At 38.3% G+C, this 53,017-nt stretch overlaps 5 protein-coding genes across 11 annotated transcripts; 2 read left to right on the top strand and 3 right to left on the bottom strand.

Moving 5' to 3' along the window:
• Nucleotides 1-3,324: 3,324 nt before the first annotated feature.
• On the bottom strand, nt 3,325-7,333 carry LOC132645562 (protein indeterminate-domain 11). 3 transcript variants are annotated; one of them, XM_060362602.1, is made up of 5 exons: nt 6,970-7,333; nt 6,582-6,848; nt 5,731-6,133; nt 4,583-4,965; nt 3,325-3,999 (listed from the first exon to the last, which is right to left on the bottom strand). In XM_060362602.1, exons 2-5 carry the CDS (start codon nt 6,748-6,750, stop codon nt 3,434-3,436), a joined length of 1,521 nt encoding a protein of 506 aa, XP_060218585.1. In that variant the 5' UTR covers nt 6,751-6,848; nt 6,970-7,333; the 3' UTR covers nt 3,325-3,433. The 3 variants fall into 3 exon arrangements, with proteins under 3 accessions (XP_060218585.1, XP_060218595.1, XP_060218603.1); XM_060362612.1 differs by having other exon boundaries at nt 7,013-7,333; XM_060362620.1 differs by having other exon boundaries at nt 3,325-3,996; nt 6,970-7,332.
• A 5,793-nt stretch (nt 7,334-13,126) lies between these two features.
• LOC132645541 (nucleosome assembly protein 1;4-like) lies at nt 13,127-27,129 on the bottom strand. 5 transcript variants are annotated; one of them, XM_060362581.1, is made up of 13 exons: nt 21,677-22,019; nt 20,824-20,867; nt 20,392-20,487; nt 19,369-19,461; nt 16,145-16,237; nt 15,822-15,909; nt 15,673-15,734; nt 15,408-15,595; nt 15,184-15,325; nt 15,049-15,095; nt 14,519-14,900; nt 14,289-14,411; nt 14,072-14,208 (listed from the first exon to the last, which is right to left on the bottom strand). In XM_060362581.1, exons 1-12 carry the CDS (start codon nt 21,735-21,737, stop codon nt 14,322-14,324), a joined length of 1,386 nt encoding a protein of 461 aa, XP_060218564.1. In that variant the 5' UTR covers nt 21,738-22,019; the 3' UTR covers nt 14,072-14,208; nt 14,289-14,321. The 5 variants fall into 5 exon arrangements, 3 of the variants coding, with proteins under 3 accessions (XP_060218547.1, XP_060218555.1, XP_060218564.1); XR_009584129.1 differs by lacking the exons at nt 14,072-14,208; nt 14,289-14,411; nt 14,519-14,900; ... (6 more) ...; nt 19,369-19,461; nt 20,392-20,487 and adding exons at nt 22,937-22,951; nt 23,062-23,188; nt 23,308-23,351; ... (6 more) ...; nt 26,729-26,772; nt 26,877-27,129 and having other exon boundaries at nt 20,823-20,867; nt 21,677-22,846; XM_060362564.1 differs by lacking the exon at nt 14,289-14,411 and having other exon boundaries at nt 13,127-14,208; nt 21,677-22,012.
• Nucleotides 27,130-29,630: 2,501 nt separating this feature from the next.
• On the top strand, nt 29,631-31,774 carry LOC132645532 (protein bfr2-like). The gene is made up of 2 exons (XM_060362552.1): nt 29,631-30,260; nt 30,979-31,774. The coding sequence occupies exons 1-2, from the start codon at nt 29,807-29,809 to the stop codon at nt 31,464-31,466; spliced, it is 942 nt and encodes a 313-aa protein (XP_060218535.1). The 5' UTR covers nt 29,631-29,806; the 3' UTR covers nt 31,467-31,774.
• Nucleotides 31,775-35,722: 3,948 nt separating this feature from the next.
• Nucleotides 35,723-36,112, bottom strand: LOC132616675 (uncharacterized). Its single transcript, XM_060331250.1, has one exon. It carries the CDS (start codon nt 36,110-36,112, stop codon nt 35,723-35,725), a length of 390 nt encoding a protein of 129 aa, XP_060187233.1.
• A 12,668-nt stretch (nt 36,113-48,780) lies between these two features.
• On the top strand, nt 48,781-51,033 carry LOC132645521 (uncharacterized). Its single transcript, XM_060362541.1, has 2 exons — nt 48,781-49,479; nt 50,288-51,033. Exons 1-2 carry the CDS (start codon nt 49,026-49,028, stop codon nt 50,749-50,751), a joined length of 918 nt encoding a protein of 305 aa, XP_060218524.1. The 5' UTR covers nt 48,781-49,025; the 3' UTR covers nt 50,752-51,033.
• Nucleotides 51,034-53,017: the final 1,984 nt, after the last annotated feature.

Genomic DNA, 53,017 nt, shown 5'->3' with positions numbered 1-53,017 from the left:
GTGTCATCCGTACCCAACTGCAGTGGTGTGTGCGCAATAGATATTATACCCGGCCATATAAGCTCGGTGTTACATAATAGTCATACATACTTAGACACGTATACTTAAGAGTCCATAAGTATCATCAACATCACTACCATTATCGTTTTTGGTTATGTCTATCCTTGAAGGGCCAGCTATCATATAAAGGATGCAATGGAAATCATGAAAGTATCGTGGATCATGAGCTTTAGGAGCTTTAGAGATAGAATTGTTTGGAGGACATTATAGAACTCATGGAAGGATATATATATATATATATAGCCAAGGAACCATGCCTTATTGAAAAAAGCGTTAGCCTTACATACCTCTTTGTCTTCTCAACTATCTAACGTTCACCGTTAAAGCTTGAATAATCTACATGTAGAAGGATTCATGCCATGGTTAAGCCTTAATGATACTTTTAAATTCAAACTAGAATAATTCATAGTCTAATGAAAATTGAGCAGCATTTCCCCTATTTCGTCAACTTCCACCATATCACAAAATAACTCCCAACAACCACAATAACATTCATAATACACTCATAATATCCAATTCAAGTAATCACATTACACTAAGCCTTCAATATTCACCCCCATGTTCAACTTATACTAGCAACTTCATACCCATTTTAGCATATTTACATATGATGCTTCTTCATTACCATTATTACCTTCCATAACAAGATTATATCCATATTATACTAGTAATCATGACTCAAGTTAGCTCACTACTTAAAAACATCACCAAAGTTACATTTAGACTTCATTTTCTACTTTCTTCTTCTACTCAAGTCTTTCAACCTCTCCATAGTCCAAAAATCATGAAATGATCATAAAACTTACCTTTGATTGAGTAGGAATAACATTTGGATGGGAATACTTCACTTGGAGAAAAACCCTAGCTTCAATCCATAAAGTTTTCTTGATTCTAGTAACCCCTAAGAGCTTCCTTATACTTGATTCCCTTGGATTAATGATATGAGCCTTTGATTTCCCTTGGATTCTTGTATATGAAATGTGTGGAATGTTCTAGAGCTTTGGAGAGAAGTGGAGAAGTGTGGAAAATGAAAATAATGAAGTGGAATCACATTTATATACTTGAAAATAACTCAGCCCGTCGGGTGTTACACGGACACTTATACGGTCCGTATAAGTAACCGTGGTTCACCATCATGGAAAACATCTTCCTGTTGGGTGTTATACAGACCCTTATACGGACCGTATAAGCGGTCGTATAACCCCACCTCTCGGAAATTGTTTTCGTCGTTCGTTCGATCTCCAATCCTTATGGAACCTTCTTGATACTTGTTTAACACTTCATTACCAATCTAAGGAGAGTTACAACTCTCTTTTAAGACATCATTAAGTCAACATTAGCTCGGTACTTTACGGAATTTTTCCAAAACACAACATATACTTTGCCCTTCTTAAGGAACTTTCTCCTCTTACTTCCAACATCCTTGAAATCTTAACTAGGATCGTTAAATAACCTTTCTTACTTATAGAAACATCGTATTCGTCTCACCCTACATTAGTCTATCTATCATATGACGACATGAAATTTTTTCGAGGTGTAACAAAGAGCCTCAATCTACTGCTACTTGGAGATAGAAGAGTAAACTGTTAAGCACATAGACAACCTTCAAGGGAAAACTATTGAATTTGTTTTTGCTGAAAGTTTGGACAAATTTCTTCGTCAGTTCAAGCGTTATATTATCACTAAGAGACTAGAATTTACGAAACAACCTAGAATTGTAGAGTTCTTACGTCAAACTTAAAATATTTAAATTCTCAATTAATTTAAAATTCATATGTTCCATAGATTTTAATTCTTTATCTATGTGGTACAACTAGTTATGGATTTAGTAGTAATTTATTAGTCTTTTCAAATTTTTAATTTATGAGATATGAAAATCAATTGAGATTTTAAAATTTACAAGTATATTGTTTTCGCTTATAACATAAAAAGTACAAAAAATTAATTGTTTGCGTACTTTTGTTTATAACAGCTAAATGAGATCTAACTATCGAATGACAGTATAACAACACCTCACTATTGCAGGCATGAAATTTCCGGACAAACTCTGCCACTATAGAGAGATGTGACTGTAGATAGTTCTATATATTTACTCGATTTGGCAATCCCACAATTCTTGCAAGATTTTCGGATGATAATTATCATTAGTTAACTTATCTTCTTATTTGTACACACTGAACCACGATCTACGTGAAGATGATCATTAATCTTCTCATTTCTGTACATTTTTCTTATTTTTCCGTTTGACAATCCGATTGACCGAAAGAATGGATAATCTCAAATGTTTTAATGCATGGGTCAACTCTCAGTACCTTCGCACTTCAAAATGTTAACTTGGGAATAATTTCAGAAACATAAAATTGTATGCAACTTACTACTTGATAATTCTTATTATAAGCAACACACAAAAAACAAGTATCTGATTCAAAAATATTGAGAATGGATTAAAAAGAATCAGCGTCAATAGTCGGCCTATTTCCAGCCAAAAAGGAAATCCGCCATCATGCTTGCTTGGTCTCTATTTTTTCTTCCTCTTGTGTTCAATTTCTTTGGGTTCTTTTTTTGTCTATTTTTGCTATAATTGTAATCTCTAGAAACTTGATTTCCGTGGTAAGAATCTGATAGATTTTTTTCTGCTACCAGATTTGGTGTTGCCAAAAAAATTGGGACAATTTTAGGCGCCAATCAGATGAGAAAGTAGGTGGAAATACTAAAATTTCACAAAACTAATGGAAATATCTGATATTCTAACCGTGGTTAAGATTCAACATTTATTAATTAAATCTAAGCCTTTGATAGTAATATGGGACACTTGCTATCCATCCAAAGTAAGAACCTGAATTTGACTGCTTTAATTTTGCTAGTCATAACATACATATGGACATAATAAACAGTAAATAAATGAAAATTTTGTCCTATAAATGCACGCACCTATGCATAACCCACTGACCGGCCTCTCATATATCACTCATCAGTCATCATAAGGGATTGAATGCAACAAATGTTGAAGCTATTAAAAGTACTGCGTATAAAATCCTGAACTGGGCACTTAGACGTACGTAGTCACTATCCAACAGAATTATCAATAGTAATAAAGGCTCTTTCAAAATGTACCTACGTACCATGTAAGAGATCACGAACTTATAAATCACTACTCCTATAAAAGGAAAGTAAAAAGAAGTTGGTGCAAGTACTAGCTGGTACTCACCAACTAGCTCCAATTCATCTATAAAACAAAAAAATGTGTAACTACACACCCGCGCATCAACAAAATAAAGCCAAATCAATTATAATTAAATAGTACCAACAAGAATTAATATTTTAATTTCTCCGAGGATGGAATTGTATCTCAAAGAGAATGATTCTAAGCTAATTAATTTTGCCAAGTTTTATGATTTTTAAAGTGATCATGTTCACTAGAAGTAGTAGTACTAACAAGACCAGCAATGTTGAAAATGTCATCAGTATGAGAGAGAGGTCTTAAACCCAAGAAATCCTTGGTCATATCCTCATTGATTGTTCTGTTGAAGTACTGATCATCATCTTTCTTTGAATTCAAATTGTTAAATCCACCGAATAATATTGCATCTTCAAACGTTGACCCTTCAAACCCAGTAGTAGCATTAGCAAAATTAGAAAAAGAAGTTGTCATCATGCCAGTGCCACCACTTATATTTGCAGGCCCAGTAGTGTTCAGCTCTTCACGTGAGGACAGATTCTGATCAGTTTGTTTGGTAGTAGCAACAGACACGTGAGTATTGCGGGGTATTTGTCTCATCAGCATGTCTGGGCCTGTGTTTGCTGAGACAGCACTTGCTTTGTTACTAATTGTAGCACCCAACTGACCTGCCTTCTGCAACAATACAGTTGCAGAAATGTGTGACAAGACCGCAGATTCTCCTGTTGAATTGTAGGGTGTTGCTATTGATGTTGGTCCTGCTGCGGTTGAAGACATAATTAGATAAATAAAAATGTAGTATTTCTGACAACTTAATCTTTGACATGAGTTTAATCATAAACAATTAAGGGGTCGTTTGGTTAGGGCTTTGGAAGATTTAATTAATTTCCAGATAAAAATCAACAGTAAATTATAAGTACAATGTTTGGTTTGAGCTTTTAGGAGATTGAATCTCCACATAGAAAACAAACTTTAACTTGTATAACGTTTGGACGTTGCTCTTCTCTTTTTGTTTTTCATATAGAAAAGTAATACATGCGTGTTATGTGAGAATTTTTATATTATTTTATGCAAGAGTAAAATCTGAAACAAGAATTTGGTATTGGTAATACATGGATTAAAAATAATAAAATGACAAAACTAACCCTCATAGTAGTTTGAACATTTATACTTTGCTTAAAATGTATTCAAATATATTAAATTATACAACTATATTGTATACTAATTTGTAATATATCAAACGAAGCAAAAAATAATAATATCAAATCATATAATTAAATAATTAAAAAATATGATCTGTGAAATAAACTTTTAAATGAGACGGTAAAAAGTTAAGTTCATTACCTCCAAGATTAGGGTTTGGGTTCTGATGAAGATTAAAATCTTTGTGGCTCTGCGAGTATTCTTGGTCTAACTTAGTAGTTTGGAAGATTGATGATGAGCTAAAGTTATGGGGTGGTGGAGGGCCAGGACCAGCTCCAGCAAATGGTTGGCAATTAGTCATTAGCCATGGAGGAATCTCAATATGTCTGAAATTATCACTTGGCTGCTCTTTTTTCATGGAAAATGTAGCTGGTGGAAGCTGGTCATGGTTGCTAAAGTACTGGGGTTGTTGGAACTGGAGGTTCATTTGAGACGGGAACATTGTTGGATTTCCAGTTATTGCTCTTGCGCTCTCTACAGCTAAAGTATCGCAGAAAGCTCTGTGTGTGATGAAACTATCTCGTCTGATATACAAGAAAACAAGAAGATTAAAGTTATAATAAAGTAATGAACAGAAAAAGGAAAAAAAGGACACTATCGCATCGTCACAAAAATTCACAAACGAACTTGCATATTCCAAAAAACATGGCTTAATACTTCAAGCACAAAAGATAAATGGCCAATAGTTGTTTTTGTCCCCTTATGGGAATGCATGGGTGAAAATATGATACTGATATCATGTTAATTACATTATGTAATAATTCCAGACCACAATAATCACTTTACACGCCTAGGCACATAGACCCCAAATAATCACAAAAAGATGAACTCAAAATTCAAAAGCAGAAACAGTAGATGCACTGACTCGTAGTATATGATTAGTCTAAAAAAGTTTGATGGAATCGTGTTCGTGTTCATACTCCTGTAGCCAAAAAATGTTTTTGGTCCTTAAGTAATGTCAATGTAAAAAAATTTAACACTACCAAGTCATCTTTACATTTATACTAATGCGTTTGAACGTAAATTTGATTGAAATTTAAAAAAGAGTTTCTAAAGTTAAAGTTGAAAAATTGTAGTATTTGAAATATCGAAATTGTGCTTTGGACATGAATTTCACTTATAAATAGTTGAAGTTTTGTGAGAAAAAAATTTGAAAAACTTATCTTCAAAAAATCAGTCCAGTTTATAATGAGATAATATTTTGAAAAAACAAAAGAAGAAAACCTATACATCCAAACGGCTTCCAGGTAATTTGTCTTATTTTCAAGTATTATTCTATTGTTACATACCTTGAGAAAAGGGTACCGCATTCACATTTGTATTCTTTAGTGCCACAGGTCTTGGAGTGAGCTTTGCAATCAGATTGAACTGCATAACGCTTAGAGCATTTCTCACACTTCCACTTCTTCTCACCATGCTTCCTGCTAAAATGCTTTTTAATTCCAGTAAGGTCCCCTAATGCCCTAGATGGGTCATGGTGCACACAGTTTGACTCTGGACAAACATACACCTTCTTTCTCACAACTTCATTATTATTTTCTCTCTTCTTCAGCTTCCATGGCAAATTATGCCCTCTTCTGTGGAGTTGTAGATTTTGGTCTCTTTGAAACCCTTTGTTACAGATTTCACAAAAGAATCTGTTGGTTGCAACTAGTGTCTTGGGTGATAAAGCTATCACTTCTGCTTCTGGATCTGTACCAAAAATCAATCAGATGAGCATTAATTAAAAAGTTTAAGTTATTATATACATCGTTAGTGGAAAGAATTTTTTTTATAATTTTTATTTTTTTTCGTAATCACCCTAATGATATCTATAGGTAAAACTCTTTAAAATGTAAATTTTATAATCGGAAAATAATGCAAGTTAATTACTCACTAAATGACTTGATAATATCAAAATCCATATGCTGATGGTGTATATAACTAAACATGAGTTTTACTTCTGTATACTTACGGTCTAAAACAACAAGTAAATACATGCCCATAATAGGTGGAATTAGTAACCGGAAAATATATAAGACAGGACATAATAGCTAGGTTGTGCAAAACTTTTTCAAAAAGAAAAACTGAATAGTTTGCTAGACAAAACTAATTGAGATTAAAAAAAAAAAAGTATTTAATGATCAATACAGCAGTATACCTGGGTTGCCTGTTTGGTTTCTCTTTTTCCTGATTTGTTGTGGTGGATTTTGATTTTGGGGTGTAATTAAGCGCTGAAGTGGATAGAAGCTGGCTCCAGCAGTATCATTATTCATGTTGCAAGAAGATAAACTTGCAGCTTCACCAGATGCACTAGTTAAACTGGACATGTTTGTTGAATAACTTGAATCATCAAAGCCCTTTTGCCTTCTTCTGTTGCTAATAATATAAGCAGCTAACCAACTATCAAAGTCCTGATGACTCTTTTCTGCTTACAAATAGAACAAAAAAGTTATTGAGAATTAAGAGGAAATGTTTGCTAGATCTAAACATAAAACAAAAACCTAGAAAAAGCTAAACCATAGTAGGTGAACAGATAGACAATATACATATAGAAGAAAAAATCTAGTTCCTCTTTGAAATTGTTTGAACCTTCAACTGCATGCCTCCTCCTACTGCTAGTTTAATTTCTTCTTTCCTTTGGCATCAACCCAACAAACAAGGTAGTAGTAGTTTTTTTTTTTTTTTTGCAAACCAAAAAGAAACAAAATGAGAAGGAGAGAAGGGAAAAAACTTCAGAGAGGTAAGAGATGTGGATGAGAAGGCCTCTCTCTCCACACCCTATGGCTAAGTCTCTGACGTGCTCCTTCTGTCTTTTCTTTTGTTCTCTTCCCTGCTGAAATATCTCAATCTTTCTTTATCATATCCTATTATAGTATGTATATTGCCCTTTCAATAATGTTCAAACTTTGTTTTAAAATTTATAAAACTTTTTCCTAATTGCACCAACTTTTCCATTCTCTCATAATAAAGTAGCTCAAAAAATCAAACATACAGTACTCATCTAAAAGGAGAGTTTGCTTTCTATTTGACAAGTGTTGAAAGAGACTGAGAAAGACAAAGGAAGGATCGGAGATGGAGACGTTGAAAGCATATACTTCCTCCGTTTCACTTGATATTTGGTATTTTGATTTAGCATGAAATTTTAAAAAAAAATCTTTCTTATAATTTAAAATAAGTATGAAAATTTATGTAATTATAATCATGATGAAAAGAGAAATCTAAAATTATCATCAAAAGTGCACCATGTAAATTGGTCACCTGAAAAGGACTAGTACAGCAGCATGATCATTGGTAGGAGTAGACCCCTCTGCTAATTAATGCAAGCTTTATTAATTTACAGTGACATGCATGATTGAGTCATTGATTAATATTTCTAACCGACATGCATGATCTTGCCCCTAAAAGCTTACAATTTTAAATTTCCTTCTTTTATGTCTAGCTTTTCATTTCATTTTGTTATCATTCAGCCTTAACTACTTTTCTAACAGTGAAGAAAGTTTGTGACATTCTGCACTGATTTGTATAATTAACTCAGCTTACTCCTTTTCCTCGTCCCACAGCAGGGTTAAGATTGAAGAAAAGCCAGTAGCTGACTTTTTTTCTTTGATATCCATTTTGATGATAGACTAATTTGAATTCGTGTTCAAAGTCTAATTTAGATATAAAATGCGCAATGAAAGGCGAGTCTATATTCCCAAAGTTTGACGAACCTGATATCTCTGATTGAAGATAAGTTTATAATAACATCACGCATGTATATATTCTTCTAGTTTTGAAACACGGTGATAGTAATTATATATTCACTTCAGTTAAGAACTTCTTTGTCCATCAAATTGACTTTCCTTGATCTAATCCTACTTTCACAGCAAAAGAAAAAAAGAATAAGGATAAGATTAGATTTTACAAATATATCCTGTTATTCCATTTGATTAATATGTTACAAAATATAAAATAATCTTCGAGTTTAATTAAAGCTCTTGCCTTTAATTTATTTTCAATTCAAACATGCAATAAAAGTGTTATTGTAAAAAATTGATAAAACTGTTGTCTTTTTTGACTTCTTTGCATTAGAATAAACCCACATATATCATTTTCATTCGATAGATTATTATTTGCAATTGTCCACTTTTGAGTTTTTCTTAATTATTTATTCAAGAGGCCAAAAAGGAAAAAAAGATGTGGCGGCTTATTATGGAAAGACAAGTCTGCATTGACCAAGTGATGAACAATTAATATTCCTCTATTTAGTGAAAATCCATCATATGTGCAGTGGCATATGTGTATGGGCACTGGATGTACAAATGCACAAAGGCATAATGCACGGTAATTAAAGAAGGAAAAAAAAAGAAATGCACGGTAATGAGGTCATACGTCCTTAACAAACAATCAGACTTTAAAGAAACCTTTTGAGTTTTGAATTCTGATACAAAAGAAAGAAAGTAATTTTATTCACCTATATATTTTTATTAATGTAATGACCATATAATTAATAAGCTAATAAATAACTATACTAGTGGTTTTCGGTTTGTCATTATCTAGTTTATTCCTTAATAATTTAGTTTCGGAAATGGGATATTGGTCACAACAAAGTCTGACAACATGCACTCCCAACTCAGCTCCCATTTTAAAACAGTAGTCACTCATTAAACTTTTTGCAAAAGGAACTAGTTTCGCAATATGAAAGAAGAGCACATGAACTATGAGGAAAAACACTGGTGTGAGCTGTGAGCAGAGGCGAATTGATCAGAACTTAAATTTTATTGGTTAAATATTCAAGATTTGTAGCGTCGAACGATCATTATATATTTAAAATTATGGTTTCAGATATATATGTATATACATTTTTTAATGAATCCTCTAGGCGGGGTGCCTAGGACTAGTAAAGAGAAGAGTAGAAGCAAGGGGGCTAGACTGATTAAGTGATAGATGGTGTTAAGTTCAGATATATTATTTGTTGCAGTTTTGATGAATTTTTATATATGCATAAATTTATGTTTTACGTTAATTTATGTTTTACTTTATGTTTTACGTTGGAAATACTAAGTTCAAATGAATCCAATATTGCAAACACGGCATCTACCTCTGGCTGCTAGAATTTAATTAATTAGCGTTTGCTGAAGTTCAATATTGGATGTAAAATACAGTCAAATAAGTAAATAGAATTGGATGTATCAGGTGTTGAGTATATTCGTAGTGGTGAACTGGTGATGTAAGATAATTCTGTTGTGAGTTCACGAGGAGGCAAACGTAAAGCAGTGGGTCCATTATATTCCAAAATAATTCAGTACCTACCAACACCTTATATATAATATAAGTTGTATACATATAATATGATCGTATATATGCATGACAGCAATGAGATAAGAAAGAAATCAATTAAGGAGAAGGCTTATTAAGTGCTAGATGGCGTTAAATTTAGCAAGAGAGGACACATTTTTGTCTGTTTATTTACATGTACAAGTTTAATACATCTCGTACGTGTGAACTTCATTATTTTATTAAGGAAATTGAGTGAAAATATTTAATTAGATAACGGGTGATGGTGAAACTTTGATTCCGGATCTTTTATGTTTGGCTATCATATCAATCAAGAAATTCGTACAAAACATGAAAACCGTGTAAGGGCGTGTTTGGTAGGATAAAAAAGTTTTTTTTTTTTTTACTGAAACATAAGTGATTTTTCACTATTTTGTGCTGATTTTGGTAGGTACATAAAAAATTAAAAGCATAAATGTGAGGGATAAATTCTGAAACTTAACATCAAACCTACTTAGTACAGTATCTAAATCCTAATCACGGTGAGTGCATATTTTACTGAGGACATTATAGTTATATGTATTCTTTCTACCCTAATTTATGTGATACTTTTTCTTTTTTAATTAGTCTAAAAAAAATAACATCTTCCAATATTTAGTAGTACTAATAATTTAATTTTAAACTTCTTATTTTATTTTTAATGAGATGATTTTATAACCAGACAAAAATTTATGACTCATTTTAGATTATAAATTTCAAAAGTCTTCATTTAATTCTTAAACTCTGATCAAACAACTTCATATAAATTAATACAGACGGAATACAACTCAAGGATGAGATGAGAGACAAAAGAAAGAACAAAATTGAAAGCCAGTGGGAAAATGCCTATAATGTTTTCTTCTTTTCTGTATAGTCAGAAAGTACAAACACTGATTGAAGAGGAAAATTCTACTCACAACTTGAGGGAAGCTGCAATGGAGTGACGGCCTGTCTGATTTGGACGCATGAGTGACTCGTCCGTGACCAGACAATACACATAGCCCCTCTATGGGCCCATGGCTCTTGTTAAGGAATACGTAACTGCATAATTTTATTTTACAATATCAGTGCGAGTGATAGTAGCAATGTGCTTCATGCATATGGTAATCTAATTCATTTTGTTGGAAAAGTCGTGATAATGAAGCTTTGGCGATTCAAAAAGCAATTCATTTTGCGGCGGAGTAAGGATGGAAGAATATAAAGATATTGTTAGACTCATCAACTATGACTTCTATGCTTAATTGGAGAATAGCTCCCTCTTGAGATATAATTACCGTGTGAGAAGACATCTGATATCTCAGATATTATCTAAATTAATGATATATAGAGACGTGCTAATATTTGTAGCTATAGATTAGCTAAATTAAACTTTACCATTATTTCGAGAAGTCTCTTGGGTTGAAAACTTCCCAATTTGGGTTGTAAAAGAGGACTCCTTCTAACTGCTTTGTATAACTGAATAGTTTTTTATGAATGCATATTAGTTCTGGTAAGAAAAGAAAAATAGTAACATATTACTTCCTCTTTTCACTTAATAGTATGACACTCTTTTATGTTCTAAAAAGATTGTTCCAAAAAGAATAACATTATTATACATTTAGAAACAATTTAATTACAAATTTCAAAACAAAAAAAAAAATCTTAAATTATGTAACCAATCAAACATCTTCATAATACGAAAATGAAGGTATTCTTCTCCAATTCACCGACTCAAGTGACAAAATGCAATTGGCTTTTAAATTATAAATTGATAGTATAACAACGTATATAAATTGAACGTGATAATATGCAACGACACACACGCACAATGGCCCCCTCGTGGTACCCATGCTCACGGGAAGTCAGAAAGGCATAAGCCCATATTACAATCAATATCAGGATAGTTCCCACTCTTGTTTAACCAAAAACTTATCGCTATTGTTCCGATTTTATTGAAGGGACATCCCTTTCAGCAAAGCTGAAGAAATTTGGGCAATCTGGCAAAGGCCCATGTTCTTGCCGTACTGTTTTGAGTTTGACTTTTCGGGTGGCAAATTTCTCATTTTCTAGCTAGGACCCCTAGCAACGTCGGTACTTCACTATAGGTTCCTCCTTTCTTTTTATCTTCTTTTAATTTTACTAATAACAGTGTTAGCCACTTCCATGGTGTCCGAGTTGGTTGAGCAAGGATCTTCCAATGGTCCTGGGTTCGATATAACATGCATGTGTTTCTTGATCAAGCTCGTCTGCACAAGACTTGCCTAGTGCAGTTTACATCTCATGTGTGATTTATAGGCTATTATACTGGAGCGGCGTGTACCAAAGGATAGTGGCTATAAGTTACTTTGTTACCAAAATAAAATAATAGTGTTAAAAAATATCTTAGAGAATTGAATCACATAATTGATAATTGCAGTCAATTGTCTTAGGTATTTTAGTGAGATGAGACTCCGCAAGGCAATGGACTGTCCAACCTTGGGACGAAAAAGACACAGGAAAGCGACTCTATCACAAATAAAAACTCCACCATATAGCAAATATCTACTCACAGTTAACTTTTATCGTTTCACTAAGGAAATTGTTCATTAATTGTGACTTATTCTACAATGTGGGGTCAAGGGGGATAAAGTGTACGCAGACCTTACTCCCACCTTGGAAGGTAGGAAGGCTGCTTCCGAAAGACCCTCAGCTCAAGAGAAAACAAGACAAAAGAGTCAGATAAGGACAAGCATATCAGAGCAATGCAAAAATGAGAAATAACAAGAGCGAAGAAGTCAGGATAAAAACAACCTGGAAAGACAAGACCAAAGCAGAAATCAAAGGACAATAAACGATAAAGCAAAACTATGACCACTAGTGCGAAAGAATAAGTAACACTACCTACTAGCCTTCTATCCTAATCTGAATCCTTCACAATCTCCTATCTAAGGTCATATCATCGGTAAACTGAAACTGCGTCATGTCCTGTCTAATCACCTCTCCCCAATACTTTTTTGGCCCACCTCTACCTCTCTTGAAACCGTTCATAGCCAACTTATGACTTATTATTATTATTTTAAAAAAGATAACTGTGGATATAAAAAAATCTAGTAATTACTTAGTGTATAATCATATTTTAATAACTGGATTTATAAGTAATAACTGTTCTTTAAATTTTGACAATTTTTAATGCATCATCAACAAGGAACAACCACTGAAGCAAATGATAAAGGGGAATTTACTCCGTATAACTTAGGCCACTGGATCATTTAAAGTGAATGGTAGAAAACTTCAAGCTCACACACAATTGCAATAATATACATCCAACGATATATGTTGCTGCTGTAATTTTAAGAAATTCTAAGATCCATCTTAAGAATGTCATTTGTGCAGTATTTCCATCATTAATAAAAGAGACATAAAAACACACAAGTAGAAAACATATTTACATATCTGAAATGGGATTATAAATAGAAATTTACACAGCAGCAAGTACATATATACACTAAAAATTTGGATCATCTATTAACCTTCACGATAAAGATCATAGCTGTAAACAAACTACATAGGACAGCAGAAAGGAGGGTGAATAGTAAGAGGCGCGGAAGAAGGCCAAACATATCATGATAACAAAAAGCGAACCACAGGCAACCAAAACCCCCCTTGAGATTACAAAATCACTGCCAACAAGTAAAGACTAAAGAGGATAATAGGAGAAGGAATAAACGGAGAGGAAAACTGAGCATACAAAAATGAGGCAAAGGTAAATTTATAAACCAAGGGCTCCAAGATTATATTGGTGCTTCCCCATAACTTTTGGCCTAGTGTGCAACCACAAACTACTGTTGCTTGCACTCTGGAGGACGTTCACCACCCCATTGACCTTACCGAGCTTGTGCTCTGCCACTCTTCTCTTTGTGAAGGGCATGTGAAACATACACTTGCCTATCATTGATGAGTGCACCATTTAACTTATCTATGGCACTTTGAGCAGATTCATCGTTGTCAAATTGTACAAAACCATAGCACTTTGACTGGCCATTAGAGTCAGTAACTACCTTGCAAGAAAGAATGTCACCAAAGCTTGAAAAGGTGTCATGTAAAGCTTTGCTGTCAATTGACCTGTCCAAATTCCTGACAAATAAATTTGCTGTTCGACTCTTAGGAAAAGTGGGATCACTGTAAGAGTGCTTCACCCTAATGGACTTTCCGTTAACAGGTGTGTAGTCCAACATCTCCATTGCCTTTGCAGCATCCTGAGGGTTGCTGTAGTTGACGAAGCCATAACCAAGGGATCTCCGAGTGCAAAGGTCCCTACAAAGCCTAACCGAAACAACCTGACCCGCTTGGTTAAACAGCTCGTACAGCTGTGTATCAGTCACATTGAAGTCTAAGTCGCCTACGTACAGAGACATTGGCTTGAACTGGTTCTGAACACCACCAGGAGCAGCTGTGGAGGTGGCGCCACCAGTAGCTGTGGCTGCTGCCACACCATTTACTTGCGCCACTGAACCCCGATGCTGCACCTGAACCTGCACCATAAGTATCCTCAGAACCTTCTAGAACAACAAAGATTAGACTTCCACAGAAGATTCCAAAATAAAAATGATACCCTTTTTTTCCTTTTTAGTTCCATCTCCTCTTGTTATTGATAAGCAATAAGGAAAAACTCTAGAAGAGTAAAATGGAGGAGAGGGAAGGGTAAAATGGAGATCGAAATCGCCGGAGAATAGATCTGAAAGAAAATGAAGAGAATTCTTTTCAATTTTTTAGGGTAGAGAAAACTGCATGGCAAGGAAACTAGTTGAAGCACTTTGTAGAAGCAGGCAAAACAAATGTCACCTTCTTTTCAGGCTTCTCCTCTTCTTCTTCTTCTACCCCATCATAATCACAGGCATATTCATCTTCTTCATCATCCACACTGTCACAGTCGTTATCATCTTCTTCATCATCATCATCAACATCATCATCATCATCATCGTCTTCTTCAATATTGTCATGCCCCTTTACATGTCTACTAATATTACATTCCATATACATATCACCATAGTCTTCGTCAATATAGTCACGCCCCTTTACATGTCTACTAATCATACCACATTCCCATCGCATAGCATCCTCGTATGCGTCCATATCAAATTCCATATATATAGAGTCATCCTCTTCAGCCTCACCAGTAAACCACAACACTGCATCAGGGATTATTTTGTCCCGAATTGTTGAGCTACGAATGGAAGCAGAAAATATAACATCACATTTACTCTTCTAATTCAAACAATAGTAAAAAGTGGAATTTGAAAGGACAAAGATCTAAATAAAAGTGAATTGACACTAAAAGCACAATCCAAGCAAAGAAGAAGTGATCTACAGACCCAATTTCATAATCATCTTCTTGCATATGATACTGGGGTCCTCCAACCTATCAGAAATACATTCGGCTTAATTATGACAGCAGATGAAAAGTTAGTACATTTAACAGTAAATGAATAAAGTCGAAGTTTAGGTACCAGTGGCGGTTTGAAAAAATGGAAAAAACTTTCACAATCCACTGGCCTGATCATGGTTTTAGCACTTTTTAACCTCCTATCTGGATTGCATTTTACGGTCTTCTTTGTCAAGCATTTTCCTGGAAACCATTCAATATCCGTCCTGCAAGTCCCACACATCAAACAAACCAATACAAAAAGGATCACAAAATATCAAACCAAAATAATACGACAGCAGAATTTACCCTGTTGTGTTTTTCGGCATAGCCTTATTTATTCTTTTGTGACAGGTCTTTGTCAATACAGAATTCTTGAAAAAAGGATTTGTATCAAAGAAGAAATCCAGCTTAAAACCCTTTGGATGATCAACCCTGCACCACTTGATATCCTTAAGGAATTTTAAAGCTTCTTTATCTCGTTTTGAGACGTAGATCTACAACAGAGTGATTTGCAGTCAGTTCAATCATCAATGTATTACTGCAGGAAACAATGATCACTTTGGTCATTTACCTCATCTTCGTATTTTGCGAAGGACTTCAATGCAGTCAGCCAGAAGTTGGGAACACCTTTTTCTGTACCAAAAGTTCACAACAACAAGATTAAAGCCCATCTGCTATTAATTCTGTATGAATGTAAGAAAGAGCATGTCACAGTTTTACCATCTCCTGTCCCCTTATTATCACTGTGATCCACAGGAGCTAAATCAACACCTTTCACTTCAACAACACCATTTACAATTTCATATCTCTGCGAAAGAAACCAGAAAATGATTAATCGGGATGGATATCCAAAGAAAGTTGAGTCAAAATAACTGCAAGGTTACTAACTTCCACAAAATAGAAGTATTTCTTCCTTCTCTACTTCCCTATCTGTCTTTTTCTTTTTCTTAAATATTTGGGGTGGGGATTGGGGAGTGGCTAGGTGAGCAGATATGTTGTCAAGACACATGCAGATGCAGAACAAGTTGAGTTATCCTTTTCACCTTAGGGTACAATGATTCATGCAGCTTCTCATATTTAGCTTCAAGTACAGCTTTCTCCTCCGAATATAAAGCTTTCAGCGCATCACGTTGACTCTACAAAAAGAAAATTCTGTCAATCTCTCTTTCTTCCTTTTGCAAGAGCACTTAATAACTACACAATCTATTGGATGATCTAATACAGGCAACAGAATAAGGACCAAAAACTTGGCACTGAAAATAAGGACTTATAAGTAAAACAAATTAATCATTAGAATGAGAATTTATTCATGTACAAACGTAGTCATGCAAATTAAATATCATTTGTTGGGTCGGGGGGAGACGGGGAGGAAAGAATGGCCTAATAACAGTCTGTCTCCTCCAGAAATACAGTCATTATATAGGGCTTGATCAACCTAGCTTTTATAACAGACTGAATTCAGAGCCATGTTACTCGGACTCTTCATTTTCGGTGCCGCACCCGTGTCGACACGACATGGGTGTGCGTGTGGGTGTGGGATCTGTACCCGATCTAGTCAACCGATTTTGGATACTTTGACCAAAATCGACGTAGAAATTCTAGACAGATTCAATGATTTCTTTAATCAAAACTAAAGCTAAGGTGAAATTGAAGAAAATGGAATACCGTGTATATAAAAATTTCTATGTCACTCTGTTTCCTTTTATCTCCTTTGGGGATTCTCCTCTTGATCAATATTTTTTCCTCAAGTTTTCCACATAATATTCCATAATTTAGGTTTTATAACTCTGTTTTTAGATATTTGAATTTTTTTAGCCGAATCCCCGCACTCGTATCCATAACTGGATCCGTATCCCCGAAACTTAAAATTTAGATCATGAAGGATCCGACATCTAGATCCGCACCCGTATCGGACACCCGCACCCGAGTCCGAGTAACTTAGATTCAGAGAGGTATAAACCAACACATATGACCCATAAGACCAGGAAAAGGAGAAGGTTGATCAGTTTTCTTCTTTCCTCCCTGATCCCCCTCTTAATTTAGCGAATATAGCTTAATATTTGCTCCAATTACTTACGTCAACACGAGGAAAACACAAAAGGCCGGAAACAGTAAGCAAATTAACTAAGACATAATTTATCCAACACATATACACAATAACTATGAAATTTAAATATGATGTAGGAGTGTCAAGTGGGCGGGCTGTGTTGAATTAGAGCGGGTCAAAAATGACTTTGGTTGAGATGGGCTGGGTCAACATGGAGTAAACAATGGATCATGTCCTAACCCACTCCACTCTTACCAAGTATTAATTTTTTTTGTTTGTTTTCTTATAATTTGTTTAATTACCAAACAAAACTAACGAAACTTTCCCTTTTTTTGGCTAATCCTTTTTTAATAAATTTTGACAAGAGCCCCATGGGTCGATCTCAGCTACATATTTAGCCCAAATCAGCCCAACTTAGATGGGTTGATTTTGGAAGGGTAAAATGGGCTGAGTTAATCAATGCGCGGGTTATTAACCCGCCCACCCAAACTTGGGAGGTTTGCGAGTCATGTTTTCATGACTAGTATTGCCACCCACTTTCCTCAAACCACATATTTTTACAAGGACTGCGATACAGAAAGAAGTAAAAGAGTAAGCTTCTGCGCGCTGACATTAAATGAAAGACCCAAGCTTCTGCGCGCTGACATTAAATGAAAGACCCAGGAGAAATAATACATATACACACACAAAACACGCACAAACACATGATGTGGAACAAAACTGATTTGCACGTATAAAAATTGGGAGCTTCGGTGAGGACAACGGAGAATTATGGAGAGATGCGATATGTTCTAAATATGACGAAGAGGGCCTCGGAGTCCTAAAGTTGTTCCTATGCCTGCTAAGCTGGCTGTATGGAAGCATATTAGTGAGCTCTGGCCAGAATTCCAACAATATTTTACTTTGAGTGTTGGAAATGGGTGTAAGATCAGATTTTGGATAGCTTATTGGATTGGTGAAGGAATATTAATGGATAAATTCCCTGTACTGTATAATTTAGCAGAAGACAAACATAGCTTGTTCAATGAATGTTATACTGATAAAGGATGGAAAATAAAGTTCAGAAGACACTTCAATGACTGAGAGTTGGAAGATATTAGCCTATTATTAACATTTACTGGAACCCATAACTGTGGATGTTAATAGGAATGACTCTCAGAACTGGTTGCAAGCAAACAATGGAAAATTTTCAGTTAAGCGCTGCGACAATGCTCTTCAAAAACAAGCCATTGATTGGGATAGCGATTGGCCGGGGAAGATGCTGTCGAAAATGAAAGCTCCTCGAAAAGTGGCATGTTTTGGTTGGACTACAGCTCTACTGCCTGTTTAACACAGGAAAGCCTACAGAGAAGGGGCAACCATTGCAGGCAAAAATAGCAGATTTGGGCTCTCTTTCTGAACCTTTTTGGCGTGCATCGAGTGAAGCCTAAAGATGTAAAAGGTGCTTTGAGAAGCTGGAAAAATCAGAGGATAGAAAGAAGCAAGCAGCAGATCTGGAAGATATTCCCTTGAGCATCTTGTGGACTATCTGGTTGGAAAAGAATGAATATTATTTTGAAGGGAAATACAGCAACACCTTTCTTTTGTCAAAACAGATGTCTACTAAACTTGCATATTTGGTGTCTATGATAGATAATATGACTCAGTATATTATTTTTTTACAAATATCTGTAGTGAATACTGATGGCAGAGATCAATACTTTGTAATCTTACTTTTTCGGTACTTTTGCTGCTTTGCAGTACCTTCTTGGTACTCTATTAATGAAATCTACTGTACTGTATCAAAAAGAAATTGGGAAGGAAAAGTCCGCGCCAAAAAGGAAAAAGAAGCAACAACAAATTTTTTCAAGGAAACTGAGTAATAGTATTATTCCCTCCTTTCCAATTAATTAAAAATTCTTCATTTGGGATGTATAAAATATTTGACACAATTCTGTTAATACTATTCTTCAGTGGAATTTCAACAACGCCATTTACTATTTCATATCTCTACGAAGAAGCCAGAAAATGATTAACCAGGACGGATAGCCAAAGAAATTTGAGTCAAAACAGCTGCAAGGTTACTAACTTATACAAAACAGATGTATTTCTTCCTTCTCTACTTTCCTATATCTTTCTTTTTCTTTTTCTTTTTCATTTGGGGTGGGTATTGGGGAGTGGCTGGGGGAGCAGATATTGTTGTGTCAAGATACATGCAGAACAAGTTTAATTATCCTTCACCTTTGTGTCCAACGATTTATGCAGCTTCTCATAACCAGCTTTAAGTACAGCCTTCTCCTCCGATAATAAAGCTTTCAGCGCACCAGGTTGACCCTACAAACAGAAAATTCTGTCAAGCTCTCTTTCTTCCTTTTGCAAGAGGAGTTAAAATCTACACAATATATTGGATTATCTAATACAGGCAACAGAATGTGACATGCAAATCCAAGGACCAAAAAGTTGGCATTGAAAATAAGGACTCGTAAGCAAATTAATCATTAGAATGAGGATTGATTCATGCACAGATGTAGTCATGCAAATTATATATCATTTGCTGGGTAGGTGGGAGAATGGCCTAATAACAGTGCGTCTCCTTCAGAAATACAGTCATTATATACGGCTTCATCAACCTAACTTTATAACCATTGAATTCAAAGAGAGTACGCCAACATATGTCACATAGCATCTTCTTCCAGTACGACTAATATCACATCTTAACTCAATGTCGATCAAACAACATCACATTAATTGATATAATATGAATACAACAACAACATAGGCACTGTATTCCCACAAGTGGGGTCTGGGGAGGGTAGAGTGTATGCAGACAGAGGCAAATTTAGGGACTTCTAGTACATGGGTGCACTACTAAAAAAAAGAAAAAAAGAGAGAAAAAAATGTATTAAGTGGGAATTGATCCCTATTCCTCTTGGTAAATAACTCAATCTTCAACCAAGTGCAGAATTCAGCTTTCTTGGAGCACGGGTGCCAGCAGTTAATATTATGCCAATTTTAGAAAGTATGTAAATAAAATATCTAATTTTACGAAGAAACCATGGGTTCGGGTGCCTCATAATCTACTATATAAATTTGCCCATGTACGCAGACCTTAACCCTACCTTTGTGGGATAGAGAGGTTGTTTCTGATAGACCCTCGGCACAACAACGCATAACCAAAACAGACAACAGGTAAGGGTAACAAAGTGAACAGATAAACACAGTCAATGAAGCAACGGGTAACAATTGAAACATATGAATAATAACCTGAAGATTTCTCAAAGCCTCCACGTGCTTCCTAACTCGTGGTGACAATTTCTTAAGTCTAGTCAAGGGATCCCCATCCAACTTCCGAATCTTTTCCTACACATTTCCAAAAGAAAAGAAATTACTACAATGAACAAGAAAGCCAAGTGAAATATTTAAACTAAAACAGAATGAACCGGAACAAAAGCACCAAAAAAAATAATACTCCCTCTGCTTCAATTTATGTGAACCTGTGGGCACAAAGTTTAAGAAAGAAGATAAAACTTTTAAAACTTGTGGTTTAAAACAAGTCATAGAAACTTGTATGCCTATAAATCATTACAAAAGTGATTTTGTTTCCAAATTTAGAAAGGGGTCATTCTTTTTGGCATTGACTAAAAAGGAAATAGCTTCACATAAATTGAAACAGACGGAGTATAAAAAAGAACCAACCTTCCGTTCAAGCTCCAACTCAGCACGATATTCAGCATACGAAGCTACATAGAATTAAGACAAATAAGAATCACTTGGAGCCAAAAGCCATAGAGGAATATATGTGCGTTTGTTCGAGGGTGTGTTCAGTATGGAAATGTTTTCCAATTTTCTCATGATCGGTTGGTCAAAATTTTAAGAAAACATTTTATCAAGGAAAATAAGTTCATTAAAACTGAGGAAAATGACTTCCTAACGAAAGTAGGGCAAACAAGTTCCACAAGTGACATTCCGCATTGATTGTCTCCACCCCACCCTCAAATGCACTTCATCATCACCCCCACCAACACCCCACCCCCAGGGGCGGATTTAATAAAGGGACCGGAGGGTGAACACCCTCGGCAAAATATTACAGTGTATACATAGGATAGATTTTCAGTCTTTATGTACATATATCAACTTTTGAACACCCTGAACAAATGCAATACGTTAGCTCAAGTGGTCCAGAGTATTCAGAATTGTCTCTAGCGTCCTAGGTTCGATTTCCATTGACAACATTATTTTTTATATTTAGCTTTTATTGTTTTTCCGAACCCCCTAAAAGAAAATCTTGGATCCTCCATTGTCTACCCCATAGTATTTGTCTAGATTATATACAAATGTTTTTAGAATAATATTTTTTGTTTATGTACCAAACACACACAAAACACAAAAAAAGAGTTAAAGAAACCCACTTATTTTCCTAGAAAGCATTTCCTTCAAACCGAAAACACCTTGAGAGACACAAAAGAAAACTGAAAACATTCTTTATACAAACACATCAATGTAAAGGAATTTTTAAAAATGTATATATGTAAAGAGGTTAGGGATTTACCAACGGCATCAGCCGTGAAGGGATAAAGATTGGACTGATATATGTCCCAATTGTTACTCATACTGAAATGTGATGATGAAAGGGAAACCCTATGTCTGCAAAATATATATATAAACAACCCTAGAGGAAGACTGGAAAAGGCGGGAAAATTCCAATGATATTTTCAAAAAGATATTATGTCTGAGGTAGTGGACCCATATTACGTCACGTCGTGTGAATCTAAACTACACGAGCTGAAATGAATTCAAGCTTGTACTATGTGCAGTGACACGGGTACCTAGCCGTTCGTTGAGTTGCTGAGAAATGAAAAAATTAACATTGGAGTTCCTTAGGTGATTTCTAAGTTTGAAGCTTAAAAAAGGCTATTTAAGATTTGATAGGAAGTTACCAAAAACAAAAGAAGATTTGATAGGAAGTTGCGGGATTTAGGCCAATTATATTTTATTTCTTTCATTTCATTTAAGATTTGAAGCTGGATATGACCACAATTTGATTATCTACTTTTAATAACTAGAATTATATTGTATCAAATGTTCTTTAAATTCTCAAATATTTAAAACAGCAGCTACAAATAACGACCATTGGAGCAGATATTGGTACCTAAATCACAATTAACCTAAGCGACAATAGTTTGGGGACTTTACTCCTGCACTATTTTCATCATTAATTAAGAAAAGTAGATACACACGTGGGAAATATATCTACATAACTTGAAAAGGGATTATAGAAAAATATTTACACGGCAGCTAGTACATATATACAAAGTTGGATCATGTATAAACCTTTGGGATAAGCAATCATAGTTGTATCAATCTACATAGACGACTGCAGAAAAAGGAGCGATGGTGGGTGGGGGGTAGCAAGGACACTAGCAAAAAGGGTCCACCATTTCATGGTAAGAAAAGCAAACCACAGAATCAAAAAACCGCAGCCATGACAAATCACATCAAAACATAATACGCGGAAAAGAATGATGGAAAAAGGAGTGGACGGAAAGGGAAAATGTGTACAAAAAAATTGGCTAAGGCAAATTTATCAACCAAGGGTTCCGAGACTGCTGTTTCCCACTTGCTTGTGACCTAGCATGCAACCACAAACTACTCTTGCTTGCACTCTCTAGGACATTCACCACCCTGCTAACCTTCTCCAGCTTGTGACTCTGGCACTCTCCTACAATTTTGTCAAATCAATCCGCTGTTCATCAAGTCTAAGAAAATGAAAGGACACCAGACGGAAGTGCCACAGATATGTTCATATCACCTTTGGTCCTCAAGGCTGAAACGACAATAGAACAAAGAAAATCGACAGACAGAAACTATCAGCATCCAAAAACAAAGGGAGACAGTTGAATCACCTTGTAGAAGCAGGCAAAAGATATATCTCACCTTATTTTCACACTTCTCTTCTTCATCCTCATCTTCATCTTCCGTATCTTCAGAGTCATCGTTTTCAGCAAGCTCACCAGTGAACCATGACACTGCATGAGGGATTATTTTGTCCCTGATTGTTGAGCTGTAAAAGGAAGCACAAAACACAACATCATATTCACACTTCTAATCCAAACATAGGCAACTTATGATGCGTAGAACCAAACGGGGAATTTGTCCGGACAAAGATCTAAATAAACAAACCCAATTTCATAATCTTGTTCCATTTGATGCTGGAGTTTTTCAACCTGTAAGGAATACATTCAATTTAGTTATGACATCAGTAATAAAATAAAAAAAGTAAGTACTGTATACTCAACAGTAAATGAATAAAGTCTTCTAAGTTGTGGAACCTACAGTATCATTGTCTATATCATAGCCATCATCTTCAGGTACTTGTGGCGGTTTGAAAAAGTTGAAGAAACTTTCACAGTCCTCAATCCTAATTTCGGGCTTGGCATTTTTTAATCCTTTCTTTTGCCTCTTCTTTAAAATCTTCCGCGTCAAGCATTTTCCTGGATACCATTCAATATCCGTCCTGCAACACATCCCATATCAAACAAACCAACAAAAATAGGAACATAATATATTACACCAAAATAAAAACACAGCAGAAGCTACCCTATTGCTTTCTCCAGTATGGGTTCATCATCACCAATCATGTGATAGGTCTTTGTCAATACTGGATTCTTGAAAAAGGGGTTTGTATCAAAGAAGAATTCAAGCTTAAAACCCTTTGGATCATCGACTCTGCACCACTTGATATCCTTGAGGAATTCTAAAGCTTCTTCATCATCCTCTGAGATCTATAGCAGAGTGATTTGCAGTTAGCTTAATGAATGGAACTTAAAAGCAAGAAACAATGATAACTTTGGCTATTTACCTCCTCTGCCAATATCTCATTATTCTGCATAGCAATCAGCCAGAAGTTGGGAATGCCTTTCTCAGTACCTAAATTTCACAAGAAGAAAATTAAAGCCCTTCTGCAATTAATTCACACATATGTAAGAAAAAACCGGTCAAAGTTTACCATCTCCTGTCCCTTTATTGTCACCCCGGTCCACAGGATCCACATTGACACCTTCCACTTCAACAACGCCATTTACTATTTCATATCTCTGTTAAAAAACAACAAAATGATTAATCAAGCAAGGACATATCCAGTCAAAAATGCTGCGAAGTTATTAACTTCTACATTTCTTCTAATTTTAATTTCCTATATCTTCTTTTTTTCTTTTTTTGGGGTTGGGAGCAGATTTCATTGTCAAGATACATGCAGATGTGGAACAAGTTAAATAAACTTTTCACCTTTGTGTACAACGGTTCATACAGCTTCTGGTATTTAACTTCAAGTGCAGCCTTCTCCTCCAAAAACTTAGCTTGCAGTTCATCATGTTGACCCTACAAACAGAAAATTCTGTCAAGCTCTCTTCTACCTTTTGTAAGAGCAATTAAGATCTAACATAGTGGAAGAGTCAATACAGCCACATGAAAATGCAAATCCAAGGACCCAAAAGTTTGAAAAGGGGAACTTACAACTAGCAAATTAATCATTAGAATGAGAACTTATTCATTTACAAACATACCAATTGTAGAAGTAGGATTTTTGGCAAGCAATAAGCACTTAATAATACAATTCATGTTACTAGTCACTCCAGTTAAATATCATTTGTTGGGACTGGTTGAGGGGGGAACCAAAGCATGGCCAGATAACTGCGTGAGTCCTCTAGAACTGCAGTCATATATACCATACAGCAAGAGTCTGTTTCTCAATGGCCACAACTTATACCAAGTGAAATGTCAATAGAAATCAATAGATGAATATTGTATCTATAGACACGGCCACACTCATCATCTCTGTGAGACTATTCTTCTACAAGCAAGCATAACACATACCTGGTCAAACGTCAACAGAACATCAAGCATGACTAAGTATAGAACCTTCCCAACTGTCGGATTCTAAAATATACAGTTACACACACCAGTTTGTGCATATCCTCTTTGAATACTCAAGCCTTCCATGACCTAAAAGATAGCTGATAAATAATGTCACTTCGTCTGATTAGAGATATTTTCTGGAATCTTCCTTTTGGAAAGAGATTGACAATTCCAACACCTATAGGGAAAGAGATTGACAATTCAAACACCTATAGTGATATTGCTTTTTAATTTCTTAAGGCTGGTCGCTGGAAAAGCATGTCTCTGTGTTCTAATCTTGTTCCTCAAATCAATGCACTAACCAGAGTTCTTGTCTTGGAAAGAGTCAAAGAGGTATGCATGTATTTTAAAAACCCGTGCAAATAAAAGGCTAAGGGAAGGAATGTCAGGGAGAAATATCCTATAATATTCTGGTTATTCAGCCCTCGACCCAGAAGAAAGCCAACTGAGGCAACTGTTTGTGCTTATTCCAGCATATAACATTCGATTTATACTCTGGACGTGTAACCAAAGCACAAAACTTTAAACTGTCGACAACACTTTAGTATCATAGTATGGCTCACAAAATAGTTGCTTCAACACCTTGTGGCATCATTATGCTACCTATGTTGGTGGGAGGTAGCAGGTACCTCACAGAATTAGTTGAGGTGCACGCAAGCTAGCTTGGACACCACGGTTATACAACAACAACAACATAACTGAACACCACGGTTATAAAAATAAAATAAAATAAGAGATTAAATTCAAAGAGAGGAATAAGTCAACATATATGACCAAGAAGACCAGCAAAAAAGAAAGCTGGTCAGTTTTCTTCTTTCCTCCCTGACAACCCCCCCCCCCCCCCCCCCCCCTCTCTCTCTTAAATGAGAGATATAGTCTTTGCTTCAATTACTTAATTTGACAAGAGGATATCAACAATGCCACTTCAATATGGTTTCCACCTTCCTAGCGCCACATATTTTCACAAGGACCATAATACAGAAAAAAAGCAAAGAGCAAGCTTCTGCCATGCTGATCTTAAGTGAAAGATGGAAGAAAAATAATATGCGCACACATGCATATATGAAATGTAATAAACAATGATGTAGAACAGAAGACTGAGTAGCACGTATAAGGATTGAGAAAGAAAAGTTCAACGATAGCAAAGCACTGCGGGAAAAAAAAAAAAAAAAAAAAAAGAAGCAATAATAGAATTTTCCAAGTGAACACCGATGCAAAGAGAAAAAATGAATTTTCCATGGGAACTGATGAAAAACATTATCCCTTCCATTTCAATTTATAAGACACTCTTTTCATTTTGGATTGTTCCAAAATATTTGACACAATTATGTAAGTAGTACTAATCTTCTATACAACTTTCACCACTTTCATATTTTCAAATTAATTATCTGATCAAACTTTATCTTCGATGCGATGTTTTCTCCATTATACTAACTTTTCTTCTACCATATAAAATGAAACAGATAAAGACGGAGCGATATGAATAATAAACCTGAAGTTCTCTCAAAGCATCAACGCGCTTCCTAACTTGTGGTGACAAAGTCTCAAGTATGTCCGAGTTCTCCAAAGCCAAATTCTGAAGCGTATTCTACACATTTCCAAAATAAACCAAATAAAAAAAAATTAAACGAAAATATGACGAACAAGAAAAAAAAAAAAAAAACGAAAGAGAGAGAGAGGACCAAACCTTGAGTGCATTTACCAAGCCAGCACGATCCTCAGCACTCAAAGCTATGGAGAATGATGACATTAAAGATAAAAAAGAATGAATTAGAACAAAAGCATTGATATTATTGGGCATGATCAAAGGGGTTAGGGAATTAAATTTAAATTACCGGCGGCTGCGGCAGGGAGGGAGGTATGGAGATCGGAATCTAACTGATCTTTCTTCGAATTGCTCATATTCAATTATGACGAAACAATTGGATATGTAATCAATGTGATCGAATGGAAAGATACGTAAACAACCCTAGAGAGAGAGAGTGGAAATCAGGAGGAAAAGGAGGGAACTCCAATGATTTTTTCAAAGATTATATACTTATGTATGGGATTGTTAAAAGCCCATATTCCGTTACGTAGTGAAGTATTGAGAAGTTCTTTTCTTTTCTCTCTTTCCAAAGTCCAAAAACAATTAGTGAATTAGATGGGGGGGTTATTACTCCCTCCCGATAAAAAAAAAAAAATAAAAAAAAAATCCTCATTTGCACACCGCTTAAGAAAATATTAACTTCTAGACAAAATTGAATAATTTGACTAAAATACCCCTAATTAAATAGGCATTGGGATTTGATCATATAACACTTAATAGGGGCAAATATGAAAAAATAAGGTTAATTCTTTCTTGATTTGTTAAGCGGACTCTTTTTTTTTATCCAAGAAAAAAAGGCTAAGTGGACTTTTTTTTTTATCTGGAGGGAGTAATTGTTACTTCCTCCGTTCCAAAATAAGTGTCTCTTTTAGCTCATGCACATCCTTTAAGAAATTGCTCACTCCTAAAAAATTAGTAGTGTTTTTACCAATTTATCTCTAATTAATGCTTAGAAAAAGAAAAGTTATTTAATAATTCTTGATAATAAATAAGAGTAAGTTTGGAAGAATATAATTAATTTCTTCTTGAAATACTAAAGTGACACTTATTTTGGAATAAAGTAAAAAAACCTAGAAGGATACTTATTTTGGAATGGAGGGAGTACCATATGATATAAATCTACGTGCAAGTCATTACTATTAGATACGTAATTTGGTAATTAAACATTCAATAGATATGAAGTTGTTTGTTCAACTCAAAATAAAATTTTCTCATCAAACAATTCAATTCCTATTATGATCCAATCTCAAATTAGTACATTGTTATGCGTATGTCACTTTATTATTCCGGATCATTTCATTCTTATATTAGTAAATATAGTACTCCCTCCTCCTAATTTATGTAATGTTTTTTGCTTTTCGAGAGTCAATTTGACTAAATATTATAGCTAAATTTGATTAAATTAACTCAATTTTTAAGATTAAAATGTATATCTTTGAAAACTACATGAATAGTATATTAAGTTGCAACTTTTCATATATTGATTTGGTTATAAAATACATCTTAAAATATTAGTCAAAGTTCATACAGTTTGAATCTCGAAAAGCGAATGACAGGGGAGTAATTTATTTATCTTTAATGCAATGATGGCTCTTTCAATGTAACATGTCATACTTGTTCTTTCTTGACCGTTTAATCATTGTAGCAATATTTGTTGTGTCTTAATTGGAACATTCATATTTGCATAAATAATAACAACATATTCAGTATAATCTTGACAAGGTGGAATTTGGAAGGGTAGAGTATATGCAAAATTTATCCTTATCTTGGAGGGTAGAGAAGTTGTTCCCTATAAACCATCGGGTCAAGGAGATATAAAAAGGAGGCAGTAATAACAAGTTGTAACAGTAACAAGATAATAAGATAAACGAAGTAAAGGAAATAATCAGATAGTACTAGAGCTATAAGGATAGGCAAACATAGAAAAGATACTCCTGGTGAAGAAAAGAAATGTGCACGGGAACTTACTATCTATCCCTCAACTCTAATAATCGACCTCCACACCATCATATAAAGGATCATGTCCTTGGTAAGCTGAAGATACGATATGTCCTACTTAATCACCTCTCCCCAAGATTTTTTAAGCCTACTTTTCGCCCTTTGCAGACCTACCACGCCAACCTCTCACACCTACCTCTTCACTGAGGTATCAATGCCTCTCATTTGCACATGTTTGAGTCATCTCAACCTCCTTTCCCACATCTTCTTTACTACGCGAGCCACTCCCACCTTATCTCGAATTTCTCCATTCCTAATCTTATCTTTTCTCGTATGCCCACACATCCATCATCCTCATTTCTGGTACCTTCATCTTCTGGTTATGAGCTTTCTTAACAGGTCAACATGCTGCTATACACAACATAATCGGTCTAACCACCACTCTACAAAACTTACCTTTAAGTCATAACGACACATTCTTATCACACAGAACACCAAATGGAAAGCCTCCACTATATCCATCTCGCTCCAATACGATGTATGACTTCATCGTCAATCTCCTCGTTACCTTGGATGACTGACTCTAGGTACTTGAAACTTCATTATTGCACATACGAATCTTTTTTTTTTGTTGGTGTTTATTCTTACCAAAGGTCCGCATTGATTCTTGAAATTGTAATACATATTTGACGTAATACATGGATACACATCATTGAAATATGTCTGAGTTTTTACGGCTCATTGAGATCGATGCATTAATTAAAGAAAATGATAGTATATTTTAAGTGGTTAATCTATTCAGGTAATCATTTTTGAAAACATGCTCAGAAGCTTTTTCAAAATTTTAAAAAAATATCAAATAAAATAGTCCAATAAAATTATTCACACTCTCAACTTAGGGGGTCGTTTGGTACATGGGATAAGCTAGGATAAAATTTGGGATAAAATTTATATCTTATTTGGTTAAAGTTATAAAACTTATCCCAAATTTAGTCTAGGATGACCCATCTTATCTCATCTAGCTTGATATAAATTAGTTCAGATATTATAATTTCAGGACTATACTACGGGGATAACATAATCCGTGTACCAAACGCCCCTGAGTATTTAAATTACGAGTATTCAATTCTATGCTACCCTGCATAACCGACTAGTAATAAAGCCGAGAGACTCAAAACCCGAGACAACGAAATGGACAACTCTAGCGATTCATCTGATACTCGTTAGTTTTGAAGTAAAATGGAAATTGAAGGTACAGATGGGTCCAAAACCCGACTCAAACCCGGTTCAACCATAGAGTTCGGTAGAGGACTCGGGTTCACCTCCGATGACAAAACCGTTTCTCGCCGTCAAATCTTGTTCCAAATCCACAAAGATGAAACTAAGGTTAAGTTTGAAGTTGTTGGAAGGAACCCCATTTGGGTATACAGCAATAAAGATGGTAAAGTTAGTACTTTTAGGAAGTTTGAAAGAGGCGAAATGGAGAATGGTGACATGTTCTGTGTATCAGCCAAGAAAGCGATTTGGTTCACCTTGAAGAGAATTGATTTTGGGGATGAAGATAAAAAGGGTGGCGAGAAAGAGATGGAAATGGAGACCCAATTGGCTGAAAGTCTTGAGAGTAGTTCATGTCCTGAAGGGATTGAATTTGACCTTGAGCATGTTGATATTTCGGGCATTGACCCTGTTCAAGGTTTGATTTTTTCATTATTTGTTTCTTTGACTCTCCAATTTCAATGCTCAATTTATTTTCCAGTTGCTTCACTTTTACCATGAATTGAAAATATTGAATCAATTTAATTAATAGTATCAATCCCAATGGTTTAGTCAGAGGATTCATTGTAATTTGATTATTTGACCGAATAGAATTCTTTTATAATGGTTGATTTTATAAATCCAATTGGTTCACCTTGGAGAGAATGATCTATAGCGCTAGAAATGGAGACCTGGTTATGTCCAGATTTCTGGCATCGACTCTGTTCAGAGTTTGCCTTAATATGCATTTTTTTTCTGCTCTTTTGGTTCAGTCAGAGGATTTGTGGTAGATAGACTATATTTTCATTGTCCGTTTTGAGGTAAATTGAATTATTTTATACTTTTTTCGTCCTAACTTATGTGACACTTTTTGCTTCCCGAGAGTCAAGTTGACTAAATTTTGAAGTTGAATTGGATTAGTTCAACTCAGTATTTCAAAATTTAAATTTAGATATTCAAAAGCTATACAAAGTCATGTCAATATGATGAAAAAATACATCTTAAAATTTTGGTCAAAGTTTACATAGTTTGAATCTTGAAAAACTAAGTGTCACATAAATTGGGACAAAGGGAGTAATTGATTTAAGCTAGATATGACTATCTGATTATTTGAGAGGGATCTTCTCCTGATTAAACTGGTCTTTTCTTAAATGCAGAATTTGGCTTTCTGGTGATGGGGCATGAATTCGATGGTTATCCCAAGAGAATGATTCGGGAGATAAAGAACTGGAATTGGTTTATCGAGGATGAACGAGCAGAGAGTGATGCTGATGAGGATTCTGATAGAAAAGGCAGAAAGGGCGCTAGGAGAAAACGGAAGAAAAAAGGCAAGGGAGATGATGATGATGAGTGGACTGGAGAAAGTGAAGATGAGAAGGAACTGCTTACGAAATCTAAGAAGCTTCAGGGACCTAAATACGTGACAAGGTCCAAGGACAAGTCTAATGCAAAAAAGAGTAAACGTTCTACACAACAGGAAGCTAGATCCCCTGAAGAAGAATACGAGGAAGAAGAAGACGAAGATGAAGAGGATGAAACACTAGGGGGTTTCATTGTAGACAATGTAGAAGATGAGCCAGAAGTTGGTGACGAAGAAGAAGAGGAGGAATTCGATGATGATGATGAAGAAGTGTTAGAAGATTGATGTTCCTCCAAAAAACCGCGCTAAATGAATTGATGTTCCTCCAGAAAACCAAGCTAGATTGTTTTTGCTAGCTAGTTTTATGTTGTCGTCCTTATGATTGCCTTTATGGAGTGTCAATCATTTGCCAAATCCTGTATTCTACTTGTAGTTCTACTTTTTTTTTTTTTGGATAGCCGTGGGGTTGCGGCCAGCTTGCGTGCATCTCAACTTGTGGTTGTTCATTTTTTCTGTCACTGTATATGATAATGTAGTTCTTGAAGCAGAATTTTATTACTCCCTTTGTACTAAACTAGCTGATTTTGCTACCACACTCTTTTGAGTCTTTTTAATTGTGTTGCTTTCTCTCGGAAACTTATTATATAGCCAATATTCATAGCTCATTGGTAGATGAACTGCGCTTGAATATTTCTTCAGAGCTTTGTTGAATTGGATAAATTGGTATTCTGGATTGGAATCTATCAAGTCATAGAATCAGTGAGCTGATTAAGTGACTCATAATAGAGAGTCGGAAAGAATTTTTGCTGACTAATAGCTTCATGTTACAATGCTGGCTTTAAGCACAAATAGAATGTTCTTGAGAAGCAAAAGGGGAGAAATGGGTAAATAGTCACTTTTCAGATTGCTAATTTATATTCGCACACTGTTTCAAAACCGTTCAAAGTTTAGCCCCATTTTAATTTAAAAATAAAATTTGAACAAAAGTATCCATAACTAAAACACGGAAGTACTCCAGAAATGTTTCACGGAGTCTTGAACAGTATTTTTCAAATTTAAGAATGGGAAAAGGGTCAAATATACCCCTCTATTTTGTTTTATAAGTTAAATATATCATCCGTTAGTGAAAGTTAATAAAAATATCTTTGGCGTTTTCACACTTATGCTCCTATTTGGATGAAAATCCTCAAATCCTCTCAAATCCCAATTTTAAAAAAATTATCCATTTTTTTTGTTGACTCGCCCCGCTCGACCCGCCTATCATCATCATCAAGCTCTAGCTTCATCTTCTTCCATGGAGAAAAAAAAGAAAAAAAAGAGCAAGAACACACTCAAATGATAAAATCTCAAAACTCACTTCAATTTCATCTTTAAATCCAACTCCAAATCTTGGTATAGCCAATACTTGGAGTCAGAGTAATTAACATATCATCATAAAACTTCTAAGCTTTTGGCTCTTCTTATATCAATTTCAAACTGCTGCTCTCTCTCCTAAAACAAGATGAAAATTTTCAAGTTCTCAATTTCAGATATGTGCACTAATTTTCGATAGTCGGATAATTGTAGCTTGTAAATTACTAGATAAATCATCCTTTACTCATGCTAAACATGATCACAATGACCATTCCAACAGTAACTAACTGTTCAGGATGCACAATTTAGCACAGGGGAATGATGTTGCTGATGATATGTGCTTAAGAAATAAACCAATAATATGTTATATTCTTATGATGGATAAGAGGAGCATATGTTAATTACTCTGACTCCAAGTATTGGCTGCACCAAGATTTGTAGTTGGATTTAAAGATGATATTTGAGGTGAGTTTTGGGATTTTATTATTTGGGTGTGTTCTTGTTTTTTTTTTTTTTTTTTTTTCTATAGAAGAAGATGATGCTAGAGCTTGATGATGATGATGATAGGCGGGTCGGATCAACAAAAAAAGTGCGTAATTTTTTTGAAATTGGGTAATTTGAGAGGATTTGAGAATTTTCATCTAAATAGGACATAAGTGTGAAGTTTGAAGTTGTCAGGAGTATTTTTATTAACTTTCACTAACGAAGGGTATATTTAACTAATAAAAAAAGTAGGGGGTATATTTGACCGTTTTCCCTTTAAGAATTTCTATGGAGTTTTAAACCGTCACAATTCTAAGTCCTTTTTTTCACAGAGTTTTAACTGATAAACTTTAAAAACCCCAGTAATAATTTTGTCTAAACTTTATTTTTGCATTTAAAAAGTTAAAATCTTTAATTATATTTCTAAACTTGAATACTAATCCAAATAGTGGCTAGCCCATCCAATTTTTTCAAACGAAACTTTCATAAACAACTAGTTTTTATAAGCACCTAACAATATAGCTATAAGTTTGCAATTTACAAACCGTAGCTATCTTTTATGTAATTTCGGTTGTATTTTCGTATTTTTAAATACAGCGAAATACATGTATCATAAAAACAGAATGGAGTAAATCCCTTAAATACACGAAGGAGTTTCGGCTGTATTTCCGTGTTCTTAAATACAGCGACATATATATATATATATATATAAAATCAGAGTGGAGTAAATCCCTTAAATACACAAAGGACTTTCGGCTGTATTTTCGTATTTTTAAATACAGTGAAATACATGTATCATAAAAACAGAGTGAAGTAAATCCTTTAAATACACGAAGGAGTTGTGTATTTCATTGTATTTATATACTGATAATCCTTTTGTTTTGGCTGTATTTAAATGTATTGGAGTTCAGATCAGCAAAGTCGCCGCCTAACGCCGTGTCAGTTGAATGTATTCGACTGTATTTGAATGTATTTACACTCAAAAAATGACGAAAATGAAGAATACAATCAAATCTGGTCATATATCCGAAGAAGATACAAAATACACTGTATTTAAATAGGAAGAATACAATACACCGGACGAATCTCCGACGAAATACAAAATACTACTGTATTTAGATACAAAATACACTATATTTAAATAGGAAGAATACAATAACACCGGTCGAATCTCCGACGAAATACAAAATACTACTGTATTTACACTAAAAAAAATACAAGTGAAATACAAAATACCACTGCATTTACATAAAAAAAAAGATGAATACATTCAAAATCCATTTAAAAAATATTCGGATGTATTTGATTATTCAAATACACATTTTCTCTTTCGAGATACAAGCGAATACAAAAAAAATACACTCTATACAAAAAATACAAGCGAAATACATAAAATACCACTGTATTTACACCAAAAAAATATGAATACATCCCTTTCTCCATTGTGGCAGAATTGTACCATTAATTCTTGTTTTTTTTTACTTTCGTTTATGAACCAAAACGAAAGGTGAAACCAAAATTTTCACAGATTGCTCGTTTCAGAAACATTGATGAGACAGATGACCTTAGTGGGCACCCTCATGGAGCTAGTGGAAAGTATGAAACTGTTTCCAATAATGGTAGCTGGTCTGGTGAGTTGGAGGACCATAAAGAGAAAACTTCTAATCTTCCTCTCCGACAAGAGACATTACTTGGCGCTGATGCTTCGGATCTAGGAATCAGATCTGAGCGTCAGATCTCCAGTGTGAGTGTCGAAGCTAGGATCTCCGGTGGATTTGAGCATCGGATCTCCGGTGTGAAGGAGAGGAGAGAAGAGAGGTGTTGTTGTCGTGGTTTGTCGCCGGAGCTCCGGCAGTGAGGCGGCGGCAGTTGTGTTATTAAATAGGAAAGAGAGTGATTTTTTTTAGGGTTTGGAGAAGATGAAAAATCTTAAATGTGTAGTGAGGGAGAATAGAAAGAGGTATACGTATTTTAAAAGTTACTGGACCAGTTATGGAGAGCTACGAAAATTAAATAAAAATAAGGTAGTTATTATTCATAAATAAGTCCTAGAGTTAGCTATGACAAGTAAATTTCTCTTTTTTTAATAAAGAAAACTGAATGCAAGACAGTTGCTTAATATTTACAACAAAGCATTGATCACTGAAATTTATAAAGACAGCATTCCCTGATTACTTTATTTATTTATTTATTGAACAGACATTTCTATTAATCAAAAAGTGATCATTACATATCCAGGCAGTTGCAGACCAAACTGCCTCCAAAATATACTCCCTCCATTCCATAACAAGTGACTTTTAGGCTTATACACACCCCTTAAGAAAGTGCTCACTCCTAGAAAATTAGGAGTGTTTTTACTAACTTACCCCTAATTAAATGCCTAGAAAAAGAAAAAGCTTAATGATTCTTGATTATGTAAATAAGGGTCATTTTGGAAGAAGAAGATCAATTTCTTCTTGAAATCCTAAAAACCGCTTATATAAAACAAAATGAAAAGCCTATAAAGTCACTTATTATGGAATGGAGGGAATAACTTCAATATAATCTAGGAAACCTATACAAGAATATGTAGGTCCTAAACCCATCCCTAATACATACAGATCACATCAAAACAGAAAGCTTAGCTAAGGAAAACAATTCAAAGTAAGCAAAGCAGCCTGCCAGGTAGCTAGTTTCCTTCCTTTGATATGGATGTGCAAAGCAATCTATCCGTAAATCTTCTGAGTTTCCAGTCTAGCACCTTGGAATCTCATGGAATTTCTCCGATGCCAAATGTAGTAAAGCATCATGACAAAAGTTCCATTTTTCCTTCTAGCCATTCTGCTCATCCATTCTATTTTTTCCTGCCAGTTACCAATAACTCTAGTATGCCCCAACCATTTCAGCAGTCTAGCCCAAATGTTGTTGGTGTATGAGCAGGTGAAGAACAAGTGATCAAAAGTTTCTTCACTCCTAGTACAGAAGACACAGTCTTTAGGCACATCAATGCCAAACATCTGTAGTCTGTCAACTGTAGCTAGCCTTTTTGTATAGCTAACCACGAGTTGAACTTGTATCTGGGATGAATTTGAGCTTGCAAACCGATACTCTTCCATGATGCCCTTGGATATATGCGCATCATACTGATATAAGCCTTCTTGATCTGGAAACACCCATTCTTCTCCATGCTAGATAGTCTTTGGTGTAGTGTGCCTTGGATAGAGTTCAAAGTCATTATATAGTCTCTGTTGGCAATGATTATCCTGACTACCTAAGCTGCAGTCTTGGGTATGTCCATATTCTCCAAATCTCTCTGTTTAATATAGTAATAGTAGACCCAGAGAGAGTCTTTTTTCAGTGACATAGCCTACAGTCACTTCAAAATAGCTGACTTATTCCACAACCCCAAGTTCGTAACATTTAATCTTCCTGCTGCTTTTGGTTGACAGACTCTCTCCCATGAAACTAAGGCCTTTTTTGAGATCACACCATTTCTAGTCCATAGAAAGGATCTAGAGACAACTTCAACCATTTTTATCACCTTTCTGGGCAATACAAAGATATGTGCCCAGTATGTTTGCATGCCAAATAAGACAGACTTGATCAACTGGAGTCTGCCTGAGTATGATAATAGAGTAGCTGACTGACCAACAGTTCACCCTGGAGGTGCTCTTTTCAACTAAAGGCAGGCACTGGCTGATGGATAATTTCTTTGTGTACAGAGGCACTCCCATGTATTTAAAGGGGAGGGCGCCTTCAGTGTATCCCAGCAGTTGGAGTATGCCCTCCTTTTCCTCAAAAGAAATACTAGAGTGTATATGGAACTCTTGTCTGCATTTGTTTGCAGACCAGATGCTGCTGAAAATCTCTGAAAAGTCTCTTGTAATAATGTGAGTGATGTCAGCCTTGCAAAACATGAGCAAATCATCAAAAAAAAAAAACAAATGTGTACCACTCCAAGCCTTTTACATCTTGGATGGAACCCAAACTTTTGATTCATTTTTCTCTGGAGGTACTCCATTGCTAACAAAAAGGTGTGGAGACATAGGGTCTCCTTGCCTTATGCCTCTCCTAGCTTGGAAAGGTTTTGTTAATCTATAATTCATCACTAATGAGGATGTTACTGTAGATACACACTCCATCACCCAAGCTACAAACTTAACTGTAGATACACACTCCATCACCCAAGCTACAAACTTATGAGGAAAGCCTAAGTCATACATCATGTTCTTCAAGAATTGTCAATCAAGAGTTTCATAAGCTTTTCCGAGATCTATCTTCAACACACACCTTGAAGTTATACCCTTTTTGTTGTACCCCTTGAAAAGTTCATGACTGAATAGTATGTTTGTATACGGTGAATACCGGATACGAGACAAACCGGAGGAACGAAGCCGGAGGAAGGAATGGGAATGGGGTGGCGATATCGTTCGCCCTAGACCGGGGTAATGCTTGGACCGGAGCTGGGCATGAGCACCGATAGGTCTGCCTTCGACATCGTTAGAACATCCAAGCCCGATGACCCGAGCATTCGTGGCCGTTATTCCGAGTAGCCGTTGGTCCGTGTGACCGGTGTATGCGGGCAACGCGCCAGTAGCGTCCTGCCATAGTCAACTACCTACCTTGCGTGTGTCAGGCGGCGCCGTCAGTCCAATCCCACCAAATCCGTGCAGAGCAGTCCTTGTTGTCATTATTTTATTAACTCATATTGTAGAAGAACCATGACAGTGTCACTATAAATAGGGCATATCACCTTCCTTTGGGGGGGGGGGGGGGGGTAGGCTCCTTTTATTTTCCAAGAACACATGTAGTAGAAGAATCATATATATACAATCTTTCTCTCATTCGATTCGGCCAAGGCCTTCTCTTTTATTATTATTGTTTTCCCTCCATCAAGTATCATATATTGTTCATAAATATTTACACCCTTAGCAAACTACCATCACTAGCCGTTTTATTAAGGAGTCCTTAAATCTTTATTTTCTTTACCTAACATACATCAAGAACAAAGCACATATCTTATAACCGCTTATAAATTCAATTGATTATCCGAATTCGGGGTAAACAGTTTGGCACCCACCGTGGGGCTAGGATAATAGTGGTCTTTGGCCTTGATTTCTACCATATTCATCAAAGGCAAAGCGTCCCTACCCATCTCTGTGAAAACGGTCCGAATGACTGGCGTCGAACAATCCGGTCATGTCAATAATACCGAGATCGTGGCGGAAAATGAAGGGAGCGGACTGCGGGCATTGCCGGACCCCGCTGATCCGAACCCCGTTGATTCAAGGGAAGGTCTCAACTGACAAAATACCGTAGATCAAGCGAACGCCGCCCTACCAGCCACCGATCCTCTCAACACTCACCATTCCGTTACGTTATCCCGGGATCGGGGCCAGAGAGAACCGGACGCGCCAAACGACGGCATTAACTTACGTTTAATTTTTGAAATGCTGCAGGAGCAGAGGGCGGCAATCGCCGAGCAAGGATTAGCAATTGGCCAACTACAGAGCAGAAAGGGTGAATAGGGCCGGTAAAGGCAAAGGGTACAGTCGAAACCGGAAGAAACGAAGTACGAATGGTTGAGAGCGACAGCTCAGGAGCCGGCTCCTCGACTGAGGTCCTAAAGATGCTCGAGACTTTGGCGAAACGGGTGGATTCGACCGAAAAGAGGGTCGAGACATACAATTCTCGGGTGGACCAGATACCGGGGGCTCCATCTTTACTGAAGGGGCCGAATTCGAAAAGATACATCCAAAGGCCTTTTCCACCGAGTGCGTCCCCGAAACTGATCCCGAAGAGGTTCAAAATGCCCGACATATAGAAGTATGACGGCACCACAGACCCGCACGAGCACGTGACCTCATATACTTGTGCCATAAAAGGCAATGATATGGAAGAAGATGAGATCGATTCGGTATTGCTGAAAAAAATTGGGGAAACTCTGTCGAAGGGAGCGTTGACGTGGTATGACCATCTACCCGAGCACTCGATCACTTCTTTCGAAATGCTCGCCGATGCCTTCGTAAAGGCACATGCCGGTGCAATAAAGGTGCAGGCCCGTAAGGCCGATATCTTCCGGATAACTCAAAGGGACGATGAGCTACTATGGGAGTTCGTCACCCGGTTCCAGAGGGAGCGGATGGAACTTACCCCGGTACCAGAAGAATGGGCCGCACAAGCTTTCACAAAAGGGCTCAACGTGCTAAGTTCGGTTGCCTCGGCCAAGTTGAAAGAAAATTTGCTGGAATACGAGGCCGTGACATGGGCCGATGTCCACAATCGGTATGAATCGAAGATTCGGGTAGAGGATGATCAGTTCGAGCTCTCCCAGATAAAGTTAAAAGTGGATAGAGGTTTCGAGAAGTCGAGAAAGGGTTATGAAATGAAGTCTGAATCATCAAAAGAAAGGTTTCGGCCGTACTCCCACTCGGAGAGACCAAACTTCAGGTCGGAAGGGTCAAGGGAGAGCCCAAACCACCTCGCCGGTCGAGGTAGCAAGCGGGTCGACCGCTCGTCAAATAGCCGGGGACTCTCGTTCAGGAGCGACGCCGGAAGTTCCGTTAACAATAGGGGTCCACCGAAGATTTTGGAGTACAACTTCAACGTCAATACCTCGGGCCTTGTATCGGCCATCGGCCGCGTACCGGATGTGCGATGGCCGAAACCACTGAGGTCAGACCCGGGACAGCGGGATCCTAGCGTGGTGTGTGAGTATCACGGAACCCATGGTCACAAAACTGAGGATTGCCGCCAGTTGAGAGAAGAGGTAGCCCGGTTATTAAAAAACGGCCACCTTCGAGATCTATTGAGCGAGCGAGCCAAAAGTCACTACAAAGAGCGGGAAGCTCATCGAAGGGTCGAACCGGTTGAACACCAGCATACGATCAACATGATAGTTGGGGGTATTGACGTCCCTCGGGGACCGGTAATGAAACGGACCAAGGTCTCAATTGTTCATGAAAAACGCATCCGAGTCCATTCGACCAGGGGCCCTATTTTCTTCGATGACGAAGACGCTGAAGGCATCGTTCAGCCGCACAACGATGCACTGGTAATTTCTGTACTTGTCTTTAAAACTAAGGTTAAACGTATTTTGGTTAACCCAGGTAGCTCGGCCAACATCATTCGATGGAGAGTGGTCGAACAGCTAGGGTTGCTCGATAGGATTGTGCTGGTAGCTCGGGTACTCAGCGGGTTCAATATGGCTAGCGAAACCACGAAGGGAGAGATCTCGTTGTCCGTGAACGTGGATGGCACCATTCAGCAAACAATGTTCTATGTGATCGAAGGGGACATGAAATATAATGCGTTATTGGGCAGACCTTGGATACATAGCATGAAGGCAGTTCCCTCAACACTGCATCAGTTGCTGAAATTCCCCACTCCGGAGGGGGTGAAAACCATCCGGGGCGAGCAGCCCGCAGCAAAGGAAATGTTCGCAGTAGATGAGGCAGCTCCCCGGCTCGAGAAGCCGGCGCAGGAAGAGAAGGGTACAACCGGAGGGCAGGTCCCCCAATAGCAACTAAAGTGCACTGGACCGGATCCAGTACATGAAGATGATGACTTCGAGATGCCCAGGTCCTTTGTTATGCCGGATGACTCGGACGCGACCAAGTCAACCGTGGATGAGCTGGAGCAGATCATTTTGTTCGAGTTCTTACCGGACAGAAAGGTATACCTGGGCACGGGGCTTACCCCGGAGCTCAGGCGTAAATTAATCGAATTTCTTCAAGCTAACGCCGATTGCTTTGCATGGTCGCATATAGACATGACAGGTATATCACCGGAAATAGCGTCACACAAACTCAGCTTGGATGGAAAATTTCCCCCGGTGAAGCAAAAAAGAAGGCCCGTGTCAGAGCAAAAACACGCCTTCGTGAAAGACGAGGTAACAAAGCTTTTGAATATAGGTTCCATCCGAGAGGTGAAATACCCGGATTGTCTTGCTAACGTGGTGGTGGTGCCCAAAAAAGGTAATAAACTTCGAATGTGTGTCGATTATAAGGATTTAAACAAGGCATGCCCGAAGGATTCATTTCCATTGCCTCACATCGACAGAATGATGATGCGACGGCCGGACATGAAATGTTAAGTTTTCTCGATGCTTACTCCGGGTACAACCAAATCTGGATGCACCCAGAGGATCAAGAGAAAACATCCTTCATCACCCGTTATGGGACTTACTGTTATAACGTCATGCCTTTCGGATTAAAAAATGCCGGTGCAACTTACCAACGCCTAGTTAATGGGATGTTCGAAGAACAAATAGGGAAAACAATGGAGGTTTATGTTGACGATATGGTTGTTAAGTCCCTGGAAACAGAAGACCATTTAAAGCATTTGCAGGAAACCTTCGATGTACTCCGCAGATACAACATGAAACTCAACCCGGAGAAGTGTGCCTTCGGCGTAAGGTCCGGTAAATTTCTGGGGTTCATGGTGTCAAACCGGGGAATTGAAATCAACCCGGACAAGATCAAGGCCATCGATGAGCCGCTTTTTCTCTACCTAGCAGTCTCCGAAATGGCGGTAAGCGGCGTTTTGGTCCGAGAAGAATCAGGTACGCAATTCCCTGTCTATTATGTAAGTAGAACTTTGGGGGATGCAGAGACCCGTTATCCCCATTTGGAAAAGTTGGCATTAGCATTGGTAAGCGCTTCCAGAAAGCTCAAACCTTATTTTCAATGCCACCCCATATGTGTAGTAACCACTTACCCTTTAAAAAACATCATGCATAAACCTGAGTTATCCGGTAGATTAACAAAATAGGCTGTAGAAATTAGCGGTTACGATATCGAGTACAAACCTCGAACGGCCATCAAATCCCAAATCTTGGCCGATTTTGTGGCAGACTTCACCCCGGCCATGGTCCCCGAGGTCGAGAAGGAACTTCTTCTGACCTCGGGAAAGACCACGGGCGTTTGGTCCCTACATACGGACGGGGCCTCGAATCTTAGAGGTTCCGGCCTAGGGATTGTCCTTAGGACCCCGGCTGGGGAGGTCATCCGACAGTCCGTTAGAACTGCTAGATTAACTAACAATGAAGCCGAGTATGAGGCTATGATTGCAGGTTTGGAATTGGCTCGAAGCATGAGAGCCGAAACAATCGAGGCAAAGTGCGACTCGCTTTTGGTCGTGAACCAGGTGAACAGCGTATTCGAGGTAAAAGACGAACGGATGCAGCGGTACCTCAAAAAAACGCAGGTGGTACTTCATCAATTTAAAGAATGGACCATGCAGCACATACCGAGGGAGCAGAACAGCGAAGCCGATGCATTAGCAAACTTGGGATCCTCGGTCGAGGGGGAGGAAATCAATCTCGGGGCAACGGTGCACTTATCAAACACGACCATAGAAACCAGGCACGCCGAAATATACACAATGGGCTTGACCTGGGATTGGCGCAATAAGTACATCGACTACTTGCGTGATGGTAAGCTCCCAAATGACCCGAAGGAGTCACGATCACTACGGACCAAGGCTGCCCTCTTTTGCTTGGTGGACGGTCAACTGTATCGACGCTCTTTCCTCGGTCCTCTAGCTAAGTGTTTGGGCCCCGGTGAAACGGAATATGTGATAAGAGAGGTACACGAGGGAACCTGCGGCAACCACTCCGGTGCAGAAGCTTTGGTTCGAAAGATTGTCAGGGCCAGTTATTACTGGAACCGGATGGACGAGGACACGAAAAGTTTTGTCCAAAAATGTGACGGGTGTCAGAAGCATGCTCCGATGATTCACCAGCCGGGGGAGTTGCTGCATTCGGTCATCTCGCCTTGGCCTTTCATGAAGTGGGGAATGGACATTGTTGGTCCGTTACCTCGGGCACCAGGTAAGGCCCGTTTCATTTTGTTTATGACTGACTATTTTTCTAAGTGGGTTGAAGCGCAAGCCTTCGAAAAGATAAGAGAAAAGGAAGTCATCGACTTCATATGGGACCACATCGTCTGCCGATTCGGCATCCCCTCTGAGATAACCTGTGATAATGGCCCCCAGTTCGTGGGTGGCAAGGTCAACAGTTTCCTCGAAGGGTTGAAGATCAAGAAAATCGTGTCAACCCCGTATCACCCGTGTGCAAACGGGCAGGCAGAATCAACGAACAAAACTATAATCCAAAATCTGAGGAAGAGACTTGAAGCATCGAAGCATAATTGGAGGGAAATACTCCCGGAGGTGCTGTGGGCTTACAGAACCACATCCAAATCGAGCACGGGGGAAACCCCATTCTCATTGGTTTACGGAGCCGAAGCCCTCATCCCCGTGGAGGTGGGCGAACCGACCCTCCGTTTCAAATATGCCACCGAAGGATCAAACGGGGAGGCTATGGCCATGAAGCTCGACCTCGCGGATGAGCTGCGCGAAGGAGCATCGGTCCGCATAGCGGCCCAAAAACAGAGGATGGAAAGATATTACAACCGAAGAGCCAACTTTCGGCATTTCCAAGTTGGGGATTTAGTACTTCGAAAAGTTACCTTGCACACCAAGAATCCCAACGAGGGAAAGCTGGGTCTGAACTGGGAAGGCCCGTACAAGATAACCGGTATAACGGGCAAAGGGTCGTATCAATTGGAATCCATGGACGGGCAGCGTCTGCGTAATAACTGGAACGTGGCCCACCTAAAGAGATACTACTGCTGAGGTATGGTCCCCCCGTATTCTCTTATTATTTTTTCTCTCTTTTTTGTAGGAAGACAAGAGTGGGACAAAATTAGAACCCAGATCTGAAAACACGTGTTGCACTCTTTTCCTTAGTACGGTTTTGTCCCAAAATGGGTTTTCCGACAAGGTTTTTAAAGAGGCAACGAGTACAACGTGTTACTTAACGAATATGAAGGGCAAGTACCCGAATACCCGGTGTCGCAACCTCCGATTGAGGACATAATAACACTCACCCGACCTTGGAGATCGGATAAGTGCTAGGGGAGTACTATGCCACACCAAAGATGACATCGATTACAACAAACGGAGAAACTCAACATTTGCTACGGCAAAACTAAGGCCCGGCCACCGGCCATAGCCTCTGATGTAAGGACCAAACGATCATAATGAATCGTGTCCCATTCAGCATTTGCTACGGCAAAACTAAGGCCCGGCCTCCGGCCATAGCCTCCGATGTAAGGACCAAACGATCACAATGAATCGTGTCCCATTTTACGTTTGCTACGGCTAAGCAAGAAAGAGTTAAAATTCTCATATATACAAACATTTTTGCAAACACAAGTTATCAAAAGTTGGGAAAACAGCTCTCTGTTAAATATACTTTGCCCAGTCGATAACCGTCGTATCTCGACGCTGCCTCATTCGCATACCCTACGCCGGGTACCTTGGTTGAAATTCGACAAAGGCAACGAGATCACTATGATCCAAGCTAAAATTTGGCAAGCCACCGGCCCCAAAATATCGGATAAAACCGGCGGGCACAATGAATTAACGACTATGGTCAGCCGGTCCTAGAACGGATCAACAGCTATAGCAAAAGCAGTAAACAAACATTCAAACGAAGAAGCAAGAAAAATGCACTTTTTATTTATACAACGGATGTCCCTTACATCAAAAGAAAAACAAAGTCCTACAAAGGCAAAAAGCAAAAAGCAAGGCACCAGCCCCATACTATCCGGCATGACTAGAGGTGGTTGAATGCTCGGACTCAGTTCGCTCGGAGTCGTCTGACTCGGACCCGAGGGCACGATCAGCTTCTTCCTCCATCCTCTTGGCCTCGAGTATCAGGGCCGGAAGGTCTGAGAGACCATGCTCGGCTTGCTCGAGGGTGATCCGCCGAGACTTCCACTTCTCATACTCGACAACAATAGCAGTATGAGCCTCGGCCGCCTCAACGCTCCTCCATGTTTCTTCCAAGTCGGCCTCAGCCTTGGCCAGTTTTGCTCCCAGATCAGCCCGGTCCCCCTCAAGGACACTTATCCTACCAGTGGCTGCATCCAGCTCGGCCTTAAGGGCATCGTTGGCAATAGCCGCCTCCTCGAGCTCGGTTCTTAGGCCTTGGCATATCCGAGATCGCTCCTCGGCTTTCTCTTCAAACACCCTCCTACGCTCGTCGGAAAAAACAGCCTCAGACTCAAGCCGCCGGTTCCTCTCGGCCAGGGTTGTTGCGTCAGCATTCACCGAGTCCAGCTCCCCCCGGAGTCGGGAAACCGTGGTCTCCAGCTCATCTAGCCTCGAAGAAAATTGGGCTTTGTCCCGACTAAGACCGATCTTTTCAGCCTCAAGGCTCCGATTATAGTCGGTTATAGCGGCCAACTCGCTCTTCAAACGACGATTTTCGTCCTTAGCCGCATCGAGCTCTGGACGAAGGTTGGCCAGCACGGCCGCCCGATTCAACTCTTCCTCCTTCTCCTGAAGGAGATGCCGGTATTTCTCCGTTTCTCGGCCTTGGGCATCCAGTTGGCCTCGAAGATCATCTATCTCATGTTGGGCACGGATGAAGGCTTCATTAACCAACACCACACTCTACAGGTAAAACAAGTCAAAAGACTTAGGCGAAGTGAGGATAAAATCCAGAGATAAACTGTACAAGGATGACAGAAGAGCTTACCCGGTTACTTGCATGCATACCCTCGTTAATGAGGCACTGCCAAGTGAGCCCGGTCATCTTGCGCTTGTCCGAGTCAGAAATAAGGGGCCGTAAATAGCTCGCTACGCCCACCGGGCGCGACAGAAAGCTGCAGTCCTCAGGTACGGTGACTACGGCCGATCTGGTTCTCCTTGGCTCCATGCTCGGGGCCGGGAAGATATTTACCAAGCTGTCCCTGGCCCCTGACTCGGAGATCCGGTTGGCCGGCCTTGTGGCCCGAGGAATAGGGAGATGACCAAAGCCCGCTGCTTCTCCCGGTAGCCGGGGGGGAGGGGATGCTCGAGAACATATCATCAAAGTCATCCACCCGCGTAGCCGGGGTAGATGAACTTGGAGTAGCCTCAATAAATTCGGCAAAGGCCGAGGGCTCCACAGTTGCAGCAGGCTCGTGCTCGGGAGACGGACGAGCGCCTGTGGGGGCTTCGCTCTCCGGTACTGGTTCGGTCCTTTTATCGGCTTCAACAGCAACCGCTTCCCCGAACCTTTTTCTTTGAAGGGGAGCATCTTCCGAAGAAGTTTCACCTGAAATGTCGACAAAATCAATCGACCGAAGAGGAGCTGGTGAAAGTATTTCTTCCGCACCTGAATGTGGAGCAGGAACCAAGAGGCCTTCGCCGATGGAAGGAAGGGGCGGAATGGAGACCGCCTCCTCCGGTATTGAAGCCACGGTGGGAACGGAGCCGACTCTCCGAACAATGATATCGGGCTCTGCCTCTTCCCTCGAAGGGCGAGCAACACTCCTTGCCTTCTTCCTTTTCGGCGTCTGCCCCTTTTCGGAGGGTCGCTTTCTTTTTGCAACATCGGAGAGGACGCGGGAAGAACCCGCTGTGTCAAATTCGGGCGCCGATGCTGGAGGGGCGGTCCCCGATTCCGACCTGGGGGTTGCCGAGCCCTTAGGCAAACCTGAAAAGACAAGATGTTAGCAGAAATCAAAGGACGAAACGAGTAAAGGAGAATGCGGCAGAATAAGAATAGAGGGCTACCGTGATTTTGGGCGATCCATCGGCCACGGGACAAGTGGGCCCATGTCCGGTCGTCATAAGGATGCTGGGCGAGAAGCACTGTGACCCAGTCATTCAGATTCCGGAGGAACGTACCCATTGGCTGGCAAAAGTAAAGGAGAAACAGTGAGAAGGAAGAATCAAAATTTGCCAAAGCAATTATTCGAGGCTTGGGACTTACGCTTGTTATTCCATTTCTCCGGGAAAGGCATATGCTCGGCTGGAATTATGTCCTCGGTCTTCACCCGGACGAATCGCTCCAACCATCCCCGGTCTCTGTCTTCGTCCATTTTCGCAAAAAACGGATTCCGGCTGCGCTTGGCCAGTTTCATTACGCCACCCCGGAACAGCCTCGGGGAGTATAAGCGTATCAGGGGCTAGTGTGAACTCCTTCTCGGCGTTGTTGGCCAATGACCGGAGACACGCTACGACCCTCCAAACATTTGGGCCGATCTGGGCCAGCGTAACGCCGTAGATGCGGCACATATCGAGAATGACCGGATCCACCGGAGGGTCGAGTTTGAGAGTGAAAGGGTATGTGTAAACGTACAAAAACCCTTCACGATAGTCGATAACGGATTCATCAGGTCCGGGGGCGAAGGCCCGAACAGGACGAGTGTCCCACCCGCAATCGGCCCGGACTATGTCGAGCTTCTCCTCGGTGATGGACGAGGGATGCCGTGAGCTCGAATTTAACCGGGGATGCAGGCTCGGCTCCCGGGGACGATACCAATGGGGCATCATGGGAAGTTGATTCGGACATCCTGAAAATATGAAAGAAAGAAGGCCGAAGAGAGAAATTTGAGAAGAACGAAGGAACCGATGGTTCGATAAAAGGCAAAGTTGAAACAGCAATGCTCGAACAAAGGATACTCGACAGCAGCGGTGACAAGGTTGACTCTTGTGCACACAATATGAAGCAACAAATTAATAGGGAGACCAAATATGAAGTTGGTTGTGTGTGGAGCAAGTAGAAAAAACGCAGAATTGAAGTAGGGTTGAAGAGGATGCAAAACGTGAAAATGGTAAAGTGAAGGGGTAGAAGACCTTATATAGGCATGAGAGAGAAACGGTTACCGAGGATGACAAATCAGATGGCGCCACGTGCCCCATCATTAATGTGAAGCGACTCGAAACGACGTGAAAAAGACGGTTGACAGAAGTGGACCAGCAGGGTTGAGACACGTGGCCGATAAAGGGGCATGCGTTACGCGCTCGTTCCCGCCAAAATATGAAGACAAGGTCGGGATGAGAGAGCCACCGGTATAGGAACTTATCCACTCCCCGTTACTCCGATAGATCGGAGATTCGGGGAGTGTGGGGGCTATCTGTATACGGTGAATACTGGATACGAGACAAACCGGAGGAACGAAGCCGGAGGAAGGAATGGGAATGGGGTGGCGATATCGTTCGCCCTAGACCGGGGAAATGCTTGGACCGGAGCTGGGCATGAGCACCGACAGGTCTGCCTTCGACATCGTTAGAACATCCAAGCCCAATGACCCGAGCATTCGTGGCCGTTAGTCCGAGTAGCCGTTGGTCCGTGTGACCGGTGTATGCGGGCCACGCGCCAGTAGCGTCCTGCCATAGTCAACTACCTACCTTGCGTGTGTCAGGCGGCGCCGTCAGTCCAATCCCACCAAATCCGTGCAGAGCAGTCCTTGTTGTCATTATTTTATTAACTCATATTGTAGGAGAACCATGACAGTGTCACTATAAATAGGGCATATCACCTTCCTTTGGGGGGGGTGAGCTCCTTTTATTTTCCAAGAACACATGTAGTAGAAAAATCATATATATACAATCGTTCTCTCATTCGATTCGGCCAAGGCCTCCTCTTTTATTATTATTGCTTTCCCTCCATCAAGTATCATATATTGTTCATAAATATTTACACCCTTAGCAAACTATCATCACTAGCCGTTTTATTAAGGAGTCCTTAAATTTTTATTTTCTTTACCTAACATACATCAAGAACAAAGCACATATCCTATACCCGCTTATAAATTCAATTGATTATCCGAATCCGGGATAAACAATGTTATTTGTGATGCTCGTACCCTCAATAAAAGCTGATTGCGAGCATTCAATAATATCCTCTCAAACTTTTGCAATGATCTTGTACAGTGTAGAGCAGCAAGCTATTGGCCTATAAAACTTATCCCAAACTTAGTCTAGGATAACCCATCTTATCCCATCTAGCTTGATATAAATTAGTTCAGAGATTATAATTTCAGGACTATACTACGGGATAACATAATCCGTGTACCAAACGCCCCTGAGTATTTAAATTACGAGTATTCAATTCTATGCTACCCTGCATAACCGACTAGTAATAAAGCCGAGAGACTCAAAAGCAGCAAGCAACCTTACAAAAATCGAGACAACGAAATGGACAACTCTAGCGATTCATCTGATACTCGTTAGTTTTGAAGTAAAATGGAAATTGAAGGTACAGATGGGTCCAAAACCCGACTCAAACCCGGTTCAACCATAGAGTTCGGTAGAGGACTCGGGTTCACCTCCGATGACAAAACCGTTTCTCGCCGTCAAATCTTGTTCCAAATCCACAAAGATGAAACTAAGGTTAAGTTTGAAGTTGTTGGAAGGAACCCCATTTGGGTATACAGCAATAAAGATGGTAAAGTTAGTACTTTTAGGAAGTTTGAAAGAGGCGAAATGGAGAATGGTGACATGTTCTGTGTATCAGCCAAGAAGGCGACTTGGTTTACCTTGAAAAGAATTGATTTTGAGGATGAAGTAAAAAGGGGTGGCGAGAAAGAGATGGAAATGGAGACCCAATTGGCTGAAAGTCTTGAGAGTAGTTCATGTCCTGAAGGGATTGAATTTGACCTTGAGCATGTTGATATTTCGGGCATTGACCCTGTTCAAGGTTTGATTTTTTCATTATTTGTTTCTTTGCCTCTCCAATTTCAATGCTTAATTTATTTTCCAGTTGCTTCACTTTTACCATGAATTGAAAATATTCAATCAGTTCAAGTGTTAACCATCAATTCTTAACTAGTTGGCTTTGTTATTTGAATCATCTGAATCCATTTTGTTCCATTGATTAAGTCAGAGAATTTGTTATAATTTGATTATCTGTCGTGACTAGAAATCTGTTATTTTAGTTGATTTTTACAGAACACTATTGTACCTTGGGAAGAATGATTTTTTAGGGCTGAGATAAAGTGGTACTAAGTAGGAGTTGGAAATGGAGACCAGTTAGCTGAAAGCCTTCAGAAGAGTGGCTGTCCATTTGGGATTGAAATCTTGAATAAGAGTTCGACCATGTCCATATTTCTGGGTTCTGGCGTTGACTTTGGTCAGAGTTTGCCTTATATGAATCATCTGCATTTTTTCTGCTCGTTTCATTTAGTCGAGAAAATGATAAAAATGGTCCCTTATGTTTGAGCGTAGGTTCAAAATATTTGATGGAGACTGAAAGTGTTAACTTTTGACAAATTTAAAGGACCAAAACTGTTAAGTGCATACTTAAGGGACTATTTTGAACCTGCCTTCAAACATAACTGACCATTTTTATCATTTTCTCGATTCAGTCAGAGGATTTATGGTAGATAAGACTGTATTTACATTGGCCGTTTTGATGTAAATTGAATTATTTTATTATTGATTTAAGCTAGATACGACTCTCTGATTGCTTGAGATGAATCTCCTGATTGGTCTTTTGCTTAATGCAGAGTTTGGTTTTCTGGTGATGGGACATGAATTCGATGGTTATCCCAAGAAAATGATTCGGGAGATAAAGAACTGGAATTGGTTTATTGAGGAGGAACGAGCAGAGAGTGATGATGATGAGGATTCTGATAGAAAAGGCAGAAAGGGTGGTAGGAGAAAACGGAAGAAAAAAGGCGAGGGAGATGATGATGAGTGGACTGGCGAAAGTGAAGATGAGAAGGAACTGCTCACGAGATCTAAGAAGCTTCAGGGACCTAAATACGTGACAAGGTCCAAGGACAAGTCTAATGCAAAACGGAAAAAACCTTCCACACAACAGAAAGCTAGACCCTCTGAAGAAGAATATGAGGAAGATGAAGAGGATGAAACACTGGGGAGTTTCATTGTAGACGATGTAGAAGATGAGCCGGAAGTTGGTGACGAAGAAGAAGAGGAGGAATTTGATGATGATGATGATGATGAATGAAGTGTTAGAAGATTGATGTTCCTCCAAAAACCGTACTAGATGGTTTTTACTAGCTAGTTTTATGTAGGTCTTTGTGAATTGTCATTGCCTTTTCGGTGTGTCAATCATATGCCGAATCCTGTATTCTACTTTTTTTTTTTTTTTGGATAACCGTGGTGTCGGGACCAACTTGCACGCACCCCCACTCGTAGTTTTACATTTTTCTGTCATTGTATATGATAATGTAGTTCTTGAAGCAATAATTTATTTGTTCTTTGTACTATAACTTGCTGATTTTGCTGACACACTCTTTTGAGTCTTTTTAATTGTGTTGCTTTCTCTCAGAAACTTAGTTATATGACCAAAATCCGCAGCTTATTGGTAGATGAACTGTCATTAAATATTTCTTCAGAGCTTTGGTGAATGGGATCCAATGGTATTCTGGATTGGAATCTATCATCTCATAGTATCAATGAGTCGATTGACTCATAATTGAGTCGGAGAGAATTTTGCTGACATAAAGCTTCTTGTGGCAAATGCTGCCTTTAAAGCATAACTAGAATGATCTCGAGAGTAAACAGAACTCCCGCAAACTTGTCACATAACAAAATGAACGAGATGAATTGGTTACTAAAAATTATCTCTGAGGAAAGAACTGATGGCTGAGAAATTTTTCCAAAGGTAAAGACCAAAGACTTCAAGACAAGAATAAAAGGGACGAAATGGGTAAATAGTCACTTTCTGGGCCACTAATTAATACTCCCTCCGTTCAAAAAGAGTGCCCACTTAGCAATTTACACACTCTTTAAAAAAAATACTAATTCTTAAGGAAAAATAAGTAATTTGACTAAACTATTCCTGATTAAACGAGTGTTGGGATTTGGTCAAAAGAGTGCCCCCTTAGCAAGTTCCACACTCCTTATGAAAATACTAATTCCTAGGGGAAAATAAGTAATTTGACTAAACTACTCCTGATTAAACGAGTGTTGGGATTTGGTCACTTAACACTTAATAAGGGCAACTCTGGAAAAGTAAGGTTAGTTATTTTTTGATTTGGTAAGTGAATACTCTTTTTGAACCTTAAGATGTCGATGAACGGCCACCGCTGAGATCATGTTGGTGCACTATACTCCCTCCTGTTCAAAAAGTTTTAGAATGTTCTTAGCCTTTTTTTTTCTTAAATAAGAGTGTCTAATTACTAAATCGATAAAGAATTAATCTTATTTTTTTAAATTTATATTTATTAGGTCTTAATTTATCAAATTTCAATACCTATTCAATTAAGAGTTGTTTAATCAAATTAGCTACGAAGTATTTTTTAAGGAGTTAAGTATTTTATTTTTAAGTGAGAGTATTTACCAACTTCAAGGCTCGAGACATATTCCCCGAAAAGATACTTTGTAACCGCTGCTCTAAAAGTAGTTGCTTTTTCTTGAATTTTTGAAATAATTCATTATTTAAAACATTTAACAAAAATAATACAATTTTCTGAATTTTTACCAAATAGAATAAACGTATGTCTAAGTAACGTTTTATAAGTTATTTTATTTCAAAAAATTAATGGGCAAAACTAACGGCATACAAATTTAACGAAAGTATAAGGCGTTACTGTAAGTAACGATTTAACCTTAAAACGTTACTCTCAATAACGACTTTCTGCTCCTTACATGAATTGATTTGACTAGTATACCCTTTAAAATATTACAGTCAGCCACGATTCTTTGCTTAAAGATTACACCCTGCTTGATAATTTTTGTCTCAATGGTTTCGATACTTCTTCCTCAGTTCCTTGTGGTTTGATCAATCTTTGAAAGCAATCAACTGTAACAAGACCATCAAGTGTTCCATCTCTCACATAAATCTTCATTCACCTCCTCTTTCTATAATTTTTTTCTTCCCAATTCTACACACATATTTTACATAATCATTATTTGAATCTCAAGTTCTCATTGTCAATACCTTTTTTACAGCAAAACCCATTTTTAAAATGTTAACACAACCTCAAATTTCAACAGCATTCAAGCAAAAATATAATAGCCTTTTAGAAAAATTAGAAAATAAAAAATATTACACAGCAAATCAGAATTGTAGTCACAAAATTTCGAATCAAATAAAACAGGATAGCAAAAACGCTCATGAAACTTCAATCGGGTTTCGGCATTTGGAAAAGTCGCAACAACAATTTGATAATATACAAAAATAAAATAAAAATGTAAACCTTGCATTAATTAATAATACATGAGAAAGGGGATCACTTTTTTAAAGAATTTCCTAAACTGCATCAATT

This window comes from Lycium barbarum, chromosome 1, assembly GCF_019175385.1.
Source record: "Lycium barbarum isolate Lr01 chromosome 1, ASM1917538v2, whole genome shotgun sequence".
In the NCBI taxonomy this organism is placed as follows: domain Eukaryota; kingdom Viridiplantae; phylum Streptophyta; class Magnoliopsida; order Solanales; family Solanaceae; genus Lycium; species Lycium barbarum.
This window is presented reverse-complemented; position numbering and strand designations above follow the sequence as displayed.

Coding starts and splice junctions, on each gene's coding strand:
- LOC132645562 (XM_060362602.1), bottom strand. CDS start 6,750: ATGTCCAGTTTAACTAGTGCATCTGGTGAAGCTGCAAGTTTATCTTCT. Junction 4,966..5,730: donor TGCGGTACCCTTTTCTCAAG/GTATGTAACAAT, acceptor CTTGTATATCAG/ACGAGATAGTTTCATCACAC. Junction 4,000..4,582: donor CCCAAACCCTAATCTTGGAG/GTAATGAACTTA, acceptor CTTCAACCGCAG/CAGGACCAACATCAATAGCA.
- LOC132645541 (XM_060362564.1), bottom strand. CDS start 21,737: ATGAGTAACAATTGGGACATATATCAGTCCAATCTTTATCCCTTCACG. Junction 15,596..15,672: donor TCGCAAAATACGAAGATGAG/GTAAATGACCAA, acceptor ACTCTGTTGTAG/ATCTACGTCTCAAAACGAGA. Junction 14,209..14,518: donor AGGAGAAGCCTGAAAAGAAG/GTGACATTTGTT, acceptor CTTATGGTGCAG/GTTCAGGTGCAGCATCGGGG.
- LOC132645532 (XM_060362552.1), top strand. CDS start 29,807: ATGGAAATTGAAGGTACAGATGGGTCCAAAACCCGACTCAAACCCGGT. Junction 30,261..30,978: donor GGGCATTGACCCTGTTCAAG/GTTTGATTTTTT, acceptor TCTTAAATGCAG/AATTTGGCTTTCTGGTGATG.
- LOC132616675 (XM_060331250.1), bottom strand. CDS start 36,112: ATGGAAGAGTATCGGTTTGCAAGCTCAAATTCATCCCAGATACAAGTT.
- LOC132645521 (XM_060362541.1), top strand. CDS start 49,026: ATGGAAATTGAAGGTACAGATGGGTCCAAAACCCGACTCAAACCCGGT. Junction 49,480..50,287: donor GGGCATTGACCCTGTTCAAG/GTTTGATTTTTT, acceptor TGCTTAATGCAG/AGTTTGGTTTTCTGGTGATG.